This window comes from Glycine soja, unplaced genomic scaffold (assembly GCF_004193775.1).
Source record: "Glycine soja cultivar W05 unplaced genomic scaffold, ASM419377v2 tig00105152_1_pilon, whole genome shotgun sequence".
NCBI lineage: Eukaryota > Viridiplantae > Streptophyta > Magnoliopsida > Fabales > Fabaceae > Glycine > Glycine soja.
This window is the reverse complement of record NW_021144508.1, coordinates 1-57,337: the sequence shown is the minus strand read 5'-3', so window position 1 is coordinate 57,337 and position 57,337 is coordinate 1. Positions and strand designations below refer to the sequence as shown.

Genomic DNA, 57,337 nt, shown 5'->3' with positions numbered 1-57,337 from the left:
CAAGCACTTTGCGAGCTGTCCTTTGAACACCCAGATGACCTCCCGGTGCGGAAGAATGATAGAACTGCAGGACTGAGTCAGTCTCATGATCTAGAATGCAACTAGATTTTGTGCTCCGCTCCTATCACGGATCTCCAAGTCAAACTCTTGGAGCCAGAGCATCCATCGGATCAACCTAGGCTTAGAATCAGCCTTCTTCAACAAGTACTTTAGAGCTGCATGGTCAGTATAAACAATAATGCGAGTACCAAGCAAATAAGATCGAAATTTTTCAAGAGCAAAAACTATGGCTAGAAGCTCTTTCTCAGTAGTAGTATAATTTGCTTGGGCAGCATCTAAAGTCCTAGAAGCATAATATATCACCCTGGGCAATTTATCAATTTTCTGAGCAAGGACAGCCCCCAATGCATAATTTGATGCATCACACATAAGCTCAAAAGGGGTTGTCCAATCGGGTGCTTGGATGATGGGGGTGGTAGTCAACGCTCTTTTGAGGCAATCAAAAGCCTCTTTGCATCTGTCATTAAAGTCAAACTCCACCTCCTTTTGCAACAAGTTGGACAGTGGAAGGGCTACTTTGCTAAAATCCCTTATAAAGCGCCTGTAGAATCCTGCATGACCAAGAAAAGATCGCACCTCTCGCACACAAGAGGGGTAAGGCAATTGTGAAATAACAGAAATTTTTGCAGGATCTACTTCAATGCCCTTATTGGAAATAATGTGGCCTAAAACTATACCTTGCTCAACCATAAAATGACATTTTTCAAAATTTAGAACAAGGTTAGTTTCAATGCATCTATTCAAAACTTTTTCCAAACTATTCAAACAACCATCAAAAGAGGATCCATATACAGTGAAATCATCCATAAACACCTCTATGCAATTTTCTAAAAAATCACTGAAAATACTAATCATGCACCGCTGGAAGGTACCAGGGGCATTGCACAGACCGAAAGGCATCCTCCTATAAGCAAAAGTGCCGAAGGGGCAGGTGAATGTAGTCTTTTCCTGATCCTCAGGAGCAATAGTAATTTGCATATAACCAGAAAAACCATCAAGGAAACAGTAGTGGGATTTACCTGCCAGGCGTTCAAGCATCTGGTCAATGAATGGCAGGGGAAAATGGTCCTTTTTGGTAACCTGGTTCAGCCTCCTATAGTCAATGCAGACTCTCCAACTGTTCTGCACCCAGGTAGGAATCAGCTCCTCCTTCTCATTTCTGATCACTGTGAGGCCAGTCTTTTTCGGGACTACCTGGACGGGACTCACCCATTGGCTGTCGGAGATAGGATAAATGATTCCAGCTTGCAAAAGCTTGGTTATCTCCTTCTTCACTGCATCAAGAATCACCGGGTTGAGTCTTCTCTGTGGCTGTCTTACTGGTTTAGCTCCATCCTCTAAATTTATTCGATGCATACATGTGGATGGGCTAATACCAGGAATGTCCGCCAGGGTCCAGCCTATAGCCTTCTTATGCTTCTTGAGAACTGACAACAACTTCTCCTCTTGCTCATCAGCAAGGGAGGAAGATATAATCACTGGAAAACTCTTGCTATCATCCAAGTAAGCGTATTTTAAATTTGATGGCAGAGGCTTCAATTCTGGTGTGGTCGGCTGGACAGTGGTAGAAGGAGATGGTTTCTCAGCCTTTACCTCATAAAGAAAATCAGAGGTATGTGTACTTCCTGAAACATGGTTAGTCCTATCTGACTCTATAAAATCAATCTCAAGAGGTAAAACACCACCACCAGGCATGCAATCAATATCACTCGCAGATTCACTCTCAGCATCAAATTCAGACATATGATCAAGTACAATTTCAGACTCAATGCATGAAGAGTGAGAGGCATGCAGATTAGAATAAAGATCAGTCATGTATTCATCAACAACATGGTCAATTATTTCAGCACGAAATACAGAAAGATCTTCAGATGGGTATTTCATAGCAGCCAGAATATTAAAATGAACAGTTATATCACCAAACTCCATGGACAGTGTGCCTGCATAAACATCTATCTTAGTTCTAGCAGTTTTCATAAAGGGTCTGCCTAGAATGATGGGAACTGAACCTTGAGAAAATCCATCTTCCATATTCAAGATATAAAAATCAACAGGGAAAATCAGTTCACCAACTCTAACTAAGACATCTTCTATGAAACCAACAGGATAGGCAACACTTCTATTAGCTAAATGAATTACCACATCAGTTGACTGCAAGGGACCTAGAGATAGAGAATTAAAAATTGACAGAGGCATAACACTAACAGAAGCTCCTAAATCTAGCATGGCATTGTCAAACTTACTATTCTCTATGATACAAGGTATGCTAAATGTACCTGGATCTTTGCATTTTTCAGGAATTTGAGGAACAGATTTACCAATCAATGCGGAGACATTTCTGCCCATGCTAATCCGTTCACTTCCTTTAAGCTTCCGCTTATTAGTGCACAGCTCCTTCAAGAATTTGGCATATCTTGGAATTTGCTTTATTGCATCCAACAGAGGTATGTTTACCTCTACCTTTCTAAACGTTTCCAAGATCTCTTTCTCTGCCTCTTCCATTTTTTTGTTGGAAATTGCTCTTGGAGGGAATGGAAGAGGGGGAATGTGCTGCTTCTGCAAATCAGAATTACCTGTGGAAGAAGATTCACCTGCACAGAAATTGTTAGGTAAATTTTTGTCATCACCTTTTTCTGGAATAGAGTGAAGTTTGGCAGGTTCATTTGCAGATGAGGAAGGTGCTACGGGTTGAGGTCCTTGACATTGCTTTCCCGACCTCAATGAAATGGCACTGACATTTTTGGGGTTTTGGACAGCTTGAGAAGGCAGCTTGTCAGAATTCTGGGACTCTTGTTGATTCAATTGAGTAACTAATTGTCCCATCTGATTGGTTAAGCTTTGAATGGAGGCTCTGGTCTCTTGCTGAAACTGCATGTTCTGCATAGTCATTTGCCTCACAAGTTCTTCGAGGGAAGGTTGTGGAGGGGCCTCAACTGTTGGCTGTTTCTGGGGTTGTTGCTGTTGTTGGATTGGTGGAGGAATGTATGGTCTGCTTGGGCCAGCAGCATTTTGGAAGGAAGGAGCAGGCTGCTGTTGTTGCTGAGGGCTGGACCATCTGAGGTTAGGGTGATTCCTCCATCCAGGGTTGTATCTGTTGCTAGAAAGGTCATAATTGTTCTGCTGTGGTTGATTTTGCTGCTGAGGTTGAGGAGGTCTGTTGTAAATATTTGCAGCATAAGCTTCAGGCTGCTCAATTGCTCCAGGTTGCTGCATGGAAGGGCAAAGGTCTGTATGGTGGTCAGCAGAGGAGCACAAACCACAAACCCTTGCGACAGGTACAGATTTCTGATTCAAGGCCAGCTGGGTTACCAAGTTGACCAACGCATCCAGTTTGCCTTCAAGCTTCTTAGTTTCAGATGATGCAGATGGGTTTGTAGCTACCTCATGCACTCCTCTAATGACTATGGCATCATTTCTGGCGCTAAACTGCTGGGAGTTGGAGGCCATCTTCTCAATTAAATTTCTGGCTTCAGCAGGAGTCATGTCTCCAAGGGCTCCACCACTGGCAGCATCTATCATACTTCTCTCCATATTACTGAGTCCTTCATAAAAATATTGGAGAAGAAGTTGTTCTGAAATCTGATGGTGGGGGCAACTGGCACATAGTTTCTTAAATCTCTCCCAGTACTCATACAGGCTCTCTCCACTGAGTTGTCTAATACCTGAGATATCCTTCCTGATGGTTGTGGTCCTAGAAGCAGGGAAAACTTTTTCTAAGAATACTCTCTTAAGGTCATCCCAGCTCGTGATGGACCTTGGAGCAAGGTAATACAGCCAGTCCTTTGCCACTCCCTCTAATGAATGAGGAAAAGCCTTCAGAAATATGTGATCCTCTTGGACATCTGGGGGTTTCATGGTGGAGCAGACAATGTCAAATTCTTTCAAATGTTTGTGCGGGTCTTCACCTGCAAGGCCATGAAACTTTGGAAGCAAATGAATCAGTCCAGTCTTAAGAACATATGGGACATCCTCATCAGGGTATTGGATGCACAAGCTTTCGTAGGTGAAATCAGGTGCAGCCATTTCCCTTAGAGTCCTCTCACGAGGTGGAGGTTGTGCCATGTTCTCAGAATGTGCAAAATCAGAATGCTCAGAATCAGAATGCTCAGAATTATAATGCTCAAGATCAGGATGTTCAAAATCACCAATAACAGAATGCACAGATTCACCAGTTATGGAATGCTCAGAATGATCAAAAGGTATAAAATGATGCCTAACTAATCTATGAAATGTCCTATCTATCTCAGGATCAAAGGGTTGTAAGTCAGATGGATTGTCTCTAGTCATACACTACATTCAGCATGCACACAACTAGTTGCCTTGTCATGTAAATAAAGGTGTAGGTTTGAACTACAGCTACCCTCAAATGATATCCAAATGACTTGAAATTTTGTGAGCAACCTTATAAAATGATGATAAGATAGCACAAAAAATTTCAGGCAAAAATTCAAAGTCTAACTATGAAAGTTAAAATTGGTAGGTTAAGAAAAATAAGTGAATAAAACTTGAAAAATAAAAAAACTTTTGACAGAATCGCTTTTTTTGGATGATGGAGACCTCAGCTAGCCTACGGCAGGCTGCCACGGCGTAGGAAATTTTTTTCTACCCCAAATGCATATATAATAATTGCGATTCTGATAACCGGAGCAAAAGTTATGGCCGTTTGAAGTTTTGACAAACACAAAATTTGCTAGTTTTTTGGAACTTTCAAATCTGACCAAACTAAAGGCTCTAGCTATTTTTCCCACAAAATATGGATTAAAAGAAGTTACCACAAAAAAATTCAGCCAAAAATAACAACCCTAGCTACTAAAACAAAAAATCCCAATTAATTCAGCATGGGTGGTCGCTAAAATCCGTCTCTAATTGATTTCTACTACTACTCTGTTTTTCCGCAAGCTGATTTCTACTACTACTCTGTTTTCAAGCACAATCTTCACAGCAAAACACCCAAGACTGAAACAGGGGAAACGCTTAATGGTAAAACTGAAACAGAACACACATTAAACAAAATACCAGGACACTAATCAACACTAACACACATACTAACACAATACTAACAATTAAACATAAAACACGAAAGGATTAAACACACAGCACTAGCTAGCTATTATGAACCTTTGGATACTGCTCCCCGGCAACGGCGCCAAATTTGATCGAGGCCGTACCCGAATCAAATAAACATGAAAATGCAGTAACTAGGAAGTGATCCTAGGTCGTTTCCCAACGAGCAGTGACAAGCCAAATGTTCATAATATACTTGCAGTAACAGTAACGATGGGGGGGGGGGGGGGTTTGGTTGTTTGGTAATTAAAGAGTAGAACAAATAAAATGGAATACGAAACTACTAATACTAAAAACGGGTTGTTTCCTCTGATTCAGAAGCCACTCTCTTATCCTGGGTTATGGAGAATTCGTCCCTAACAGTCAACCACTTAATCCAACCCTATTTCAATTTACTAAGCGAAAATCAACTTAGGGTTTTCAATACGTGATTAGGCACCACATACACCAGTTAGCCCTTCGTCCATTAAGCATGAACGCAAGTTAGGCTCAGAGGCAATTAATCGAACACGAAGCGTGCACTGATTAATATTCACGAAATTGGGATAACTGGTGAAGGGAAAACTGTCAGGAAACCACATTACAAACGAAACCTCAAAGAGAGTTGGGCTTCGTCCTCAAAAGGAAACAACACCAGAAAATCTAGCCTTCCATGGATTCAAACAGAAAACGCAAATGAAACATGAAGCAGAAACGTAAATGAACAAGAACGTAAATGAACAGAAACGTAAATGAACAGAAACGTAAATGAAAGTAGAAGAAGCAAGAATGAACTCGTAATTAGAGGCAGAAAACGTAAAATTGCATTACGAACTCAGAAACGTCAAAACAGAAAAACGAAAACCCTAAAACAAAGCTCTGAATAATGAATAGCATAACAGAATAGAATGCCCTGCACGAATCCCAAGGCAGCTATTTAAAAAGAGTCACTCAGAGTCACTGGGCCCTATTACAATACTCTGGCCCAAAACGAAATAAACACTGAACAACATAAAATAAAATTGCGAAATTTCCTAATTAGAAATTAACTAAGGTAAGCGCTGCTTTATTTGCCCTCTTCAAGTCCACAACCAAAATCCGGATTAAGCCCAATGTTTCATTAATTCCTGAAATTAGATTAAAAACATCAAATTAGCTAAATGAGCCCAAATAATAAAACTGCCTAATTAATTGACAATTAAGACCAATCAATAATTAAAATGGTGCAAAAAGGGTTTAGAAAATAGAAGAAAATGATGGCACATCAAGAAGAAAGCTCCTGGTCAAAGAAACCAGAAGAAATGTGCAGAGAGGTCCTTGGACTAGACAATGTCTGAACAATACAGAATTGTCACCAAATGAACAAAAGAAGGAAAGGAAACCACGACCTAAAATGGTATTCCCCCTTTAATTGCCAACCAAAATCTTGTGCGCTAGCGACTTTTTCGCCCCGCACTAAACAAAAACAGAAAAGGAAAAAGCCAACCAAAAAATCAAAAGCCAAAAACACACAAAAGCCGAAAAACCCATCAAAAGAACCCATTCCCAAGGGAAGTCCTATTGATCCATGATCACGCATGTAATTTTTGATTTGATAGGAAATAAATTGCAAAATCAAGTCATGACATATCTATGGTTCAGAATTAGGATGAAACACTTACCTGTGCGAGATTGATACACTTTGAGTGATTTTCTTCTATTTTGTCGAACCCAGTGTTTCCTCTAAATGGTCATTTAGAAATGAAATGCTAAACATCCAAAATCTCATTTATGGTTATGGGGGATTTCATCAACATACTCTCCTTCCCCGGTAAACGCATTGTTTTTTTTCACTCAAAAAAGCATATGCTGCTCTAATCAGTTGGAATATTTGTCTCTTTGCTAAAGCATGTTTGCATTTTTAGTGAAGAAAACACCGAGACTTTTTCAAGTCTCACAAGTTATCCAGAACTACGTAGGTCTGAGTTCCTCATTGGAGGATACGTAGGAGCAAAAGCCTTGCTTTTGTCGACCACACCGCTTTTTGTTACCATGACCCAAGATCTGGTAACCCGCGGAGACACCTTACGGTTATCCGCACCTCGTCATTCAGTGACCCCAAGTGTGATTGATGAGCAGAGGCCAATGTGGTCATCTGCGCCCTTTCCGGAGATGTCAGCATCTTCCGGTGGAGACTTTTTCAAGTCTCACAAGTTATCTAGAACTACGTAGGTCTGAGTTCCTCATTGGAGGATACGTAGGAGCAAGAGCCTTGCTTTTGTCGGCCGCCCCACAAGATCTGTCATATTGACCCTGAGGTCATGTGACATGCGGAGACAAAATTTGGTCATTCCGCACCCCTTTGCCATTCAGACACAGTCGTGTCCGATGGTGCGCAGAGACAAAAATTGGTCATTCTGCACCCTTTGTCATCCAGAGGCGGCGGGCCCGATGACACGCGGAGACAAACTTTGGTCATTCCGCACCCCTTTGCCATTCAGACACAGTCGTGTCCGATGGCGCACAGAGACAAAAATTAGTCATTCTGCATCCTTTGTCATCCAGAGGCGGCGGGCCCGATGACATGCGAAGACAAAATTTGGTCATTCCGCACCCCTTTGCCATTCAGACACAGTCGTGTCCAATGGCACGCAGAGACAAAAATTGGTCATTCTGCACCCTTTGTCATCCAGAGGCGGCGGGCCCGATGACATGCGGAGACAAAATTTGGTCATTCCGCACCCCTTTGCCATTCAGACACAGCCGTGTCCGATGGCGCACAGAGACAAAATTAGGTCATTCTGCACCCTTTGTCATCCAGAGGCGGCGGGCCCGATGACACGCGGAGACACCTTACGGTTATCCGCACCCTTTTGTCATCCAGAGGCGGCGGGCCCGATGACACGCGGAGACACCTTACGGTTATCCGCACCCTTTTCTCATCCAGAGGCGACAGGCCCGATGACAAGCAGAGGCCAATGTGGTCATTCTGCACCCTTCGTCAATCGCGGTCGACAAGCCCGTTGACACGCGGAGATTTACATCATCTTCCGCACTCACAAGATCTGTCATATTGACTTTTGAGTCACGCTGACGGGCGGAAATACCCGAGTGGTTATCCGTATAAACATTCTTTTGCTATCTGTAAGACAGAACGCTTGATAGCATGTAGAGACTGACATAGTCTTCTGCACCTTTTGTTCCTCCGGGAACAACAAGTCATTTGCAGGCGGAAATTTTATGGTCACCCGCGACTCTCGTCAACCGAGAGGAACGAAATTAGTGTCATACCCTAATTTCGTCCGGGGACCTTTGCTTGATGACATGCGCCCTTTCTTTGGTCCTTGTGAGGTGCTTGGCACCCATCATTAGGCAATTTTTGAAATTCCGGGAACAACAAGCCATTTGCATGTGGAGATTTTATGGTCACCTGCAACTCTCGTCAAATCGAGAGGAACGAAATTAGTGTCTTATCTTTACTTTCATTTTATCTCCAATAAAAGACAAGTAAAGAGGGGCAACTGTCATACCCTAATTTCGTCCGGGGACCTTTGCTTGATGACATGCGACTTTTCTTTGGTCCTTGTGAGGTGCTTGGCACCCATCATTAGGCTATTTGTGAAATTCCAGGACATGCCGGAAAACCATAAAATATTGATGCGCAATCCGTAAGTTTCCGTGACACACCGGAAATCAAATGGAAGCATCGTTGCATAATTAAGTGAGGTTCTGTAACATTCCGTAAGTCAAAAAGGTGATGATTATGTAATCCGCAAGGTTCCGTAACATTACGGAAAGAAAACAAGTATCGTTACGAAATTCGTAAGTTTCCGTAACTTTACGAAAAAAGAATCACCAAAAAAAAGCAGAGGGGGTGTACTTAGTAAAAATAGGGGTGCAAATAGCACCCAGGCCCACTTGGGCCCTCCAGAATATTCCTCCAGAAGGCTGTTGCTTCTGGAGGAAGCAACCTGGCTCGCCTAGGCGAGCTGGGCGGCAACCACCTCCCCTATTTTGCTATAAATAGGGGAGGAAGTGAAGAAGAAAAGGGTTCAGCCCCTTAGGCACTTCTCTCTCTTTCGAATTTGCTTGGAAAAATTGTTTCCGTGAAGAAAATCTAAGCCGAGGCGCTTCCGAAACGTTTTCCGTAAGGAATTTCGTGAAAGTTTTTGACCGTTCTTCGATGTTCTTCATTCGTTCTTCATCGTTCTTCGATCTTCAACGGGTAAGTACCTCGAACCAAGCTCTTCGATTCATTCTATGTACCCATGGTGGTCCACATTGTGTTTCGTGTATTTTTATTCCCATTTCATTTACTTTTTATACCCCCTCTTGACGTGCTTAAGCCATTTTACTTAAGTCATTTCTCGCTTAACCTAAAAATAAAACAAATTTCCACCGATCATTTGAATTGTATTATCCGTTAACTTCGGTTAAAATGAATTCCGACCGTTCGGTCGTGCCGTAACCACGTTGGAAATCAAAAAGAGGTAAATAATAATATAATAATCAAAAAACATCTTTTAGTAAAATAAAGCGGAAAATCAATCGGACGTTTTGTCTTTGGGATTTCTCATTCTTAACCGAATTGACTAATAACTAAAGTGAAGCTAAGGCTAAAATCAACTCGCCTAGTCAAGCTCGTCCACAAAAATAGGTTTTTGAAGTTTGTCCTTTCAATTTCTCACTAAGTAAAATGGATCATTTTTAAGGTCCAACGCCTTAAAATGATCACCTCTTGAGTAAAAAAAGAATCGCTTGATAAGAAAGAACTACGTAGGTCTGATTTCCTCATCACAAATTGAGGAATACGTAGGAGCAAAGGGAAACACCCTTGTCGACCACAAAAGAGAAAAAAAATAATAAAGGGTATAAAGGATATAAAGACATAAAAAGGGAACATAAAAATCAAAGTCATGTTTGCACATTCGATTAAAGGCTGCCGTCCCTTGGGACGGACGTGTGGGGTGCTAATACCTTCCCCGTGCGTAAATACAACTCCCGAACCTTTTCACTTAAAAGTTCGTAGATCGCGTCTTTTCCGGTTTTTCCGACGTTTTCCTCAAATAAACGTTGGTGGCGACTCCGCGCGTATTCCTTTCGTGGAACACGCATCCCGCGAGTCTCGCGTCGCCCTCCCGCCGAAGGGTAGGTTGTGACACCCTGTAAGGTCCTTTCCAATTTTCTGTGAGTTTTTCGTGGTGATTATTTTTTCCGTCGACGATGGCTTTGTGTAAGACTAAATCTTCTTCTTCAAAGGTGTGTGGGATGACCTTTTTGTTGTACCTGGCCACTATTTTTCTTTTCAGTGCCATATCTCTTATGGCAACCACCTTTCTGTTTTCTTCAATGAGGTTAAGCTCGACTATGAGATTTCCTTCATTGTGGTTCAGATACAAATTTTCAATTCTAAAGGTTAGTTCTCCTACTTCCACAAGAATGGCCATTTTAGTCTTGTATAGCATCTTGAATGGTGTTTCTCTTATATGGTCCAGTATGGCCATAAGACATGTGGCAGTTGCTCTATCCAGCTTCCTTTAGTTTCTTTTACTCTTTTCCTTAATCCACATAGAATAATCCAATTTTCTACCTCAGCTTGTCCGTTTGTTTGAGGATGCTCTATAGAGGTGAACCTTTGCTTAATGTTCAGCCTTGATAACAATTGTGGAATTGTCTATCAACGAATTGAGTGTCATAGTTAGTTACTATGACATCGGGATTCCCGAACTTGCAAATTATTTGTCTGAACACAAAGTTTTCAATACTTTTAGAAATTATTGTGGCAAGTGTTTCGACCTCGACCCACTTTGTGAAATAGTCAACTGCTACTACTAGATATTTTTAACTTGTCTCAGAGCTCTTGGGAAAGTGTTAGTCATCTTTTACGACTAATTTTTGTATAGAAAAGTTTCCAAAATGTAAATGAATCTCCTAATTTATGGTTATTTTTTGGTAGGATTGTAAATATTTCTAGTTTAGTTTTGATTTGTGCTCAGTAGAAGCCTTCCTATTGAATTTAATGTAAATTTCACTTCAATTTCTGGTAAAAAGGAGAAAATTATGAAGGTTCAAAAAGTGTTGTCTCGTTAAGCCTGAACCATGCGCTTAGCGAGACCAAACCGCTAAGCGAGATAGTAGTGCCTTAGCGCATGAGGATAAGCCTGAAGAGAATTCTTCCACGCCAGCACGCGCTTAGCGCGTATGCAGCTCGCTAAGCGAGGCGATTGTCTCTTCTGCGCTAAGCGCAAGATTGGCGCTAAGCCAAATATCACTTACTCGCACTAAGCATGAGAGTGGCACTAAGCGCGCCTTCGAGGTTAGAAAGCCTTTTTAAGCCTGATTTGCATAGGAAAAAAAAAGAGTGTGATGACGTGAAAGAGGTCTGAATTGACTGTGAATTGTGTGCAGAGAACAAAGGAAAAGCTGAGCAAGGAAGCAAATGTCCTAACTTTTAGGTAGATTCTAGGTTTTAGAGTTATTTTCTAGGTTCTTAGAGGTGGAGGAGACATCCCCATTGCTTTGTAATCTGGTATTTTCTCTGAAACCCTTCTCCTTTTTGTGAAAGTTGCTCCCTTGTAAGGGAGGGCTAAAATCCTTTGTTGGGAATTTTTACTGAGAACTTGATGTAAATATTTTTATTATCTATTTGAGGTTGTTTTCATGTGTTCAATGTTTCTATCTAAGCTTATTGTATGCATGCTTGTGGTTTGATCACCGATTGGTGTGTGCTGTTAGGAACTTTAGCATTGACAAATGTACTATTTCCTTGGAACTTGATAGAGCAGGGCTAGATAACTATAGTGCTAGATATAGTGTGCAGGGCTCTAGTTTTTATTATGTTGTGCTTATAATGCTGTTTAAATTAGGCTAAGTTCAACAAGAGACATCTATGAACGAAGTTTAGTTTAAATTAGTTTAAACTCACGAGACATCGGTGTTGGTATTTTTGTCCTCGGCATAGAACACAGGAATAATTTCAAATAGAGAAAAATCCTAATTGCATCAAGTATCTCAGTGGAAGGAACCAACACTTTTACTTATCTGTTTTCACACTCAATTTTTCACGTTTAATATTTCTTTGATTACAATAGAATATACCTTTGTTTTCAATTCATGATACTTAATTCTTTTTACAAACAGCTGTATTTTGAATGACACTTTTCCAAGTAAAATAGGTTCCCTGAGTTTGATACTCGGATCATTCCGTTTTAATTATTTACTTGATGATCCGGTGCACTTGCTGGTAGATTTCGCACCCACACAAACAAGTAGTATTCCTAGGGGTGGAAACAAGTATTTTGGCGCCATTGCCGGGGAATCTTCTTTTTATTTAGAAAACTTTAGTTCAAATTGCAGGCATTTATTTGTTATATATTTTTTTCCATTGTTTATTTTGTGAAGATTTATTTATTGCATAATTCATTGTTCTTTGGAATTGGTTAACAATTGTTTTGCTTGTTTTGCATGCAAAGAAGGTCTTTTGCAGGTGTTTTGATTCCCATAGACTTGGAAATTAATGCAACTTGTGGGAAAAGGAACGTAGAAAGAAATAGAAAGCTTTTGCATGACATTGAGGCAACAATAATTCAGGAAGAACCTATATCATCCGAGGCATCTTCTAGTTTTCCAAAACAAGAGGAATCTCACACAGTATTAATTGAAGCCAATATCATGGCTGATGAGCCATGGCGAGTGACCCTGGAAGATTATTCAAGTACTTCTGTGCCATAATTCTTCACAAGCATTGCGCGGCCAGAGGTACAAGCTCAGAATATAACCTATCCACATCCATTAATTCAGTTGATTCAAAACAATTTGTTTCATGGTCTACCCAATGAAGACCCGTATGCACATCTAGCTACCTATATTGAGATAAGTAATACTGTCAGAATAGCTGGTGTGCTTGAGGATGTTGTTACATTGAGCTTGTTTTCATTTTCTTTGTCTGGAGAGGCGAAAAGATGGCTCCATTCATTTAAAGGTAATAGTCTTAAGACTTGGGATGAAGTGGTTGAAAAATTCTTGAAGAAATACTTCCAGAGTCTAAGATAGCTGAAGGAAAAGTTGCCATCTCATCCTTTCATCAATTTCCAGACGAGTCCTTGAGTGAGGCTTTGGAAAGATTTTGTGGGTTACTAAGAAAGACGCCCACTCATGGATTTTTAGAACCAATCCAGCTCAATATTTTCATTGAAGGGTTAAGGCCACAATCCAAGCAGCTTTTAGATGCTTCTGCAGGGGGAGAAATAAAATTGAAAACCCCTGAAGAAGCCATGGAATTGATTAAAAATATGGCTGCTAGTGACCATGCAATTTTACGTGATAGAGCACACATCCCAACCAAAAGAAGCCTGCTGGAGCTCACATCACAGGACACATTGTTGGCACAGAACAGGTTGTTATCCAAGCAACTTGAAGCATTAACAGAAACATTGAGTAAGTTGCCAACCCAATTACATTCTGGATAACCTTCAACCTATTTTGTTTTGCTGGTTGCAGGTTGTGTTATATGTGGTGGAGCACATAATTATGGTTGTTGCATTCCCACAGAAGATACAGCACATGAAGTGAACAATATGGGGAACCAGCCAAGACCAAACTTAAATGTAGGTGGGTATTCTGGATTTCAACATGGCCAACAATATAATCAGCACCAGGGATAGTGGAGAACTCACCCTGGCAATCAGTTCAATAAAGACCAGGGTGGACCATCTACCAGGTCACAGCAACAAGGGCCTAGTCTTTATGATAGAACAACAAAGCTGGAATAGACTCTTGCTCAATTCATGCAAGTATCCATGTCCAATCAAAATAGCATAGAGTCAGCCATCAAGAATCTAGAAAGTCCAGGTGGGACAGTTGGCAAAACAATTGGCAGACCGACTGTTAAGCAGCTTTGGAGCCAACATAGAGAGGAATCCTAAGGAGGAGTGCAAGGCTGTTATGACTAGAAGCAAAATGGTGAACATGAATAAAGGTGAGAAGAGGATAGGTGAAGAAAAACAACAGCTGGTGACTAAACCAAAAATTGACCCAGTGTTGGAACCTTTGAGTGAGACTAAGGAAGAAGTGGAAGTAAAAGATGATCAGTAGAAGGAGATACCAATAATTGTGAGTGAAAAATAAATAAGTGAGAAGGAAAAGAAGGAAAAAGAAAAAGAAAGACAGAAAAAGAAAATGAAAAAAAATGAGAAAAATGAAAAAGAAAAAGAGAGAAAAGACGAGAAGAGAAAAAGCAAGAGTGACTGTGCTAAAGAGAAAAAGAAAGAAGCATCTTCAGCTGAAGGGAGAGAAGTACCATATCCTTTGGTACCTTCTAGGAAAGAAAAAGAAAGACATCTAGCTAGATTTATGGATATTTTCAAGAAGCTAGAAACTACATGCCCTTTGGAGAAGCTCTATAGCAGATGTCGCTCTATGCTAAATTTCTTAAAGACATGCTAACTAGGAAGAACAAGCACATCCATAGTGACACCATAGTTGTGGAGGGAAACTGCAGTGCCGTAATTCAACGTATCCTTCCACCAAAACATAAAGATCCTGATAGTGTCACTATACCTTGTTCTATAGGTGAAGTTTTTGTTGGCAAAACTCTTATTGATTTGGGAGCCAGTATTAATTTGATGCGACTTTCCATGTGCCGGAGACTTGGAGAGTTGGAGATAATGCCTACTAGGATGACTTTACAGTTAGCAGATCGCTCCATCACCAGACCTTATGGAGTGATTGAGGATGTTTTGGTTCGGGTAAAACATCTTATCTTTCCTGCTGACTTCATTGTAATGGACATTGAGGAAGATGCAAATATTCGCTTAATTTTGGGACAACCATTTATGTCTACTGCAAGCTGTGTAGTGGACATGGGGAAGAAAAAGTAAGAAATGGGTATTGAAGACCAACAGATCAGCTTTGATCTATTTAATGAAGAAAAAAAAATTGCTAGACCAGAATGTTTGTTTACAGGTGAAGGAGTTTGATGAGAAGATTCTGAAGGAGAGAACCAAGATTGATCCAGGATAACAAAGAACTATGTGTCAAGCTAATGACGTTAAATGAGCGCTTACTAGGAGGCAACTCAACCCTTTTTAAATTTTGTTTTTCTTGCATTTAGTTAAGTGCTTGTGATTGTATGAATTCAGCATGTTTAGTACTGAAAAAGGGGTTAAAAAGCTTTTGTGAAGTTGTGGATAGAAAAATAACTTAATTTTTTTTTATTGTCCACTCGCTAAGCGCACCACTCGCGCTAAGCGCCATTGTCTTCACGCACTAAGCTAGCTCTTGCTTGCGCTAAGCGCATTGATCCCTGATCATTAGCTGAGCGTTCTTGCTAAGTGCATCTGATGCACTAAGCCCAATAGCTTCTCTAGAATTTAATTTTTGGAATTGGGCTAAGCGCACAAACTCGCTAAGCGCAAAAACCTCTTTGGAATTTAATTCTTTCAAATTGCGCTGAGTGAGCCTATTCGTGCTAAGCGCGGCCATCACTGCAATTAAGGAGCATTATATTCGCTAAGCGCGCCTCGGCCCGCTAAGCGAGAGTTGCAGGACCAATCAGAGCTGCAGAATGCGCTAAGCGCATATCTTCGCACTAAGCCCAAAAACTTCTCTGTATTTTTTTATTTTGAATTAGGCCTAGCGAGCAGACGCGCTAAGCGTATGGCCTTTAAAACGCAAACGTCATATGGACTTGCTAAGCGCGGTTGTGCGCTAAGCGAGCCATACGAAACTGCTAAAAATAATAAGGCACAATTGTCATAGGCAGTTACCATTTCATTCTTACAAAGCATCTTTCTCACTCTTTGCATTCATCTGCATTTTGCTCACATTCCTATAGTGCCTACATCTGCTTCCTTTTTGCAACTACTTTCAAAAATCCAAGTAAGCTTTTTGACCTTGTATTCATTTTCATTTTTAGTTTTAAACTCTAAGTTAGTCAACATAGTTAGCGTTAGGTTGAATTTCTGTTAGTACTTAGTTCTGTTAGGTTAGTTGTTAGTTAGAGTGGAGTTAGGGTTTTATCCTGGTTGCAATGTGCTTGTTTTGATTAGGGTTAGATGGCCTAATAGGGGCCTAAGTGAAGGGCTGAGAAAGCCCCTGTTTTTTCTGGAAATCGCGATGAGCGCGCTAAGCGCCTCGCTACGCTAAGCGAGCTCATATTATCTGCTGAACTTGCTAAGCACAACTGTGCACTAAGCGAGTGTTGTGTATCAGACACTTAGAATTTTTGTGTTTTCCTGTGCGCTAAGCGTGCCTGTCACGCCAAGCGCAATTACCTCTCTTTTTTTATATTTCTTGGAATTGGGCTTAGCGAGTCTACTCGCTAAGCCTGTGCTGTCTAGTAGAGTAGTAACGCTAAGCATGCCTTCCAGTGCTAAGCGCTAATCCCTCTCTGTCTTTATAAATTATGGAATTGGGCTTAGCGTTTTTGCAGAAAAAAAGTCACCCGCTAAGCGCGTGGCTATCGCACTTAGCTCATGAGTAAAATTTCATAAGGCGTGCTAAGCGCAACCGTCGAGCTAAGCACCCAGCCTTAATTTCAATTTTATTTTCTGCTTTTCACTTTGAATAAATCTTGTCTAATCTTGTCTTATCATTCTTTTGTTTTGTAGATGGCTTCCCGTAAGTGAAAAGCACCAGCTTCAGTGTCCCAGGCTAGGTATGATAGATCAACATTTGTATCCCAAGATGCCTGGGACCGCTACGTAGACAATGTCCTTAGCCGGAAGATCCTTCCGGAAAGGAATATGAAGTTGTACATTACAGAATTTGATGAATTTATGAGAGAAATTGAGAGGAGGAATTGGCATAAGGAGCTCACTAACTTCTCTAAAGGGAGCATTGACATAGCATTAGTGAAGGAATTATATGCCAACCTTTATGACCTTGAAGATAAATCACCAAAGTAGGTGAGGGTGCGAGGGCACCTAATTAAATTTGATGATGATGCCCTCAACACCTTTTTGAAGACATCAGTGGTCATCGAGGAAGGGGAGAGCTTGCCCTCTTACTCTAGGTTCTGCAGGTGGAGGCCAGATCCTCAAGCGCTTGCAGCCTATCTATGTATCCCTAGGAGCGGATTTGAGCTGAATGCAGATTGGCTACTTCTGAAGATTTTGAGGAAGAATCTTACTACTCTGGCCCAGACCTGGAGTGTTCTATCTTTTTCTAACTTAGCCTCGACATCTCATACTTTAGATATTACTTTGGATAGGGCTAAGTTAATCTATGGGCTTGTAATGCAGATGAATATGAACTTGGGATCCCTCATCTCAGGTCAGATTTCTCTCATCGCACAACATGACTCCTCGAGGCTAGGTTTTCCAGCCCTTATTACTGCTTTATGCAAGGCCCGAGGAGTCACATCTGATTCTCTGACCTTTGAATCCCTGAGCCCATCAATTAATTTGGCTTATATTAAAAAGAATTGCTAGAATCTAGGGCTAGAGGATCTAAGGCACCATCTACTTTAGCTCCCCCTACCTCAGCTCCTTCTACATTAGCTCCTTCTACCTCTCCTCTCCCTCCACCACCAACAGCTCCAGTTCTTCCAGGTCCCTCCGCTCAGAGCTTAGAGCCTGCATCAGCGCCAGCTCCAGATCATGCAGAGTTTGCAGGATGTGGTCCAGCAGCGGCCAGTTATGAGCGTCGAGGAGTTTCTTCAAAACATGGCCTGGCCAGGAGTCCAGCCTTCTCCTTTGGGAGGGGGTGAGGCCTCTACAGCCCAGGAGCCTCAACATGACCAGGAGGACGACATTCTAGAGGCCTCAATTAAAAAAATTACAAAAAGGTCCTCAATTTTGGTGGTTGTTCTCTCTTTGGTGATTCACTCAATTTGGAGTGCTTCTAATGCAATCCTACCCCCCCAAGGGTATTGGATAGAAGACTCCAAGAGGATTGGGCTAGAGCTGCTAAAGAAGGCCTTGGGGTTCTCATGAACCCCAGGATAGATTTCTGAGCCCATGGACCAAGGTTGGGTCTTCTCTTCTTTGTAAATATTAGAATAGGTTTTTTTCTTCTTTTGGGCCTTGTATTTTGGCCATTCTAGTAGTATAGGGTTTTAGCCTTGTATTTCAGGGCGTTTTGAGTAGTCTTTGTCGTAGGAACTTTTTTTTATTTTCATGTATTTTGGCATGGGGGTGAGCTTAGCTATTATAGGGGGTGTGTGTAGCTGAGTTGTAGCTTCTTTAGGAATCTTCTCAAGAAAGCTTCTCAAGAAGGTGAGCTTAGTTATTAGAGGGGTGTGTGTAGCTAAGCTCTAGCTTCTCAAGGAAGTTTTCTCAAAGAAGCTTCTCAAGGAAGTTTTCCCAAGAAAGCTTCTCAAGGAAGCTACCTAGTCTATAAATAGAAGCATGTGTAACACTTGTTGTAACTTTGATGAATGAGAGTCTTATGAGACACAACTCAAAGTTCAACTTCTCTCCCTTTTTCTTCCTTCAATTTCGTGTTCCCCCTCTCTCTTTCTCTCCCTCTTTCTTTTCCTCCATTGAAGCATCCTCTCCAAGTTTCTTATCCAAGGCTCATCTTGGTGGTGAATCTCCTTCTTCCATGGCTTATTCCCTAGTGGATGGCGCCTCCTCTCACCTCTTCTCCATTGTCTTCCGCTGCATCTCCATGGTGGAAAATCACCATTGAATGACCTCATTGAATCTCAAAGATCCCGCCTCCATAGAAGCTCCACAAGCAAGCTTCCATCAGTTTCTTAGTCCAATAGCTCTTAAGGTGGCTGGCCCTTTGCTTCTTGACTCAAATTCTTCAAGGGATGGCACCAATCCTCCTTTCCAATTCCCTATACGGCAACTCACAAACAAGGAAACAAAGAGACAAGCAATAACCAAAGACCAAAAAAATGAAATGAAAGCTAAACCAATAAAGTTTTAACAAGAAAAATTTTCAAGGATTATTCAACAATTAAAGCAATGAAAAGCACACAAAAGCAAGCTAGGACTCAAAGAGAAACCTAGAATGGCTCTAGAGTAGAGTAGAAAAACTAAAAAAATGACTCAAGAAACCTCTAGTTTTGGTACTTGTTTTCACAATAATTTTCAATTGAAATTTCAGAACTTAGATTGGTATAAAATAGGCACCAATTATAGAACAAATTTCGAGCCAAAACAACAAGCACACTTCCCTTTCACTTTTTTTTCCTAGACACTGATTTTTCATCCAACTTGTGTGATTTTTATTATTTTTTAATTTTATCCTAATCACTTGGTTCTTTTTTTATAATTTTAGTAAAGATGTCTAGAAAATTCAGTAAAAAATTCAGCTCAAACTTCATAGTGACCAATTCCCAATAATTTATACAAGTTCGTATGTTCAAGCTGCCAGTACCAGCGATTTCAACCTAGAAATCAAGAGTAGTGTTTATGTTGCTTAAGGCTTGGATAGTTACAATTTGTGTTTTCTTATGCTCAATTATCTTGAATAAAAAAATTCAGGAGAGCTTAAGACTTACTTTGATTCACAAATCCAGCCACAACTCAGCACCACAACTCAACTTCATCATAGGCATCATGTAGGAAAGTTAGAAAACAAAAAAAAAGTTCAACAACAAGATTACTTCTAGGAATTGATTTAGAACATGTTATGAACTAAATAACATGCATGAATTAGACTCAAAATTCAAAAGATAGGCTAAGAATGACAAGAATACATGAACAAATGTATCTAGAATTCAATCAACAAAATAAAAATTCAACACAAACATAGAACATAATGTGGCAATTACTGTGACTAAACATGACTCTAAGACAACATGGATTAAGTGATTTACACTTAGATTTTTGTGTTTTTTTTCTAATAAATATTTTGGAAGAAAATTTAGATCTAAAGGTTTAGCACAAGAAGATTATGACTGAAAAATGATAGAACCTAAAATCAACACAAAAACATGATTCAAGAGTAGATCTAAAAAATTTGAACCATAGAAATGCAAGAACAAGTGTAGATCTAAGATTTAATCGGTTTATTTTTTGAATCTACTCTAAACAGCACCAAACCACAAGACAATGGAGGATATACATGGAGAATAAGATGAATAACAAGGATTTAAAGTGAAATGTTCGAACAAAAAGATAGAGGAAGCAAAAGAACATCACCTAGATGAAGATGCTATGATACCACATGATGTAGCTCCATTGGAGCTGGTAGGCCTTGGATCTTCTTCATCAATGGAGTCCTTTGCTTCTTGAAGATTAATGGCAGCAGAATGAAGAAGGAAGAAAGATGATTGGAGACGCCACTTCAAGGAGAAGATGAGTCAAGAAGAAGCCATGGATAAGAGCTTAGAGGTAGGAGAAGAAGAATAGAAGGAGAAGGAGAGGGAGCACGAAATTTGTGTCTCAAAAGAGGTCAGAACTTTGAAGTGTAATTCTCAAATGATCAAAGTTGAAAAAATGCACACACATGGCCTCTATTTATAGCCTAAGTGTCATACAAAATTGGAGGGAAATTTGAATTTCTATTAAAATTTCACTTGAATTTGAAATTGAATTTATGGAGCCAAAATTTCACTAATTATGATTAGTGAATTTTAGCTATGGTTCAGCCCACTAATCCAAGATCAAGTCCAAGATTCTCCACTAAGTGTGCTTAGGTGTCTTGAGGCATGTAAAGCATGAAGGACATGCACAAAGAGTGACTATACGATGTGGCAATGGGGTGTAGTAAGCAAATGTTCACCTCCCCCTCTAAAATTTAATTGGATTGGGCTTCTCCCAATTCAATTAAATTTATTTCCAACCACACACATCAAATATTCACTTAATTCATATGAAATTACAAAACTACCCCTAATACAAAAACTAGTCTAGGTGCCCTAAAATACAAGGGCTGAAAAATCCTACATTTCTAGGGTATGTTACCTTCATTGTGGAGCCCTTTATACAAGGCCAAAAAATAATGAAACCTTAATCTAATATGTACAAAAATAAGCGGGCTCATACTTAGCCCATGGGCCCAAAATCTATCCTAAGGCTCATGAGAACCCTAGGGCCAAAAAATAATTTCCCTCCAATTTTGTGTGACACTTAGGCTATAAATAGAGGTCATGTGTGTGCATTTTTTCAACTTCGATCATTTGAGAATTACACTTCAAAGTTCATACCTCTTTTGAGGCACAAAATTTCATGCTCCTTCTCTCCCTCTCTCTCCACTCATCTTTTCCTACCTTCAAGCTCTTATCCATGGCTTTCTATGGTGGTGAGCTTCTTCTTGACTCATCTTCTCCATGAAGTGGCGTCTCCAATCATCTTTCTTCCTTCTTCATTCCGCTGCCATTAAACTTCAAGAAGCAAAGGACTCCATTGATAAAGAAGATCCAAGGCCTACAAGCTCCACATGGAGTTACATCAAAAGTATCTCCTAAAGCCAAGGTGATCCACAATTGATAGTGGATACTCATGCATAATAATTTCTTTTGCTAGCTCTCCCCTTGCACATTCTGCATCATAAGTTCTCACACCCAACTCTTGCTTTCCTTGAACAACCTTAGGTGTAAGAAATGTTTGGCCCTTCATCCCTCTCATAAAATTCTTGTATTAAACACAACTCGCATTATGCTGCTGTTAGTCATCTTATACGACTAACTTCTGTATAGAATTTTTTTTAAAAAAACTTGTATAGTTCCCCAATTTATAGCTATTTTATAGGAATTTGTATATAAATCTTGTTTTGTTTGAATACTTTTCTTTAGAGTATCTCCCATGTGATTTAATGATAAAATATGCATAATTTCAGGTAGGCATGGCAACGGGGGTGTATATTTCATAAAGATCAACGGGGGGATATATTTATCCCTGTCCCCGACTCCCCATTTCCCTCCTCGCCCCCGCCCCTGAAACCCAACGGGGGTGTATATTTATCCCTGTCCCCGACGGGGTCGGGTTTTCCCCACCCCGCCCCGCCCCCGACATATTTATAAAATTTTATTAAAAAATATAATTTTTCATAAAATGAAAAATATAATTTTAAATAACAACCATAACATATTTTTAGATTATACATAACAACATAAAATCCAATGCAACACTAGCATAAAATTCAATCTAATAGTTTCATGTTTTAATGTGTTATATATATGTAATGATATTTTTTTAAATTAATTATTAGCGGGGCGGGTTTGGGGGCGGGTTCGGGGCGGGTATTAATAATCTCATCCCCAACCCCGAACCTGACTTTCCCTATCGGGGAAAACCCAACCCCGACCCCGACCCCGATCAACTTGGGTTTTCCCTGTCAAAATTGGGAAGGGTCCGGGGTGGGCCCCACGAGTTCGAGCCTCGTTGCCATGCCTAATTTCAGGTCAAAAGAGGCTAAAATCTTGAAGTGCTAAAGGAGCAGTCGCGCTAAGCTGAGATCAGCTCGCTAAGCGAGACGTTTGTCTCTTGCCAGGCTCAGCACATGACTGGCGCCAAGCCCAAATCCACTTACTCGTGCTAAGCGCGAGGGTGGTGCTAAGCGCGATGTCGTGATTTCAGAGCCTATTTAATGCGATGGATACTCACCTTGATGCAATGGATGCACGAGGATCACTAGTCTCAGAGATGATATGAGCTTCATTAGGCGTTGCTTCGATCCCCTGGCTGACTCTTATCTTGATTATGCTTTATTTCCTTAGTTTTATGGTTATTTCTTAGCCTTGTATTTTGGCTTTTAATCCTTAGTACTTTGGTTACTTTTTATTGTGTTCTTGCTTGTCTTGGATATGGTTGCTTTGTGCTTGGATCTTTTAGCCTTTTTTTTGCTTTTGTCTTGGTTTGATTAGACTTGCTTGAATTATGTTGTGGATTAAATCAGTTGGATTATACTATGGTTATCTTTGTCTAGATGTGTTAAGCTCCTAATTTAGTTCTTTTCTCCGACCATTTTTGGCTTTTTGATGTTTCCAAAGGGGGAGAGAACTTAAGGGTAGAGTTTATCATGAACTTAGGCATACATTTAGGGGGAGTAAGGGTTGTGAGCATGCATTATCAATTGCATATCGTTTATCTTGATTTCAGATTATTGTCATCATCAAAAGGGGGAGAGATATATAAAAGATAAGAGAGTAAGGGAAATTATCTATTCTTTATGAGACAACCTTTTATATATGAAATCTATGAAATCTTCAACTGTCTTATATAAGCAATCATTGCAAAACCAATAGTGAGTAAACTATATACAAATAGATATTTTTTGTTGCTCCTAACCTACAAGTGGTTGTCATCATCAAAAAGGGGGAGAATGTAAATCATGCATGTTTTCATGATGTCGAAAAGAAATCACTTGATAATGATTGTCATCATCAAAAAGGGGGAGAATGTGAATGTATGTATACATGATTTTGATGATGCCAAAGAAGAATAAAACAAGGCTGCTTCAAAGGATAAGCATTGCTTCAAGATTAATACAAGATTGCTTCAAAAAACAAAGCCTTGCTTCAAGATTTCTTTAAGATCAAGCCTTGCCTCAAAACAAAGTGTTTCCAAGACATGCAAGGCTCTGGTAATCGATTACCAGAAGACAAGTTTAAAAAATAGTTGTTAAAAAGGGTTTTGAATTTGAATTTTGAACCTGTAATCGATTACCAGATGTTTGTAATCGATTACCAGCAACGGAACTCTTGAAATTCAAACTCAAAAGTCATGACCCTTTAAAATATAATTGTGTAATCGATTACCAGAAACCTGTAATCGATTACCGTTGAAAAAAATTCAGAAAAGGCTTTTTGAAAAGAAACATCTCTTCAAACCATTTTGAAAAGGCACGAAGGGCCTATATATATGTGTGTCTGATTTCAAAAAGTAAGAGAGAGATTTTCCAAGAGAACTTCATTGCCAAATGCTCTCTCAACAACTCTTGGGCAAACATTTGCAAATCTATTAAGAGTTCATGGACTTCAATTGTAATATTCTTCTCTTAAAGAGAGAATTCTTCTTCTTCTTCTTCTTCTTATTCAAAGATATTGATTAAGGGACTGAGGGTCTCTTAAGTTGTAAGGATTCCTGAACACAAGGGATGTACCGCAATTCTTTTCCAGTATAGCGCGGCCAAAGGTTCAGGCACAAACAATCACATATCCTTCTTCTTTGATACAACTGATTCAAAATAATCTGTTTCATGGTCTACCAAATGAAGACCCATACGCACACCTAGCTACTTACATTGAAATATGCAATACTATTCGATTGGCTGGTGTGCCTGAAGATGCAATTCGATTGAGCTTGTTTTCATTCTCATTGTTTGGAGAAGCTAAGAGGTGGCTTCACTCGTTCAAAGGCAACAGTCTTAAGACTTGGGATGAAGTGGCTGAGAAATTTCTGTAGAAGTATTTCTCAGAGTCTAAGACTGCAGAAGGAAAAGCAACCATCTCTTTTTTCACCAATTTCCAGATGAATCCCTGAGTGAGGCCTTAGAAAGATTCCATGGTCTATTGAGAAAGATACCCACTCACGGATTCTCAAAATCGATTCAGCTCAACATTTTTATTGATGGGTTAAGGCCACAGTCCAAGCATCTATTAGATGCTTCTGCTGGGGGAAAAATAAAGTTGAAGACCCCTGAAGAAGCCATGGATCTTATTGAAAATATGGCTGCAAGTGACATTGCTATTCTCAGAGATAGAGCCCACATACCAACAAAGAAAAGTCTTCTACAACTTACATCGCAAGATGCGTTGTTGGCACATAACAAGTTGTTGTCCAAGCAATTGGAAGCATTGACCGAAACACTAAGTAAGTTGCCAACTCAAATACATTCTGCGTAATCTTTACCATCTACTATTTTGCAGGATGCAGGGTTTGCCATCTATGGTGGAGCTCACAATTCTGGCTGTTGTATCCCCAATGAAGAACCAACTCATGAAGTCAATTATATGAGGAACCAGCCAAGACAAAATTTCAATGCAGGTGGATATTCTGGGTTTCAACATGGTCATCCACATAATTCACAATAGGGAGAGTGGAGGAATCACCCTGGAAACCAGTTCAACAAAGACCAGGGTGGTCCATCTAACAGGCCACAACAACAAGGGCCTAGTCTCTATGATCGAACAACGAAGCTGGAAGAAACTCTGGCTCAATTTATGCAGGTATCTATGTCAAACCATAAGAGCACAGAGTCAGCCATTAAGAATCTGGAAGTCCAAGTGGGACAGCTGGCAAAACAATTGGTGGATAGGCCGTCAAGCAGCTTTAGTGCTAACACTAAGAAGAATTCGAAGGAAGAATGTAAAGCTGTAATGGCAAGGAGCAGAATGGCAATTCAGGCTAATGAAGGTAGAGCTGAAGAGAAGGTGGAGGGATATAAACAACAGTCGGCAATTGAGCCGGCACTGGAACCAGTTTTTGATTTTGTTAAACTTGAGGAAGTTGTGGAAGATGAAGATGACCAACAGGAGAGAGAGAGACACCAATAAAAGAGAGTGAAATAGGAATAAAGATGAAGGAAGAACAAGAAAAAGAAAAAGAAAAAGAAGAAGTCAAAAAAAAAATCAGAAAAATGAAAAAAAAAAAGAAGAAGGTTGATGAGGAGACAAAGAAGAGCAAGAGTGAGGTTTCAAGAGAGAAAAGAGAGAGATTACTTCAACTGAAGGCAAGGAAGTACCATATCCATTGGTACCTTCCAAGAAGGATAAAGAGAGACACTTAGCCAGATTTCTTGACATCTTCAAGAAGCTGGAGATCACTTTGCCTTTTGGAGAAGCTCTCCAACAAATGCCCCTCTATGCCAAATTTTTAAAAGACATGCTGACAAAGAAGAACCGGTATATCCACAGTGTATGATAGTTATGGAAGGAAATTGTAGTGTGGTTATTCAACGCATCCTTCCCCTAAAGCACAAAGATCCTGGAAGTGTCACTATACCATGTTCCATTGGCAAGGTTGTTGTGGGTAAAGCTCTCATAGACTTGGGAGCTAGTATCAATTTAATGCCTCTCTCCATGTGCCGGCAACTTGGAGAGATAGAGATAATTGCCACACGCATGACCCTCCAAATGGTTGGTCGCTCATTCACAAGACCATATGGAGTGATCGAAGACCTTTTGGTTAAGGTCAAACATTTGATCTTTCCAGCTGATTTTGTAGTGATGGACATTGATGAAGATGCTGACATTCCCTTAATTCTTGGAAGACCTTTTCTATCCACCACAAGCTGTGTGGTAGACATGGGGAAGAGGAAACTACAAATGGCCATAGAAGACTAGCAAATCAGTTTCGATATGTTTCATGAAGAGAAAGCTTTGTGTGACCAAAATGTTTGTTTGAAGGAGAATGTGATGGAGGAAAAGAGACTATAGAAGAAAGTTCTGGAAGTTGGAACCTTGTTGGACCCAGGATAACAGGATGATGCATCAAGCTAATGGCGTTAAAAGAGCGCTTACTCGGAGGCAACCCATCTTTTCTTTCCTTTTTCTCTTTTTCATTTTGTATCTCTTGCATGTAGTTAGGATAGTTGCTTGTGATTGTGATTAATTTTTCAGCTTGTTTAGTAGTGAACAAGGGGGTTTTTAAGCCTAGGTGAAGAGATGGACAGAAAAGACTCAAAAAAAATTTCATTTGTCCATCCGTTAAGCGCAACCCTTGCGTTAAGCGCCATGTCTTCACGCGCTAAGTGCTTAGACCCCTGGCTAGTTGGCTGAATAGTTCAACTAAGCACACATCATTGCACTAAGCCCAAGTGAACTTCAAGCAGTGGGCTTAGCGGAGATGATGCGCTAAGCGCCACTCCTTCTCTAGAAAAATCTTTTGTAGCAGCGCTAAGTGCGCTGTCCTGAACTAAGCCTTATATCCATTCTGGAATTGAACTTTCATAAGTTGGACTTAGCAACAGGATGCGCTAAGCATCAGTCCCTTAATATTTTTGGAAATGCTTGGAAGTGCGCATGTTGCGCTAAGCCTGAACTACTCTTTGTAAGTTGAAGCTTGATTGCGCGCTAAGCCTTTCATCTCAGGCGAAGTGCATTTTGCAGAAAAATTTTGTGTTGCAGCAAGCGCTAAGCACAGCCTGCGGCGTTAAGCCCCAGATCCTCTCTGGAATTTGAAACTTCAAGTTGGGCTTAGCGTGAGGTTACACTAAGCGCATGGGCTTTAATCTCAAACATCATGTTGGCACGCTAAGCGCAGCTATGCACTAAGCACACCAAACAAAAATGCTAAAATAAAATAGAACTACCATAGGCAGTTACCTTTACACTTCAAACCTTTTACTCCCTTGTGCTTGTGCCCACATTCATGCTTTTATGCATTTTGCTGCCTTTGCTTCAAGTTATTCCTGCTTCCTTGGTTCTTCTTACATTCCAACATAATCCAAGTAAGTAGTGCTTCATTTTCATTTTCATTTTCATGTTTTGAACCTTAGGATAGACGATTTCTTGCTTTGTTAGCTTGCATTGCTGTTTAGGTTAGGGTTCTAGCTTTAGAATTTGCTATTTAAGGATTTAGGTTAGGTTTTAGAGCCCCTTAGGGGCAATGCCTGAAAAAGGGGTGAGGACCCCTATGTTTCTGCTGGAAATTACGATGAACGCGCTAAGCGCCCTGCTATGCTTAGCTTATTCATCGTAGCTGTTAAATATTTGGATTTCTAGATGATCACGCTAAGCCGACCATGTCGCGCTAAGCGCGTTCATCCCTGCTGATGAACAAAACCGATGAGTACGTGATGTTTCATTATTTTCTCCTATTTCTTAACCCTTTTTGCCACCATTTTAATTACTGATTAGCCTTAATTGTCAAATTAATTATGCAGTTTTATCATTTGGGCCTACTTGACTAATTTTGTGTTTTTAATTTAATTTCAGGAGAATTATAAGCAATTGGGCTTGAATCCGGAATTGGGCTTGGACTTGAAGAGAGCAGACAATTTTATTTCATCTAGATTTTATCTTATCCAGATTTTATTTCATCTAGATTTTATTTCATCCAGATTTTATTTCATCTAGATTTTATTTCATCCAATCTTATCTTATCTTGTCTAGATTTTATTTTATTTATGGGCTTGGACTTAAAATAGATTTGTAAGATTTGGGACTAAGGACCTATATAACAACACCGGGGTTTTATTTTAGAGAGTTTTCCGAGAGAGGAGAATAATTTTAGGGTTTTGGCAATTCCAGTTTTTATTATTGTTCATGCACACTGTTCACGTAGAATAAAATTCATTTTTTGCAATTTTGTTTCTGCTTCAATCTACAATTTCGTTTTCTGCTGATTAATGGAAGGCTAAGTCTCTAGCGTTGTTTTCTCTTGAGGATCAAGCACAACTCTCTTTAAGGTTTTGTTATTACTATTGAATACTGATCAGTTTTTCCTCTTCACCAATTACTCTGTATTTGTTGCTATTAATCCATGCATGCTTAGTGCTTGATTAATTGTCTCTACGCTTAATTTATGTTCATGATTAATGATCATTTTTGTCATGATTAATTGGTGTATGTGTTGCTTAATCACATAATGACAGCCTTATGTTAATTTTCACTTAGTAATTTAATTTAGGGTTGGATTAAGTGGTTGAACTGGTTAGGGATAAATCCTCGTAACCTAGGATAAGAGACTTGCTTGTGAATCAAGGGGAAACAATATGTTTTAATTATGTTATTTTCTAATTAAAATTTGCTTGCTTCTTAAATTACAAAAACAAACAACCCCCCCCCCCCAAATTTGTTACTGTTTTATAACTATCTATTATGAACGTTGGTTGACCATTGCTCGTTGGGAGACGACCTAGGATCACTTCCTAGATATTGCATTTTTAATGTTTATTTGATTTAGGTACGACCTCGATCAGTAGGCTAAGCACGTCTGTGTGCTAAGCGTCACTAGTGTTTCAAACACTTAGAAGTTTTTATTTTTTTTATCAGCGCTAAGCCTAACCTGTCAGGCTAAGCACCACTTTGCTTCTGTTTTTCAACCTTTGTATAAGGCTAAGCGCAGCCTGCTACGCTAAGCCCTTGTTATGTTTCATGGAGGTTGAGCTAAGCGCGCCCTGCTACGCTATGCTCAACTCTTTGACTGTCTTTAAGCTTTTGTAATCAGGCTAAGCATGCCCTGTGCGCTAAGCCTGAGTGTCATTCTGGTGAGGTTGAGCTAAGTGTGCCCTACTGCACTAAGCTCAAGTCCTCTACTATTTTAAAAATTGTAGATTTAGGCTAAGTCCAGCATGCTGCGCTAAGACTAATCTGCAGAAAAACATTTTTTGTGTCTTTAGGCTAAGCACATGTCTGTCGCGCTTAGCCCATGAGTAAATTTGCATAAGGTACGCTAAGCCCAGCATGCTGCGCTAAGCGCCCAATCCAGTTTTTAGTTGTATTTTTCTATTTTTGTTGAATAATCATGTTTTAACTCTATTGTTTGATCTTATTTCTTTCATATGGCATCGAAGAAGAGAAAGGCACCTGCCACACCTTCCCAAGTCAGATATGACAGATCAAGGTTCAGTTCTCTAGAGGCTTGGGAAAGGTACACATACATAGTGGTGCCTAGAAAGATACTTCCAGAGAGAAATATGGTGATATACCACACTGAGTTCGATGATTTCAAAGAAGAGCTTGAGAGAAGAAATTGGCATGAGGAGTTGACCAGCTTTGAAGAAAGCAACATTGATGTTGCCATTATGAAGGAGTTCTATGCTAACCTCTATGATCCAAAGGATAAATCACCAAAACAGGTGACGGTCAGAGGCCATTTAGTGAAGTTTGACGAAGATGCCCTCAACACATTCTTGAAGACCCCTATGATCATTGAGGAGGGGGAAACACTATCTGCTTATTCCAAGTTCGCACTCCTGAGGCCTAATCCTCAAGAATTGGCAGCCAAGCTCTGTATCCCAGGGAGGGGATTTGAGCTTAATGTTGATGGCTTGCCATTGAAGATCCTCAGAAAGAACCTGACTACCATTGCTCAGACTTGGAGTGTGCTTTCCTTCTCAAACTTGGTCCCTACCTCACACACATCAGATATCACTCTGGATAGGGCCAAGTTGATTTATGGAATAATTTAGAAGATGGACATGAATGTGGGCTACCTAATTTCTCATCATATCTCTATGATCGCCTAGCACGACTCCTCTAGGTCTGGGTTTCCAGCCTTAATCACTGCTTTCTGTAAAGCTAGAGGAGTCACTTCTGATTCTAGGTCGCTAGAGAGTCTCAGCCCCGCCATTAATTTGGCATATGTGAAGAAGAACTTTTGGAATCTTGATGATCTAACAATGAATTTTAGAGGGCCTCTCAAGGCAAGGGGGAAGAGGTCAGAGACTCTCCCATCTTCTGTGATACCCCCATCAGCAACTCCTTCAATTACAGCTCCAGCTTCTTCTGCGCTATCTCCATCTGCTCCAGCTTCATCTTTACCAGCACCAGCTTCAGCTACCACTCCTTTGCCAGTTCCTGCTTCAATTTCTACAAGACGCTCCTCATTCACCTCTGAGACTTTATTTGCTATGCTGCAGAGCCTACACAGAGGCCAAATCATCATCGTGCAGCGCTTACAAAGCTTATATTTGCAGCCTATGATGAGCATGGAGGAGTTCCTTAGTCAGGTGGCTTGGCCAGAAGTCTAGTCTTCTCCTTCGGGAGGGGGTGAGGCCTCCGCAACCCAAGAGCCTGTACCAGAGAAAGACAAGCCCATCCCTCCTGAGCCATTTGTTTATGAGACTGATCCAGTTAGTGCTCAGGAAAAGGTAGCATCACAAGTTCCAATTCCTGTCTCTCCAGCACCCATTACTGATGATTACTAGTCATCTACACCAGCATTGGAGCAAGAGCAGCCCATTTCACAGGATCCACCAGCTGCTCCAATGTTGGATCTTAATGAGCATGTAGAGGATCACCCACATGAGGATTGACAGGATCTTTATCTTTTTTGCATTTTGAACAGTTTATTTTTATCAGTTTATTTAGTTTATGCTTTATGTTTCAGTTATTTAAATTTCAGTCTTTAAATTTTAGTTTTAAATTTATGTTATTTTGTTTGTAGTAGTAGCTTGTGCAAAAGCATGATTGAACAGTGAACTGATTGAATATGATATTCAGTGGTTTGATTTTGAATGAAATGAAGTTTTGTGATTGATTTGAATGAGAAATTGTATGAATTGAGTGGATTGGAATGTATAGATTTTGTTTTGATCAAGCTTGTAGCCATTAGAAGAGAAATAACATGTGATTAGTAGTATGACTGAAAATGTTAGTTAGTTGTCAAATTGATTGTGAAGGAATGCATTAACTGTATCCCGGTGAGAGTCTGATCCTTAAATTTTGAGAGAAATGACTATCATTTAGTACTGAATTTTGCATGAATCTCTGAAGTATGGAATGAATGCATGAAATTGAGGATGATGAAGGCCATTTTTTATTATGACAGCCACTTAGCCAAAAAGCTGATCACGTGCTTGAATGATTTATCCCTTGCACCCAGTTTTGAGCTAAATGAATGTTTCATTGATGGAACCTTGAGCCTATACAGTTTTATCTCCTGCTACCTTCACTACTAAAAAAAGGGCTTTCTACATCGCCTTATTAACATCGGTTATTGCTAAAACCGATGTCAACGAAAGCGCGATGGCATTTTTGTAATTAAATGGAGTTACTTAACATCGGTTTTTGCAAAACCGATGTTAACTACTTCATGTTAACATCGGTTATTTAAAAAACCGATGTTAACATGATGTTAAGATGAATATGGTAACATCGGTTTCGGAAAAACCGATGTTAACTTCATAGAGTTAACATCGGTTTTGAGAAAACCGATGTTAAGGAGTTGATTTTAACATTGGTTTTGAGAAAGCCGATGTTAAGGAGTTGATTTTAACATCGGTTATCCATAAAAAACTGATGTTGTTATGTTTATAAGTTAAAAAAAATTGAGATTTCACAAGCCGCGCGCTCTCGAAAACCTTGCCCTCCCTCTTCTCTTTGTCATCCTCCTGCCTGAAATCGCTCTTCTCTTTCTCCTCCCGCCTGAAATCTGCCGGAAACCGCTCCCTCGACACCCACATTGTCCTCGCTGGAACCCACAGAACCCCCTACACTGCCGGAAAACCCACATTGTCCTCACTCGAACCCCACAAAACCCACATTGTCCTCGCTCGAAGAAAACCCTACATACACTGTTGCTACTAGGGTGCTGAAACACTCGTGGGTGCTCAAAGCTCAAAGCTTTCTCTGCGAGGTACGTAGGTCAACGTCGTGTATGCTAAGTTTCTGTGGGTGTTCATGTTTTATTGATGATAATATTAATAATAATAATAATACGTCTTCAGTTGTAGTATTGCTGATTGAGGTACGAGGAAAGCTTAAAGTTTTGTGACATTTTGTTAGATCTCACTGCCATTTTCACTATTTGGGTTCGAGGTAAGCTTGGTCTGTTTTCATTTGTAGTTTACTTAGGAAACATGTTGAAGTTTGTCTCTATTAAATCTATAGACTGCTTGGAGCACCAGTAGAGATAACTAGTGATAAGGATCTTGTTATTGTGAGTGGTTTGACCCGAATTGAGAGTGGCATCGGATAATAAAGAAAAGGTTTTTGTTTGCGATTCTACAGGCTCCGCTCACGTGCGTGTGTTGCTGGGTTCTCTTGATCAAGGTAACACTAACTTCTATACTTCATTTGACCTATTTTATTTTTTCTGGGTAGTAATAAGTAATGTTGCATGATTTTTAGTAACGTGTTATTCTGTTTGCACTATAACAGAGAATCAACCATGATTTCTGTAGATGGATCCACAGGGGTCTTGAAATTCCCTGCAATTGCTTTAACATTTTACTGTCCAACAGGGGGGGCTTTGATGGAAACTTGCTTGTGGGGCTTCTATGGAGGCTGGATCTTTGAGCTTCAATGGGGTCCTTTAATGGTGATTTTCCACCATGGAGATGCAGCGGAAGACAAAGGAAAAGAGGTGAGAGGAGGCGCCATCCATTAAAGAATAAGCCATGGAAGAATGAGCTTCACCACCAAGATGAGCCTTGGATAAGAAGCTTGGAGATGATGCTTCAATGGAGGAAAAGAAAGAGGGAGAGAAAGAGAGAAGGGGGAGCACGAAATTGAAGGAAGAAAAAGGGAGAGAAGTTGAATTTTGAGTTGTGTCTCACAAGACTCATTCATCAAAGTTACAACAAGTGTTACACATGTTTCTATTTATAGACTAGGTAGCTTCCTTGAGAAGTTTTCTTGAGAAAACTTCCTTGAGAAGCTTCTTTGAGAAAACTTCCTTGAGAAGCTAGAGCTTAGCTACACACACCCCTCTAATAACTAAGCTCACCTCCTTGAGAAGCTTCCTTGAAAAGATTCCTAAAGAAGCTAGAGCTTAGCTACACACACCTCGCTAACAGGTAAGCTCACCTCCTTGAGATGAGAAGCTAGAACTTAGCTACACACCCCCTATAATAGCTAAGCTCACCCCCATGACAAAATACATGAAAATACAAAAAAAGTCCCAACTATAAAGACTACTCAAAATGCCTCGAAATACAAGGGTAAAACCCTATACTACTAGAATGGCCAAAATACAAGGCCTAAACGAAGGAAAAAACCTATTCTAATATTTACAAAGATAAGCGGGCTCATACTTAGCCCATGGGCTCAAAATATACCCTAAGGCTCATGAGAACCCTAGGGCCTTCCCTTTGATCTCTGGCCCGATCTACTTGGAGTCTTCTATCCAATGCCCTTGCGGGGTAGGATTGCATCATTCCCTCCACATTGGAAAGGATTTGACCTCAAATCCTGAGGTTCTTCATACTCTGGGCTCCTTCCCTCAACACCTGTAAAAAGAACAAAAACATATGTATTAGTGGTGTTTGGTATGTTGAAGTAAGGTAAGGTCTGAAAACCTATTTCCTAGGCATCTTCCCATGAAGGAACATGGTTTCTCACCAACTCAATGAGTGGTGCTACAAGTATAGAAAAATATGGGACAAACCTTTTGTAAAAGTTTGTTAAGTCATGGAAGCCCCAAATTTTTCTTATACTTGGAGGAGTGGGCCACTTAGGAATGACCTTTATTCTCTTAGGGTTCATGGGAACCCCTTGATTACTATTTGAAAAATTAAGAAAAGTAACACAATAAAACATACCTTTTTCTGTATTTTCATATTGATTATTCCTACCAAAAAGTATGACAAGCCTAAGGTGTCCCATATGAGACCTAAGTTTGTATTGAAACTAAAAATAAGAACAAACCTACCTAATGGATCCCTATGTACACACACCATGAAGATGTTAGGTGTACGAGTGATTTTACAAAAGAGGGTTGCACCACTCAAAACATTCATCATACCACCCATTTTAGGGACTTGGTGCCTAATAATAGCTATTTTGGGCACCAACAAAGCACAAGGATTTAAGCTCTTGCGAACCAAACCCTCATCCAACAACTTCTTTACTTGAGGAATAAACTCAAGCCCAAGAGGTGTGGCAATGCTAGCAAGTGTCTTTTTACAAAAGAGAAAATGTGGAGGTTGTCTAAGAGGGAAAGTTTCTTTAATGTTTGTCTTTATTGTAAAATGAGTTTCCTTCTTAGCTAACCTCTTGGAGGAGACACTTACCTCCTTACACTTCTCTTTAACCACTAATGGTTATCCATCTTCTTGGGGGTAGATTTCTTCACTACATTCTTCCCCTTTTGCTTCTTCACTTTCACTAGAGGAAGGTGAAGTAGTAGCCTCATCTTGGCTACTATAAATGTCTTGGCCCCTCATAATCATGGTTTTTGTGGTGGGGCATTGAGAAGTAATGTGTCCTCTTCCAAGACATTTAAAGCACTTTATAGAGCTAGTTTTCTCTTGCATACTAGCCTTAGGGGCTTGCTTTTCTATTGTCTTCCCCTTATCATCTTTGGGCTTAGAAGGTGTCACCCCTAAGATGCCTTGACCTTGGTCTTTCTTTGGATAAGAGTGAGAGCCATAAGATTATGAAGTAGACTTCTTTTTAAGTTGTTGCTCTACCCTTATTTCCCAATCTAAGTTAGCCTCTACATTGTCCTTCCCATGGAAGTATGAGAGGTTAATGTTAGCCTCTTGAGGCTTTCTTTCCTTTTCTCTTCTATGAGAGTGAGGTCAAAGATGTGACCTATGCCTTCCTTCGTAATAGTCATGAATTTCTTCACTTAGGCTCTTGCAAGAGTTATGACTACTATAGGAGACATGTTTTTCTCTTTTCATTTCTTTCATTATTTTTCTTCTTTCTTCCTCTCTTATTTTCTTTCTTTCATCTTGACTTATTTCTTCCACTCTTTTTTTTCATTTTTCTTTTCTCTCTTGTTTTTCTTTCCATAACTTGAGGGAACTCAACTCATCTAAGATTCTAGATATAGGGTCTTTATGACTAGTACCCTCGCCATTAACACTAGATGAATGATGACTCATGTTGGTTCCTAAGTTATGGTTCTTTCTTGTTGGAGGTTTGAAAACAAAAGGTAAAAGAAACTATGGTTGAAACTAGCCAAAATAAACACTAAAAGAGGTGTGAAAGATAAGGTAAATGAAATTCTGATATCAATGACAGATGTCGTACAGGATGTCACGACATCGCGCTTCAGAACATGCAGCTTGTATATGACCGTATGAACAGATTAAACAAGTAAATAACACAAGAGAATTGTTAACCCAGTTCGGTGCAACGTCACCTACATCTGGGGGCTACTAAGCCAGGGAGGAAATCCACTAAAATAGTGTTAGTTCGAAGATCTAACAGCCACTGTTTACAACCTTCTCACCTAACCACTACCCGTGCAATCTCTACCTAAGAGCCACTCTTAGATATGAGAAACCCCTCTCACTCCCTCTCAATCACTCTCCCGTGTTTACAATTAATTCAAATACACACCAGAGATTGCTCTCTGAACAATAGAGATCAACTCCACACACTATAGAGATCAACTCTACACACTCAGGTCCAACACTTGATGTTAGGATGACATCAAGGTGGCTCACAAAACACTCAAGTCCCAAAACTCACAAAATAACTCTTCAATCCCGGACTTGGTGGAAAACTCGTGCAGCCTTCATGTTTATATAGCAGTGTGCGTTTCTGGGCTGCAACTACTTGTGCTGGATGAGATCTATCATTTTCCTGAAAATCTGCACTTAAAGATCTAAGAGATACAGTTTGATCTTTTAGTTTTTATCTTTAATCTTTAATCCCTGAACGAACTATTCAAGTTTGTAATTCGAACTTTAATTATCTTTTAATTCGTTCCTAAAGATAGATCGCCAAATCTGTTGCTAACTGCACATTAATCTGTTAAAGATATAACAAATTTATGTGTCCAGTATTTTCGGGCCGGATGTCAGGACATTGTGTCCGACATCGTGGATCCTGCACACTCTGTTAAAGATATAACAGATTTATGTGTCCAGTATTTTCGAGCCGGATGTCAGGACATCGTATCCGACATCGTGGATCCTGCAGCTTCAATTCTTCATTTGACATTTTATCTTGCCTTGTGCATTGTGCAGCCCGATCTGATTCCTTGACATAACATTGGACATCATGTGCAGCAACTCCAGCTTTCCTTCATTGTCTAAGTGCTTATGTTTTAACAAAATCTTAGCCAATCTTTTAAACACTCAGTAGAGCTAAGCACTAACAGTAAACAACTAATTGAGGAAAGCTATCTAGGCGGTTTGGCAAGAAATGAAAACTAGGCGAATCCTAAGAGTGTTTGGATGACCACATTCAAGGTTCCCAACAAAACACTCACTATCCTAAGGAAAAATTCCCTAAAATTATTACACACAAATGGAAGTTTGGTAACCTATTGGAGGCTCCCAACACACTTCCAATGAAAGGCCTTTTTGTTACAAAACTTGAAAGCAATGAAGGTAAGTAAATTGCAAATTACAAAATTACAAAATGGTCCTCAATTTTGGTGGGTGTTCTCTCTTTGGTGATTCACTGAATTTAGAATTCTTCTTAGTCCAATAGCTCTTAAGGTGGTTGGCCCTTTTTTCTTGACTCAAATTCTTCAAGGGATGGCACCAATCCTCCTTCCAATTCCCTATATGGCAACCCACAAACAAGGAAACAAAGAGACAAACAATAACCAAAGACAAAAAAAAATGAAATGAAAGCTAAACCAATGGAGTTTTAACAAGACAACTTTTCAAGGATTATTCAACAATTAAAGCAATGAAAAGGACATAGAAGCAAGCTAGAACTCAAAGAGAAACTTAGAATGGCTCTAGAGTAGAGTAAAAAAACTAGAAAAAAAAAGACTCAAAAAAACTCTAGCTTTGGCACTTGTCTTCACACTAATTTTCAATTGAAATTTTGGAACTAATATGGGTATAACATAGGCACCAATTATAGAATAAATTTTGAGCCAAAACAACAAGCACACTTCCCTTTCATTTTTTTTTCCTGGATACTGATTTTCCTGCCAACTTGTGTGATTTTTCGTATTTGTTCCTTTTATCCAAATCACTTGTTTCTTTTTTTATAACTTTTTTCCAGATGTCTAGAAAATTCAGTAAAAATTTCAGCTCAAAATTTGAAGTAACCAATTCTCAGTAATATTTACAAGTTTGTATGTCCAAGCTGCCAGCACCAGCGATTTTGTTTTTTAGCATGGTATATTGATTGCCTTGGGCTTACTTTTAACCTTCCTATGTATGTTGAACTCACTAGGATTGTTTACCACAGTTTTAGGAGTTCAATATTCACTTAGGATCAACATTTCAGCCAGCAATTCAATCACCAAAACTCAAATTCACAATAGACACAATCATAAGAAAACCTAAAAGTTCAAGAAAAGGTTCACAATCAAAGACTCTCTAAGAATTTTGCATGAACATGTTAAGGACTAATTAACATGAAAGATTTGATTCAAATCAAATAATAGGCTAAAAGAATTTCATACACTCATGAGCAAATGAGTTAGACAAAGAAACAAGAAAATAAAATTCAGCACAACATAAGAAATCTTTTGTGACAAGTTTCATGACTAGACATGACTTCTATGACAAAACTACAATAGGTGAACAAATCACTCTAGATTTTTGAGGTTTTCTTCTACTTTAATATTTTTGTAAGAATTTTATGGTTTAGGTTTCAGCCACAAAAAATAACAACACAAAACTCAAAGGAACCTAAACTCAACACAATTCATGGTTCAAGAACAAGAACAAGAAATTTGAAACATAGAAAATAAAATCTAGCTTCTATAGCAAGTTTAATTGGTGAAAACTCTAAAGAATCATGTTAACAACATTTAGCACAAGACATTTGAGGAGATACATGGAGAAAAAATGAAGAAAAAACAATGGAAGAGAAGGTAAAGCAAAAAATTAATGGAGGTTTAAGGAGCACCTACTTGAAGCTCTTGTGCTCTGATTACCACTTGATGGAAACTTGCTTGTGGGGCTTCTATGGAGGCTGGATCTTTGAGCTTCAATGGGGTCCTTTAATGGTGATTTTCCACCATGGAGATGTAGTGGAAGACAAAGGAAAAGAGGTGAGAGGAGGCGCCATCCATTAAGGAATAAGCCATGGAAGAAGGAGTTTCACCACCAAGATGAGCCTTTGATAAGAAGCTTGGAGAGGATGCTTCAATGGAGGAAAAGAAAGAGGGAGAGAAAGAGAGAGGGGGGAGCACGAAATTGAAGGAAGAAAAAGGGAGAGAAGTTGAACTTTGAGTTGTGTCTCACAAGACTCTCATTCATCAAAGTTACAACAAGTGTTACACATGTTTCTATTTATAGACTAGGTAGCTTCCTTGAGAAGTATTCTTGAGAAAACTTCCTTGAGAAGCTTCTTTGAGAAAACTTCCTTGAGAAGCTAGAGCTTAGCTACACACACCCCTCTAATAACTAAGCTCACCTCCTTGAGAAGCTTCCTTGAAAATATTCCTAAAGAAGCTAGAGCTTAGCTACACACACCTCTCTAATAGCTAAGCTCATCTCCTTGAGATGAGAAGCTAGAACTTAGCTACACACCCCCTATAATAGCTAAGCTCACCCCCATGACAAAATACATGAAAATACAAAAAAAGTCCCTACTACAAAGACTACTCAAAATGCCTCGAAATACAAGGGTAAAACCCTATACTACTAGAATGGCCAAAATACAAGGCCTAAACGAAGGAAAAAACCTATTCTAATATTTACAAAGATAAGCGGGCTCATACTTAGCCCATGGGCTCAAAATATACCCTAAGGCTCATGAGAACCCTAGGGCCTTCCCTTGGATCTTTGGCCCGATCTACTTGGAGTCTTCTATCCAATGCCCTTGCGGGGTAGGATTGCATCAGGCTTGATTGTTGTTGTTTTAACATATTTTTTGTTTCTTGAGCAACTAATGCTTAAGTATATAGATAAAGCTCCCTCCAGTTTGCCTTTAAAGTGCACACGGGTGTATCTTGTATACTTACCCTTCAATTTTAGTTGTGGGTTTAGATCACTGGTTTGTGATGTACTCTTAAATTAATGGAGCGTGGATATACATACCCTTAGGAGCTTTTTAGGGTGAATATAGTTGTTTCTTTGCGTGTAGTTACTGTTTTCAATTGTGGGTTTTTCAAATTCTTGACTAGGCCACGTTTGATTCCACTCTATTTACATCGCTGCATGGGAATTTTGTGTAACTAAATCCATGTTTTTACCCAACTGGATTTAAGGAACTGGGTTGCTTGCTCTCTTTTCTATTTTATTCGCTTAATTGTTGAATGCTTCCAGACTGTTTATAAACTATTCACTTGCCTCATATTGGCAGTTTCTAAAAGTTCTCATATGTAAGTGTGCTTTCAAATAAACTATGCTTGTAACTGCTTTACAATAACATATCCTGAAGTGAACTGCTTATGTGTTTGTGAATTTTTTTTTTTAGCTTATCTTCATAATCTACACTTGAGCTTACAAAAACAAATGCAAACATCTCATCATTCATAAGATGATCTAGAATCTAGATACAGCTTTGGACTTAGAAATTTCAATACTTTAAAGTTTAGAAAATTATATAATGCACATTGATTTTGCTAACTTAACAGTTGAAACCTGACCAGCTGTAAACATGATGATTTCTAATTATCCTCTCATTATACTCAGTACTAATCTAAGACTATCACAACAGTCCACTTGAAACCTAGACAATCTTCTGAATTGTAGAAACCTGCAACAATTATTCTCCTAAGTTTTGTTGCTGTCATGATAAATATACAAGATGATAGTGCTTTGTTGATCACTGCCTATGAAAATCTCTTCTTGTTCAATGCCTTGAGCCAACCCCGCCAAATCCTCCCAAAACATTTATTTCAAAAGTGCTTCTTATCCTACTTGTGGACTTGTGGTGCATAAAAAAGCACTTGCTCTTGGGGGTATTTTCAGACTCCATAAGATCTTGGATGCCCTGTCCTCATTAACATTATTATCAGCTTCCTGCAACACTTTATAGGCAGATTTTGTAGAATAAAGACCATTAGGGTCAGCCTTCCAAAATAGAAAATCCCTGCTGGATTGAAGGATGTGGGCGATCTCAATCTCAGCCAAGAAAGCTGCTACCATGTCAATTTCATGGTCAAAAAAATTCCTCCTCCATATTAGCTTCCACTCCCATCTATCCTCTACGAAATCCCCCATGGAATTGATTGTAAAGTTCTTCTGATTACTTATTTGGTACAGAGTAGGATATTTGGCTTGGAGAGTTAAATTATCCCCCAACCACTTATCCTTCCAAAATCTGATTTTGGTACCACAGCCCACCCTCCACTTGAGGTTATCAATAAAACTATTGCAATGCTGCTGCTGAAAGACAGCCTTTAGGTCTTGTCACCTATGAGAGGAAAATTTTCTCTTTCCACCAGAGATCAACTCCTTCCAGCCACCATATTTGGAGATTAAGATTCTTGCCCGAAGTTGGTTCTGATTATTAGCCAGCTCCCACCCCCATTTGTCAAGTAAAGCCTCATTAAATTTAGACAAATCTTTAATCCCTAGGCCCCCTTTATTTTTAGGAAGGCAAACTATGTCCCACTTCACCCAAGGAATCTTGCTGGCCTCATGATGACCTCCCCAAAGGAAATTTCTCTGAATGGATACAATCTTTTGCACCACTTTTTTAGGGATCTTAAAAAAAGATAGTAAAAAGATAGGTAAAGCTGATAAAACTGAATTAATGAGAGTGATTCTGCGCCCCATAGATAGACTTCTTTGCTTCCATTTTGCAAGCTTGGCTTCAAACTTCCTTATAATAGGCTGCCAAACACTCCAGCTCTTAAAAGACACCCCTACCTTGCAAGTATTTTGTTAAATAATGTGATTGAAGTAAATTTTTTATTAGATTTAATTAAATAAATGTTTAGTATTTTGTTCTTTCCTATTAGTTTGTTGATAGCTAACTGGAATAAAAGAAAAGCTAAGGTCAGACCAGTTGATAGCTAACTGGAATAAAAGAAAAGCTAAATTGCAGGGAATAATTCTCATATATTTTTATTTCATCATTACCCCTTTTTATAGCCATTTCATACAAGATATTTTGCTAAGTTGTTATAACAGAATTTTGAAATTGCATAACCACACAGGTATCAAGTAAAATGTGGAAAAAGCTTTAAGCGCGAAGTAGAAGGAATTCTAGAATCTGCTATCGGGCTTGTAGCTCCCCTGGTCCTTATACGAAGTCACTGAGGTACTTGGGCCTGTGTGTGTTGCGTTTTGGTCTGTTATTGCCTCTGCTATTTGTAGTCATGATTTCCTCTTGGTTGGAATTATTGTCCGATGCTGTTATCTGTGTGATATCTGGTACTGCTGTTAGTGGGTTGCTATCATCTGCATGGTTTTTTTTTTTTATCGGCAAAAATATATAAATATTTCATTATGTAAATAGTGATGAAGTACCAGAGGTACTTTGTACATAGATAGGATCCCATAGATATGGTTCCTTAGAAAAAACTAATACAGTTTAATTAGGAACCATATTATGGCTAATACATCTGCTAAAGCCCCAATAAAAATCTACCCTCTAGTGATACAAAAAGCCTTGTTCGTGTAGCATTCGATCTGCTATGATGCATGAAGTGGTCTTTCGGTTCTTTTGGGAAAGCACCCACTGATTTGACCCATGAGACTGTCTCCCACCACAAGGGAAGTACCTTGTTGCAGTTGAAGAAAAGGTGCGCTGCATCTTCATCCAAATTGTTACAGAACGGGCACAATGGATGAGCTATCTCCACTTGTCTTGCTCTTAAATTTATCTTCGTTGGTAAACGGTCTTTGATGAGCCTCCATGTAAATACCTTTGCCTTAGGTGGTATTTTAAGTTTCCACAGAAGCGAGAAACTCCCATCCTCTGATTCCCCCCTTATTTCCCCTAGCCTAAACTTATATGCAGTTCTGGTCGAATAGATTCCACTCGAGTCTTGCTTCCAAACCCATGAGTGTGCTCCTTGTTGCTGTACTGGTAGCCCTACTGTTTCCTCTAGGAATTCAACAACCATTGTAGCTTCATTATCAAATAAGTTTCTCCTCCATTTAAAGTTCCATTCCCACCCTTCCTCCTTATGACTTCCTAAGAGGCTGATAGGTTGCTGTTGTTGGTTAGAGATTTGATACAACGTAGGGAATTTTTCCTTTAAAGATTTGTTCTCTCCAAGCCATTTGTCCTCCCAAAATCTGATCATGTCTCCACTCCGCACCTTCCACTTTCAAAGAGCTGCATGGTTAATATTAGTTAGAACAATTTCATCTGCTTTTAGGCTTTGATTTTTTTTTTGCTCAGCAAAAATAATATATTATATTATAGATGAGTACCAGAGGTACTAGATAATACAAATTTAGAGCCATATTACAAGTAGTTCGGGACAAACAATGATACAGTAGCTAAAATAACCCAAACTACTCAAATAAGACCTGGAGCAGATTCTATTCCTAAGTTACTGTCCTAAGAAAAACATCTTTGAGATTTGAGGACCATTGATTGAAATGTAAAGGGAAATTTTTTTCCAAACATCTGAGCCATGACCATAAAATAAACACTGCATCTTCCATTAATTTTTGGCCGTCAAAAACAGCATTGGCGAAAATAATATTGTTCCTATGCTTCCAAATCGAGTAAGTGAGAGCAAACCACCACCACTGCCATCTTTTTCCCTGCAACCCTGTAGAAGCTCCACAAATATGCTGAATAAAGTGCTGATCCGGATTATAAGGGAAAACGCCCATCATATTTACCCAAGACTGTGACTCCCACCATAGGGGACTAATTTTACTGCAGTGGAAGAATAAGTGACCTGCAGTCTCTTCCACTAATCTGCAGAAAGGACACAAGTACTCTTGTAACTCAACCCGCTTCTTTTTCAAATTAACTTTAGTTGGCAATTTGTCTTGAATCAGCCTCCACGCGAAGATAGCCACTTTCCATGGGACCCTAAGCTTCCAAAGTTCCTTCAACTTTCCATCAAGTCCATCTCCCACTGTGACATGATGAATTGCCTTATATGCACTCTTAGTCGAATAACAGCCACTAGGCTCTGCTGCCCACTTCCATTGATCATTTAATTCCGGCCTGATTGTGAACCCTTCCAGCTGTTGGAGGAAAGCTACCGCCATACCTATCTCGCTATCAAACAAAAGTCTCCTCCACTTAAAATGTCACTCCCACCCACCTTCTTTCACAGCACCTGCTTTTAGGCTTTGATATTGTAATAGTATGGTTGTGATCCACTCATTTTCTCTTCCTATACCTCTCTGTACTGGCTTATCATAAATTAAAATACAATTTGAAATTTCTCTGAAGTCTGAACTATAGTTTTCGCATGGTATCAAGAATCTGGACCAAATGATCTTGAGAAAATGAATCTGGGCTGCATCTGTGAGAGTGAATCCACAATCATTTTCACAATTGAACAACTTTACACTAACATAAAAAGAACTAAACTTGGAAATCTCTCACTCAAAATTTCTCCTTCGCATCAAAGCCATCATTGATTCCCTGTTTGCTGTTGATCTTATCTCAACTCAAGTAATTAGATGTCATTGTTGAGGGCCTACCAGATGAATATGATGCCATAGTAACCTTTATCGATAGCAAGTTCAAACCATTTCCACATGGAGGAGATTGAAGCACTGTTATTGGCTCGAGGTTTATAAGGCACAGGCAGCAGACGACTCAAGACACTATCTTTATTAAGGTTACTTAACATTAAGGTTACCAAAATCTAGAAAGGCTATCAAACTTGTGAAATTTCCATAAACTCGACTTGTAAACTCAACTTACAAATGCGGTATATAAAAGTATTTAAAAAAACTATGATAATACTCATAGGTAAAATCCTATAACCAAAATAGGTTTTTTGGCAAACTAGATTTTAACTTGGTTTAGAACCCAAACTAATTTTAAAAATGGTTTCCAATCCAAAACCACTTTCAATACTAGTTTTAAAATTGATTTTGGGTTAAAAACCACTTGTAAATCCAAAACCATTTCTAACATTGGTTTAACCCATTTTCTTAAAATATGTTTTTAAATCCATTTCTCAAATCCAAAAAGAAATATGAATCAATACCAGTTCTAGTTTTCTTTCTACGTTTTTGCTATACCTGTTATTTTATTAAATTTAATCATGCAGTTGGACCCTTGTTAACAAGTTCAAAATAAACTGCAAGTGACAATATTAGAAACACTATTAATAATTATAGCAATCATTGTTACTGCACAGTATTTTGGTCTACTTTGATGATATTATTTTTACAGGGAACTCTCCTATTTTAATTCAACAATTAATCACTCGATTGAAATCAGTCTTGGCCCTAAAACAGCTTGACCATCCTGATTACTTTTTAGGCATTGAAGTAAACCATCTTTTTTATGGTTCTCTACTTGTCACTTAGAGCCAATATATTTACAATCTTCTTGCTAAATCCAATACGACTAATTCTAATGGCATCTCATCTCCCATGATTGGAGACAAAAAAAACTCCCAAGACAGGGTGCATAATATGTTTCTGATCCTACTCTATATTGTTCAGCTATCAGCACCTTAGAATATTCAACCATTGAAAGATCAGAAATTGACTACACTGTTAACAAAGTCTGTCAAGTTTTGTACAAACCCCTAGAATCATACTAGAAAGCATTTAAGAGGGTCCTTAGATATCTCCAAGGTTCCATCTCCACCAAGCTGTACCATTTACAGCCTGCACCTACTCACTCTCCTCTCCAAATTCAATGTTACCGAGACACTGACTGGGCTTCCAATTCTGATGATCGCAGGTCAACCTCTAGTGTGTGCATTTTTCTTGGGCCTAATCTAGTCTCCTAGTCCTAGTAGCACAAAAAGCAAATTGTTGAGGCCACCTACTGCAGTTGAATATTGCAGCCTTGCTTCAGCTACCTCAAAAATCTTATGGATTCAAACACTACTTCCCAAGCTTCAAGTTTCTACCACCCTATCTCCTACTCTCTTTCTGAAATTAAAAGCCAAGCTCAGTTTCTGGAATTAATAAGCAAAATTATCTCATCCTCCCTGGGCTTGAGGGATGATTATTAGTGTATACTGGTCTGTATGGGGCAGCCTCATATGTTGGTCCTACTTCGATTATTAGTGTATACTGGTCTGTTGCTCGAAAATTTGGGGGAAATAGGAGGGGTTTTTATAATAACTAGATTTATAATAGTAATGGTCGGGTAATAATTCTAGGATGGAAAAATTAGTAAGTTGCTTTGTGGGTGGGGTTTTTATAATAACTAGATTTATAATAGTAATGGTCGAGTAATTATTCTAGGATGGAAAAATTAGTAAGTTGCTTTGTGGGTAGGGTTTTTTTTGGAGCGTTTTAAGTTTATTTGGAAGGAAGGAAGAGAATGGAGTTGCTGTAGTTTATGAATTGATGAGGGAAATGGATGAGAGAGAAAGAGAGAGATTGTTTTGTTGTTTGTCTCCCCCCTTTCCAATTCTATTCTGCCTCCCTTAGTTACTCACATTCTTTGCCTTGCCTTGCTTACTAGTCCTATCCAGGCATTGGGGCTAAATAATAATAAAGATCAATCGAGGAGGAAAACTAAAACTGCAGAGAAAGGCTTATCCAAATGGTGAAGGGAAGTCGAAGTAATTTCTTTTCTTCTACATCAAAATTATCCATTTCTTTTCCTGAATGGATAATTTGCAATCATGTAAAAGGTACAATACATAGTGTAGGGGTTTGACAAATCCCTATGGGTAATTACAGAAATAAGACAAGAAAAAAATAGTAGAAAAATTAAGAAATCCTAATCTAATAAAAACAAGAAATGATATACAAATATTTTTTAAGAGGTGTTACCATCACCCTCTTTGATCCACTTGCTGCTAGATTTCTGTCTCACTATTGATTCATGAAGAAAAGACTACTCCCATAGGTCAGACTGTATTTTCTTGAGTTGTTGGACTTGCTGATTAGAGGGGTGAGCTGTGAGAGAATTCTCCAGGTCATTTAGCTTTCTCTGAGTTTGTTTCACCTTGTTGCCTAGGTCTCCACAATTATCTCTACTCCATGTTTTTAGCCTATGTTTGAGGTTCTGAAGTTTGCATTTTAATGCATAACCCCCCCCCAACCCATAGGCTGATTTGCAGACCAGCAGTCCCTAACCACCTTAGTGTAATCCCTGTTAGACAGCCAAGCATCAAAGACCCTAAAAGGCTTAGGGCCCCAATCAGTGCGTTTAGAGTTCATGAGGATGGGGCAATGATCTGAATAGCTCCTTTCAAGATTGAACTGGGAGCTATCAGGCCACTTAGATAGCCAATCATCAGAGACTAGCACTCTATCTAGCTTGCTCTTGCAAGAGCCATTAGGCCTAACCCAAGTAAAAGGCTTCCCCACACAAGGAATATCATCTACCTCCATTTCAGCAAGCCAATCATTAAATTCAGCTATAAGATTGGCTTCTGAATTGGAATGGCTACTTCCCAATCTTTCAACTGGGTGTCTAATGTAGTTAAAGTCTCCTACAAGGCACCAAGACTGAACCTGGGACTGGTTCTTCCTTGAGTACAGCATCTGCCACAGCTGTCTTTTGCTTTCTATCTCACAAGGAGCATAAATATTGGCTAGTTAAGGCAATCCACCACCCACACCTTGTACTATGATTCGCAACTTCCCCAAAAGTGCCTGGAATATAAATGCATTTGAAGCCAATCCACCACACACACCCCATCAATAAAAATGCCTGGAATAGCATTGAATGCTCTCCTGAAATTTATTATTTTGTGGAAATAACCAGTGTTGCAGTCTCCTTCCTTCAACCATCTGGCCCTAGATTTTTGTCTCAATAGAGATTCAAATGCATTTGAAGCATTCCATAATTCCTGCTGTAGGGAATTTATGTCCTTGAGCTCTTGATCAGACAAAATTCAATGAGAGGGTAGATCCTCCACCTCATTTACTTTCTGTTGAATGCTGAAGATCTTTTTGACATCAATATTCCCCTCTACCTTACTCCACTGTTTTATAGTAGCTTTTAAGTTTTTCAGCTTATCTAGACAACATAGAAACATACTCATAGACTGAAAGCAAAGCAATTGCAATAAAATACAAGAAGAACCAAACATAAGCTCAATGTTGTAGCTGAATTTCTATTTGGTTTCAACACCTCTATACTGCATTCAATTTTGCTATCTTTGAAATGCAGGTTGTGCTGTTGACACACACACACACCCACAGACACACACACACACACACACACACACACACACACACACACACACACACACACACACACACACACACACACACACACACACACACACATACACACACACACACACACACACACACACACACACACACACACACACACGCACACACACACACACACACATGCACACATAGCCACACACACACACACACACCCACAGACCCACACACACACAGCCACCCACACACACATACACACACATACACACAGCCACACACACACACACACACAGGCCCACAGACCCACACACACACACACATACAGCCACAGACACATACACATACATAACCACACACACACACACACCCACATCCCCCCCCACACACACACAATGTTTGACACATACTTATATTGTTTTCAAACCTAGATGATGAAATTTAAGAATAAAAGTTAAATAACTTAATTTGGAAAGTGATCATTCTCTTTAACTCTTTTTATCTTATCTTGCTCCCTCCTAAACCCTTTTTCACTCTGTGCGGAAGAAGCTAAATTTAGGGATGTATCGTTGAAATGGCAACATATATATTCGTTTGGTACTTGAGCTTTGAAGGGCAACAACAGCGTTTCTTGTTTGCATCCAAAGTCAGTATAATGCCAATTCACACCACAGTCATTCCAAAGAATGCCAGGCCATGGCATGGCCTTTTTGATTGATTCCCCTCTATCAGTTATCAATCTTCCCCTAGCACCACCTCTCTACTGGTCCCCATATAAGCCAATGATCACGATAAGAAAACCTTTTAAGAGAGAGAATAATCTAACTATTATTTCCTTTAAAAAAATCTAACTATTATTTCATCGCTAATTAGGGTCATATTATTTGCTTCTAAGTGAGGACACAAAATGTTTACAATTCAAAGCAAAATAAAGGGTCGTGGGTCGGTTGTGCCTTTCTCAGTAGTGGTTAGAGTGAAAAAGGTACCTTAGCTTTGCTCTGCTAGCTAGCTACAAGCCTACAACCAAACCCATCACAATTCACAACATGGAGCTCTCTAGTGTCTTTTGGTGAAATAAATGGTTGGCTTGGCATCTTAGTCGTGGTGCTAATAAGTAATAATCCTTTCCTTGTAGCAGTACCAAGTCGTTTTCTCTTGTACGTGTTCGACCCTGAATTATATTCCCACTTTCTATGTGACATAATTTGTTTGTTCACCTAAAAACATTGAAAAGTGGAGAAAATCAATTTTGGATTAGCAATCTTGTTCGTCGTTCCCGATATTCATACACACACACAACCACAATCAGACACACACACACACAGCTCCAACTTTGGACTTTTGTTTCATCAGACTCGACAGGGCTCTCACCCTCGTCCTCGAAAAAAGAAGAAACTTGAAGGAACCTTGACACAAGAGTTTGTGCAGTGTCAAACCTGAAGGAACCACAGACACACCCACACACAGACATATACCCAACGACAATAATAAAGCATAAGCACCCTTCAAACCCAACATTTTAAATTAGATACATAAACAACTGCTGATGTCTATATTTGCCTGTAATTGAATTTTACCTTTTGTATGTTCTTGTATGTGATAAGTGTAATTTGCTATATAAACAACTGTTGTTCATGCTGAGTGAACCTTAGATTCCCGTTTGAGACTGAATGCAATGACTCTTGCGGACAATTTGCATTAGTCATTGTATTTAGTCTTGAATTGTCCGTTTGGACAGTTTGGGGAGAGTGGTATTTTTATGTTAGATTCATTCGTGAAGGTTATTATTATTTTCATTAATTTGATTAAATTTCGGTTCAATGCATTTCAAATTGTTCTCTGAGTGCATACTTGATTATCGGGAAATTCATTTCACCGATGTCATGTCGTGTACTTGGAGACCAATGCGAAATGCTACCGAAATTTAGTCAAATTTTTGTAAATAATGGTAACCCTGACGTTTGAAGCTAACTTAAAAGACAGTTTTCTTAAATGGGATAGGGCAACACCTATAAATAAAAAAGTGAGATTTTCATGCATGGAATTGCTTAGATGGATCGAAGTTGGATGAATGAAAGTCGTATGAGCCCAGAATATGAGGATGGCGTCGAACAGTTCTTGCAATTTGCTTCAGAAAGAGGTCGATCGAATGAAGAAGGAAAATATTATTGTCCTCGCATCAACTGTTTGAATGGAAGACGACAAGTACTGGATGACATACGGAACCAATTATTGTGTGATGGGATTAAGAAGAATTACACGACGTGGATATGGCATGGTGAAGTCACAGACATGCAGAGTGGGTCCCAATCTGAACCGTTTGATGTAGAAATGGGAGATCAGTTGGAGGACATGATTCGTGACCTTGGACAAGAGTCTTTCCAGCAAGCACACGCCCCTGTGTATGAAGGATTGCAGAGTGATTCAAAGAAGCCTTTGTATGCAGGGTGCAAGAATTCCTTAACCCTGTTGTCTATTGTGTTAAGTCTGGTTAATGTGAAGGCTAGGTATGGGTGGAGTGACAAAATTTTCACCTCACTACTTGAGGTAGTGCACAATCTGCTTCCAGAGGATAACACGTTGCCTAAAAGTTACTATAAGGCGAAAAAGATATTGTGTCCAATGGGTATGGAGTATCAGAAGATTCATGCTTGCCCCAATGATTGCATACTGTACAGGCATGAATTCCAAGAAATGTCGAAATGCCCTATCTGTGGGACTTCACGGTACAAAGTGAAGGATGAAGAGGAAAGCAGTTCTGATGAAAACTCCAACAAGGGCCCCCCAGTGTAGGTTTTGTGGTATCTTCCAATCATTCCAAGGTTTAAGCGTCTTTTTTCTAATGAGGATGACGCAAAAGACCTTACATGGCATTCAAATGGAAGGATTTCTGATGGAATGGTCCGTCATCCGGCTGATTGCTCACAGTGGAAGAAGATTGATGGTTTGTATCCGGATTTCAGGAAAGACCCAAGAAATCTTCGACTTGGACTAGCCAGTGATGGAATGAATCCATATGGCACCTTAAGCACTCAACACATTTCATGCCCAGTTCTGCCAGTAATTTACAATTTGCCTCCTTGGTTGTGCATGAAGCGAAAATACATGATGTTGTCTATGATGATATCGGGCCCAAGACAGCCAGGAAATGACATTGATGTTTATCTAAGTCCGTTGGTTGAAGATCTGAGAAAGTTGGGGGACGAGGGGGTTGTAGTGTTTGATGCGTTTTGCAAGGAGACGTTCGAAATGCGTGCAATGCTTTTTTGTATGATTAATGACTTTCCAGCATATGGGAATCTCAGTGGTTACAGTGTTAAGGGTCATCATGCATGCCCCATCTGTGAAGAAAACACAAGTTACATACAACTTAAACATGGGAGAAAAACAGTCTACAGTAGGCATCGGCGCTTTCTAACTCCCAATCATCCTTACAGACGACTGAAAAAAGCTTTAATGGAAGTCAAGAGCATGATATTGCGCCGATACTGTTGACTAGTGAGCAGGTATATCAGCGGGTTCAACACCTGAATACTGTATTTGGGAAGACCCAAAAGAAGGATAAAAGTCAGAGTTGCATATGGAAGAAGAGGTCCATTTTCTTTGATCTTCCGTACTGGTGTGATCTTGACGTTAGACATTGTATTGATGTTATGCATGTGGAGAAAAATGTTTGTGACAGTGTGGTTGGGACGCTCCTTAACATTCAAGGCAAGACGAAGGATGGCTTGAATACCCGTCAAGATCTACCTGATATGGGTATACATCACAATTGCATCCAAGGTATGATGGGAAGAAAATTTACTTGCCCCCAGCCTGCCATACTTTGTCCAAGAAGGAGAAGATAAGTTTTTGTCAGTGTCTTCGTCAGGTGAAGGTTCCACAAGGATACTCTTCAAATATTAAGAGCCTTGTGCAGTTGAAGGAGCTTAAGCTTGTAGGGTTAAAGTCTCACGATTGTCACGTGCTGATGCAACAATTGTTAGCCGTGGCTATACGAGACATCTTGCCAAACAAAGTCAGGTTAGCGATAACTCGCCTGTGCTTTTTCTTCCATGCTATATGTAGCAAAGTCATTGATTCAGTCAAGTTTGATGAGTTGGAAAATGAGGCCACAATTATACTGTGCCAGTTGGAGATGTATTTTCCCCCTGCTTTCTTTGACATCATGATTCACTTGATTATGCATCTGGTCAGAGAAATCAAATGTTGTGGTCCTGTTTATCTACGATGGATGTACCCGGTTGAGCAATACATGAAGATCTTAAAGGGTATACAAGAATCTATATCGTCTAGAAGCATCATGGCAGAACAAGCTAGACATGTATTTTACGTGCAAGACCCTTGTGATGAAAGGTGGTGCGTGGTTCTGCAGGGAAAAACAATTGGTGTTAATGTAGAAGATGATGATTCATACATGGACACCTATGTTAGTCCTTTGACCGCTCAAATCACTCCTAACGTTGTCAGAGAAGAAGAAGCTGACGACGTTCATGCTAATCGAAATGATCATGATGAAGGAGAATTGATTAACATCGTGTAATGTAATTTTCTGCAGAGAGAGAGGTCACCAAAGCAAGTAAGTGACAGCTACATTTTTCTCTGATTGAGGCATCGGTATTTTCTTTTAGATGGTATCCTTAGGACTTCATACAACTCATGTTTGTCGCCAGTTTCATCATCCACCACCCTTTTCTTCTCTGTCTTCTCACATTTATTATTGTTAAACCCATATTTACGCTTTCTTCCCTTCATGTCTTGTTTTATCACAACTTTAGCCGAATCTCCTATCTTCAGCACAGTTGAATCTCCTGTCTTATTCTCCAATGACACACTTTGATGGCCTGTATCTCTTTTCTTCATATGTTTTAGTGCTTCAGCTTCAGAATGCATAAAGCAATCTAAATTTCCCAGTGATCACCAAAGGCTTCTGCATCAGCATTGACACTCTCCACCCTTTTTGGTTTATGCTTCTGTGTTGCATTTTGTGCTTCCTCCTTATAAATCTCAGATTTATTAGAGGTTGCACCAGAACAATCAGCACCAATCTGTGTTTCTTCCTCGTCTACCAGCTCAATATCTTTCCTTTCAACTTTTGTTTTGTAAATTACAGTGTAGTTTACAAAATCTGTTAGTGCTTAGCTTTACTGAGTTTTAAAGATTGGCTAAAATTTTGTTAAAACATAAGCACTTAGACAATGAAGGAAAGCTGGAGTTGCTGCACATGATGTCTAACATTATGTCAAGGAATCAGATCGGGCTACACAATGCACAAGGCAAGATAAATGTCAAATGAAGAATTGAAGCTGCAGGATCCACGATGTCGGATACAATGTCCAGGACATCCCTGCCCGAAAATACTGGACACATAAATCTGTTATACCTTTAACAGATTAATGTGCAGTCAGCAACAAGATTAGGCGATCTATCTTTAGGAACGAATTAAAAGATAATTAAATTTCGAATTACAAACTTGAATAGTTCGTTCAGGGATTAAAGATTAAAGATAAAAACTAAAAGATCAAACTTTATCTTTTAGATCTTTAAGTGCAGATTCTTCAGGAGAATGATAGATCTTATCCAGCGCAAGTTGTTGCAGTCCAGATACGCACACTGCTATATAAACATGAAGGCTGCACGAGTTTTCTACCAAGTCCGAGATTGAAGAGTTATTTTGTGAGTTTTGGGATTTGAGTGTTTTGTGAGCCACCATGATGCTACCCTAACATCAAGTGTTGGACCTGAGTGTGTAGAGTTGATCTCTATTTTTCAGAGAGCAATCTCTGGTGTATCTTTGATTTGTTTGTAAACACGGGTGAGTGATTGAGAGGGAGTGAGAGGGGTTCTCTTATCTAAGAGTGGCTCTTAGGTAGAAGTTGCACGGGTAGTGGTTAGGTGAGAAGGTTGTATACAGTGGCTGTTAGATCTTCGAACTAATACTATTTTAGTGGATTTCCTCCCTGGCTTGGTAGCCCCCAGATGTAGGTGACGTTGCACCGAACTGGGTTAACAATTCACTTGTGTTATTTACTTGTTTAATCTGTTCATACGTGTCGCAACCTACCCTTCGGCGGAGGGCGACGCGAGACTCGCGGGATGCGTGTTCCACGAAAGGAGTACGCGCGGAGTCGCCACCAACGTTTATTTGAGGAAAACGTCGGAAAAAACCGGAAAAGACGCGATCTACGAACTTTTTAGTGAAAGGTTCGGGAGTTGTATTTACGCACGGGGAAGGTATTAGCACCCCACACGTCCGCCCAAGGGACGGCAGCCTTTAATCGAATGTGCAAACATGACTTTGATTTTTTATGTTCCCTTTTTATGTCTCTATATCCTTTATACCCTTTTATATTTTCTCTTTTTGTGGTCGACAAGGGTGTTTCCTTTGCTCCTACGTATTCCTCAATTTGGGATGAGAAAATCAGACCTACGTAGTTCTTTTTATCAAGTGATTCTTGTTTACTTTAAGAGGTGATCATTTTAAGGCGTTGGACCTTAAAAATGATCCATTTTACTTAGTGAGAAATTGAAATGACAAACTTCCAAAGCCTATTTTTGTGGACGAGCTTGACTAGGCGAGTTGATTTTAGCCTTAGTTTCACTTTAGTTATTAATCAATTCGATTAGAATGAGAAATCCCAAAGAGAAAATGTCCGATTGATTTTCCGCTTTATTTTACTAAAAGATGTCTTTTTGATTATTATATTATTTTTTACCTCTTTTTGATTTCCAACGTGGTTACGGCACGACCGAACGGTCGGAATTTATTTTAACCGAAGTTAATGGATAACACAATTCAAACGTTCGGTGGAAATTTATTTTATTTTTAAGTTAAGCGAGAAATGACTTAAGTAAAATGGCTTAAGCACGTCACAGGGGGTATAAAAAGTAAACAAAAAAATGCACGAAACACATGTGGACCACTACGGGTACATAGAATGAATCGAAAAGCTTGGTTCGAGGTACTTACCCGTTGAAGATCGAAGAACGATGAAGAACGAATGAAGAACGTCGAAGAACGGTTGAAACGTTTGCGAGATTCCTCACGGAAAACGTTACGGAAACGTTTCGGAAGCGCCTCGGCTTAGATTTTCTTCACGGAAATAATTTTTTCCAAGAAAATTCGAAAGAGAGAGAAGTGCCTAAGGGGCTGAACCCCTTCCTTCTTCACTTCCTCCCCTATTTATAGCAAAATAGGGGAGGTGGTTGCCGCCCAGCTCGCCCAGGCGAGCTCAGCTCGCCAGGCGAGCAGGGTTGCTTCCTCCAGAAGCAACCGCCTTCTGGAGGAATGTTCCAGAGGGCCAAGTGGGCCTGGGTGCTATTTGCACCCCCATTTTTACTAAGTACACCCCCCTCTGCTGTTTTTTGGTGATTCTTTTTTCGTAAAGTTACGGAAACTTACGAATTTCGTAACGATACTTGTTTTCTTTTCGTAATGTTACGGAACCTTGCGGATTACATAATCATCCCCTTTTTGACTTACGGAATGTTACGGAACCTCACTTAATTATGCAATGATGCTTCCATTTGATTTCCGGTGTGTCACGGAAACTTACGGATTGTGCATCAATATTTTTTTGGTTTTTCGGCATGTCCTGAAATTTCACAAATTGCCTAATGATGGGTGCCAAGCACCTCATGAGGACCAAAGAATGGTCGCACGTCATCGAGCAAAGGTCCCTGGACGAAATTAGGGTATGACAGTTGCCCCTCTTTACTTGTCTTTTATTGGAGATAAAAGGAAAGTAAAGATAAGACACTAATTTCGTTCCTCTCGATTTGGCGAGAGTCGCGGGGGACCATAAAATCTCCATATGCAAATGACTTGTTGTTCCCAAAATTTCACAAATTGCCTAATGATGGGTGCCAAGCACCTCACAAGGACCAAAGAATGGTCGCATGTCATCAAGCAAAGGTCCGAAAATCGTGTATGACACTAATTTCGCTCCTCTCGGTTGACGAGAGTCGCGGGTGACCATGACTTGTCGTTCCTAGAATTTCACAAATTGCCTAATGATGGATGCCAAGCATCTCACAAGGACCAAAGAATGGTCGCATGTCATCAAGCAAAGGTCCCCGAAAATTAGTGTATGACACTAATTTGGCTTCTCTCGGGTTGACGAGAGTCGCGGGCGACCATGAAATTTCCGCATGTAAATGACTTGTTGTTCCCGGAGGAACAAAAGGTGCAGAAGACTATGTCAGTCTCTGCATGCTATCAAGCGTTCTGTCTTACAGATAGCAAAAGAAAGTTTATACGGATAACCACTCGGGTATTTCCGCGTATCATCGGGCCCGCCGCCTCTGGATGATACAAGGGTGCAGAATGACCAACTTGGTCTCTGCTTGTCATCGGCCCGCCGCCTCTGGATGACAAAAGGGTGCGAATAACGTAAGGTATCTCCGCGTATCATCGGGGCCGCCGCCTCTGGATGATACAAGGGTGCAGAATGACCAAACTTGGTCTCTGCTTGTCATCGGGCCCGCCGCCTCTGGATGACAAAAGGGTGCGGAATAACCGTAGGGTATCTCCGCGTATCATCGGGCCCGCCGCCTCTGGATGATACAAGGGTGCAGAATGACCAAACTTGGTCTCTGCTTGTCATCGGGCCCGCCGCCTCTGATGACAAAAGGGTGCGAATAACCGTAAGGTATCTCCGCGTATCATCGGGCCCGCCGCCTCTGGATGATACAAGGGTGAACGTCACATGACCTCAGGGTCAGTATGACAAAGATTATGGGGCGGCCGACAAAAGCAAAGCTCTTGCTCCTACGTATCCTCCCAATGAGGAACTCAGACCTACGTAGTTCTGGATAACTTGTGAGACTTGAAAAAGTCTCGGTGTTTTCTCCACTAAAATGCAAACATGCTTTAGCAAGAGACAATATTCCAACTGATTTAGAGCAGCATATGCTTTTTTGAGTGAAAAACAATGCGTCTATCGGGGAAGGAGAGTCTGCTGATGAATCTCCATAACCATAAATGAGATTTTGGATGTTAGCATTTCGTTTCTAAATGACCATTTAGAGGAAACACTGGGTTCAACAAAATAGAAGAAATCCACTCAAAGTGTATCAATCTCGCACAGGTAAGTGTTTTATCCTAATTCCGAACCATAGATATGTCATGACTTGACTTTGCAAATTATTTCCTATCAAATCAAAAATTACATGCGTGATCATGGATCAATAGGGCTTCCCTTGGGAATGGGTTCTTTTGGTGGTTCTTCTTTCGGCTTTTGTGTGTTTTTGGCTTTTGATTTTCCTGGCTTTTTCTTTTTCTGTTTTTTGTTTAGTGCGGGGCGAGAAAAAAAGGGTCGCTAGCGCACGGGATTTTGTTGGTAATTAAAGGGAGAAGACCATTTTAGGTCGTGGTTTCCTTTCCTTCCTTTTTTGTTCATTTGGTGACAATTCTGTATTGTTCAGATATTGTCCGGTCCAAAGACCTCTCTGCACATTCTTCTGTTTTCTCTATCCTTATCAGGAGCTTTCTTTCTTCTTTTCTTCTTTTTTTTTTCTTCTCCCATTCTTTGATTGGGAATTTTCTTTCTTTTCTTTTGCTTTCTCCCATTCTTTGATTGGGAATTTCCTTTCTTTCTTTTTGCTTCTCCCCATTCTTTGATTGGGAAATTTTCCTTCTCTTCCTTTTTGCTTTCTCCCATTCTTTGATTGGGAATTTTCC

The 57,337-nt window shown here is 39.7% G+C and overlaps 1 protein-coding gene and 1 non-coding gene across 2 annotated transcripts; both read left to right on the top strand.

Moving 5' to 3' along the window:
* The first annotated feature begins 3,637 nt into the window (after nucleotides 1-3,637).
* On the top strand, nucleotides 3,638-3,744 carry LOC114404628. The gene has a single exon (XR_003665062.1). It is a non-coding gene; the product is annotated as a small nucleolar RNA R71 (small nucleolar RNA).
* Nucleotides 3,745-14,489: 10,745 nt separating this feature from the next.
* Nucleotides 14,490-14,960, top strand: LOC114404627. Its single transcript, XM_028367509.1, has one exon. It carries the CDS (start codon nucleotides 14,490-14,492, stop codon nucleotides 14,958-14,960), a length of 471 nt encoding a protein of 156 aa, XP_028223310.1.
* Nucleotides 14,961-57,337: the final 42,377 nt, after the last annotated feature.

Excerpts from the sequence above, each read along its gene's own strand:
- LOC114404627 (XM_028367509.1), top strand. The coding sequence starts at position 14,490 with ATGTCGCTCTATGCTAAATTTCTTAAAGACATGCTAACTAGGAAGAAC.